This window comes from Salvelinus namaycush, chromosome 37 (assembly GCF_016432855.1).
Source record: "Salvelinus namaycush isolate Seneca chromosome 37, SaNama_1.0, whole genome shotgun sequence".
Lineage (NCBI taxonomy): Eukaryota > Metazoa > Chordata > Actinopteri > Salmoniformes > Salmonidae > Salvelinus > Salvelinus namaycush.
This window is the reverse complement of record NC_052343.1, coordinates 22,764,499-22,836,587: the sequence shown is the minus strand read 5'-3', so window position 1 is coordinate 22,836,587 and position 72,089 is coordinate 22,764,499. Positions and strand designations below refer to the sequence as shown.

General features: G+C 45.6%; 2 protein-coding genes across 2 annotated transcripts in view; both read right to left on the bottom strand.

Annotated features, from left to right (window-relative positions):
* Positions 1-15,076: 15,076 nt before the first annotated feature.
* On the bottom strand, positions 15,077-53,341 carry LOC120030909 (IgGFc-binding protein-like). Its single transcript, XM_038976417.1, has 41 exons — positions 53,213-53,341; positions 42,455-42,608; positions 37,465-38,499; positions 36,721-37,061; positions 36,029-36,602; positions 35,333-35,871; positions 34,600-35,170; positions 33,919-34,442; positions 33,305-33,752; positions 32,851-33,047; positions 32,486-32,624; positions 32,014-32,339; positions 31,322-31,895; positions 30,626-31,164; positions 29,893-30,463; positions 29,212-29,735; positions 28,598-29,045; positions 28,144-28,340; positions 27,779-27,917; positions 27,307-27,632; positions 26,615-27,188; positions 25,919-26,457; positions 25,186-25,756; positions 24,505-25,028; positions 23,891-24,338; positions 23,437-23,633; positions 23,072-23,210; positions 22,600-22,925; positions 21,908-22,481; positions 21,212-21,750; positions 20,479-21,049; positions 19,798-20,321; positions 19,184-19,631; positions 18,730-18,926; positions 18,365-18,503; positions 17,890-18,218; positions 17,196-17,769; positions 16,450-17,051; positions 15,770-16,331; positions 15,267-15,586; positions 15,077-15,088 (listed from the first exon to the last, which is right to left on the bottom strand). Exons 1-41 carry the CDS (start codon positions 53,339-53,341, stop codon positions 15,077-15,079), a joined length of 17,004 nt encoding a protein of 5,667 aa, XP_038832345.1.
* Positions 53,342-70,311: 16,970 nt separating this feature from the next.
* LOC120031424 (CD276 antigen-like) overlaps positions 70,312-72,089 on the bottom strand; it is a 3,497-nt gene continuing 1,719 nt past the window's right edge. The window contains exons 2-4 of the mRNA XM_038977166.1: positions 71,667-72,026; positions 71,307-71,579; positions 70,312-70,997 (exon numbers count right to left, since the gene is read on the bottom strand). Coding sequence (XP_038833094.1) covers positions 70,858-70,997; positions 71,307-71,579; positions 71,667-72,026 — 773 coding nt within the window. The 3' untranslated portion in view covers positions 70,312-70,857. The remainder of the gene's footprint in view (positions 70,998-71,306; positions 71,580-71,666; positions 72,027-72,089) is intronic.

The following is a 72,089-nucleotide window of genomic DNA, read 5'->3' as shown; positions in this document are numbered from 1 at the left end:
ATTATTCAACATTCGCTTTAACAGGTAAAGCCTGTCAGCACCCGTAGCATTCGGATTGCCATTTAAGGCGTCCTCTATGTCTGCTAGGAACGTCTCAGTGTCGTTTGGCTGGCCTGGAATGGGGTCAAAGGTGCAAAAGTTTTTGACAAGTTTGTCAAGGGTTCCCTGCCAAGTGCGCGGTGAGCGTCTACTTCATCCTGTGGAGGATTATGGGCCGAAAGCCCAAGAGGAGAAGCGTAACTTTGGCTTTGTTGGCGAGGAGGCGCCATATTACCCTGGACCGAATGGCCGAGTGTCGCACTTGCTCCGGCTTCATACTGTAATGATGTGCGCTGAAAGTCGGGAAGCAAGTTCAGGGAGTGAGTGTTTTATTAAATAAATGCAACATAATACAAAACAAGAACGATGGTGAAAGGTGTGCGCCATAACGAGCAGCCTGGTGACCTAGAGGCCGCAGAGGGAGCACATGCGACACATACTTATCTGACATGATTTGCAGGTAGAGGTCTCGAGTACGGAGCGAGAGATTCAGTGATGAGATATCCTCCGCTTGCTTGGAAATCAATAGTTCCATCATCATCACCTGAGTTCTCTCATCATTCAATTGGTCAGCGACTTCAATGAGTTCTGCTGATTTGGTCATTGTGTTCTTTAACTGATCATCTAGGGTCTGCAGCATTTGGACTAGAACATTGTTACTTTGAGTAACGTTCAACAAACTACATGCATGTTATCAAGTTGCATGCTCTTGTTTGTAGATAACTCGTCAGATTTATCTAGTTTGGCGTTGACTTCATCGTATTTAGTTTTGGCTATATCGAGTTGTTCCTGTAGAAGATGATTTTGTTCCTGTTGAAGACGATTTTGTTGAAGAGTTTGTACTCGTTCGTCGTCATAAGATTTTGCAATTACATAGCTAGCAGAATTTTAGTTTCCCGGTTCTCTCCACCTGTCCCTTTATGACTACCGTTTCCTGCTCGTGCTTCAGCCTTGCACTGCGGTATTGGACCGATGCCAAACTCGGATGGCAAGACATCAGGACTAAACTGGAGAGAACTTTTACAAGGCTTGTGCCTGATTTTGGAGAGCGTTTGTCGCGATTTCTACTGTGTTTCCGCTAATGGCGGAAACTAATGGCATAGTTAGGGTTGGTATCGCTGCTGAGGTCAGAAATCAATCCTTTTATGGGTGAGTTCACTAATTAGCGGGGGAGTGGGGACAAACCCCTCTGATAGCTTGCACATTATTTGAAAAATTGAGAGGGGAAAAAAAAAAAAAATTCAAAGTTTGGAATTCGTTGGACGCTGTAAAGACGATTTTAATCTATTTATAGACATGAATGAATCATCAGTACTGTATCAGTAATGTGGGAGTTGGATGTGAATGAATTTGCAAAAGCAAATTGAATTGGTTAATGATACCTAGATTGGCTTTCTGATAATTAAACTTTAATTAACCTGAGAAGTTGGATCATCTAAGTTAATATTGGAAAGTTTAAAATGTCAAATTTAATTGGAAGAACCTGAAAAGATACACTACCATTCAAAAGTTTGGGGTCACTTAGAAATGTCCTTGTTTTTGGAAGAAAGCACAAAAAAATCCATTCAAATAACATAAATTTGATCAGAAATACAGTGTAGACATTGTTAATTAAATGACAATTGTAGCTAGAAACGGCTGATTGTTAATGGAATATCTACATAGGCGTACACAGGCCCATTATCAGCAACCATCACTCCTGTGTTCGAATGGCACGTTGTGTTAGCTAATCCAAGTTTATAATTTTAAAAGGCTAATTGATCATTAGAAAACCCTTTTCAATTATGTTAAACAGACACCTCACAAGTTGATATTAATGATAAATCAAACCTGTATATAGTATAAGGGAACAAGGCGAGACCCAAATGCAGACACAGGAGGCAGATGGTTGAGCTCCGATATTTATTATAACAAAGGTGGTAGGCAAAAGGCAGGTCTGGGACAGGCGAGAGTTCATAAACCAGGTCAGAATCCAAACAGTACCAGGCGATAGGCAGGCTCGAGGTCAGGCCAGGCAGGGGTTCAGTGATCAGGTCTGAGTCCAAACAGTACAAGGGGATAGGCAAGGTCGAGGTCAGAACAGGCACAGTGATCAGGCAGGCGGGTTCGGCGTCAGGACAGGCAATGGTCAAAACCAGGAGGGCTAGGAAATAACAAAGGCTGGGAAAAATAGGAGCTAGGAAAAACGTTGGTTGACTCGGCAAAACAAGACGAGCTGGCACAGAGAGACAGGAAACACAGGGATAAATACACCTGGGATAATAAGCGACACCTGGAGGGGGGTGGAGACAAGCACAAGGACATGTGAAACAGATCAGGGCGTGACAGTATTGGCTATTTGGGAATTAAAAGATAATTTACCTGAAAGCGTAGCTGTATCAAGATTAATGTGGGAAAGTTTAAATTGTCTCATTTGTAGAAACCAATCAATTTGGATATTAATTAAAATTTCCATTTGAAAAAGGTCAATCTGGCAATTTTACCTCTTAGTTAAATTGAATGAGACATCGATATCCAATCAGTTGAGATTGGCTGGATATCATAAGTAACTACTTGTTAAACATGATACACGTTGAGTGTAACATGAATAAATAAATAATGTTTTATTACTGCCGATTCTTTACCACCAGGGGTTACTGATCGCAGACAGCTGAAATTAAATGGAAGTATAAAGCGCGGGACTTCCATCGCCCAAGATGGAGGAATTTCAACGTGACACAGGAAAAACAAAATGTCTGCTCTTCCTTTGTTAGCTGTAGCATCTTGTGCAAGCTAATCCTACTTTGTACACGTTCAGCATAACACAGGATCCCCTTAAACAAGGGAACGGTTTTACTAGTAATCGTTTATCATTCAAACCTTTTCGGCATTCTTATTTGCTAGCACTAAATTACCGGAACTCACAGTAGTTTTAGAAAAAGACATGCCAGTGGCCTACCCACGCTGTCTAACACCATGGCGTGCGCCATCGTGCACAAGTTGACGCCAAACGCGATCACCTACACGCAGGTTGAAATATCACAACAAACTCTGAACCAATTATATTAATTTGGGGACAGGTCAAAAAGCATTCATTAAACATGTATGGCAATTTAGCTAGCTAGCATGCAGTTGCTAGTTAATTTGTCCTATTTAGCTAGCTAGCTTTCTGTTGCTAGCTAATTTGTCCTGGGATATAAACATTGAGTTTTACCTGAAATGCGGAAGGTCCTCTACTCTGACAATTAATCCACACATAAAACGGTCAACCGATTCGTTTCTAGTCATCTCTCCTCCTTCCAGGCTTTTTCTTCTTTGGACTTTATATGGCGATTGGCATCTAACTTTCATAATAACGTTTATTACCACGACCGACCTCAGTTCATCTTTCAATCACCCACATGGCTATATGCTTCTAAGAGCCAATGAGGAGATGAGAGAGGCAGGACTTGCATCGCGTTCAGCATCACAAACAGAAGCAACTTATATTTTAGCACCTGGCAATGCAGACGCTCGTTTGCGCACGTGAGCAGTGTGGGTGCAATGATTGAAGAACATGTATGTGTAAAACAGTTTGGTCATTACAGCTGCCCGAAAACTGGGTTCCTCTGATGCTGTCCACGGTTTCTCCTTGCTGGAGGAAAACCGTGGTTTCCGCTGTGTCATTGGTCGCGGGCAGGCACTCCACCCACTTTGTGAATGCGCAAGTCACTGTGAGGAGATACTTGTTGCCTCTGGCCGACCTGGCAACTGGGCCGACCCAGTCGATCTGGATCGAGCTCCAGGGGTAAGACACACCCTTGTGCAGGGGTGCTCTGTGAAGTGGCTTGGAGGGTTGGAACTAGCAGCAAACTAGACACCCCCTCACTTATTGTGCCACGTTCCATGTGAGGCCAGTGGGCCACCTGTCGCAATGTTTCACATGTAGCCTTGACCCCCCCTATAGCCTCCACATGGCTCGTCGTGGGCATGAACTATCATTATCCCCCTCTGTGTTTTAGGAAACATCCACCTTCGTGTGGCATCGGTTTCTGAAACATAAACCATTAGGTCTACAAGTGTATGATCTAGAACAGAGTACGAGGCCGTTTAATTTGGGCACGATTTTTTCCAAAGTGAAAACAGCGCCCCCCTATTCACAAGAAGTTTGCTATGGCCTGTTCGAGTTTTTTTTTTTTGTCATATCCCCAACAAAGTGGAGTGGGTTGGAAGAACGGAGCGGTTTGTTATCGGTGTCGATTTTCAAGACAGATAACCCACCTTCGTGACCCAGTGGGTCTTCTATTAGAATGGGAGAGGACTCATCTGTTGCAATGCTGCTTACCTTGTGCACATTCTCACACTTCTCCACATCCGTATCAAAGTCTGTAGACAAAACCTGTGGGCTTGTGTCTAGAATGAGCAGTCCTGGACAGGGATTTGAGTGAGGGCGGGGGTAATGGAAATGTTGACGTCATCGCGAATGGTGTGAATATCGTTGGACTCGGTCTCCGGCAATTGCACGCCTAGTCACGATGACTTCTCCCTGTCCTCTTTCTCAAATTTCGTCTGCTGCAGTACATCTCTTATCAGAGCTTCTATATTGTTTTGGTTAACGTTTAGATCATTGTTGAACACTTTGTTGCACTTGTTACGCTTGTTACCCTTGTGTCCTGACCCTTTGTGAGGCCAGGTTGATCTCTGCGGGACCTGTTAGGTTGGGGAAGTTCATCATTACTGCGGTGGTTATCGGTGTGGTGGTTACTTGGTAGCCACCCTTTGTGAGTCATCTTTTACCGCACCTGTCCCTGATGCCGCACCTTCCAATTTAAGTGATTGTTCCGTCCTAAGCTCAGAAACCGAGCTGTCCGAGCTCTTAGCCCGCCTTGCTTTCGATGCTTCAAAAGCTGTGCTCGCAAGCTCTCGGAGTGTTGAGATTGTCAAACCAACATGGGCAGTAGGGCCCAAGTAGTTAATGAAGTTGGGAGACATGTTTGACAGAAACAGTTGTTTGAATGGTAATAGCTATTCTATTCCTGTTTCAGTGAGCATGCCAAAGTAAGCTAAACAAAGCCTATGATAGTAGCCTTTTGGGTGTTCATTTCGAGCTTGTTTGATATTGTTGGCCAACGAGCTGTCGTGTTTGCGAGTCGCAGAACCACTGAATTCTATTTTCAAAACCGTGGCAAGTTTAGCGTAGTCGTTTTGCACGTGTTGCTCTTGTAGACGGATGAACCTTGTCACGTGTCTGTTGGACGTTCACTTCAACAGGTAGAGCCTGTAGGTTCTCGCAGCTTTTGGGTAGCCATAAAAGGCGTCCTCAATGTCTGCTAAGAATGTCTCGGTGTCGTTTGGCTTACCTGGGATGGGGTCAAAGATGCAGAAGCTTTTGACGATTTTCTCAAGATGTTCCCCGCCAAGTGCGCTGGGAGCTTCTGCACCCTCCTGTGGGGACTTGTGGGCCGAAAGGCCAAGAGGAAAAGACAAGCTTTGGTTGTGCTGGCGAGGAGGCACCATGTCACTGTGGGCCGAATGGCCAAGAGGAAGACACTGAGGGACCCCTAAGAGAGGTGAAATCTCTTGTCATCTGCATTCCCTCGTTCCCTGAGCTCCGGTTGTGAGCTAGGTTGCTTGGTTTGGTAGTCCCGCGATAGCGCGTGACTGTTCTGGAGTGTCTCCAGATGATACCTAAGGGTGTTATTCTGCTGCATCGCAGAGTCCACCTGGGAGTTGAGGGTGTTTATCTTAGACACGTAGGTGTCACACTTGCTCCGTTCGGCCTCATACTTATCTGTCATGGCTTGCATGGAGAGGTCTCGAGTGTGGAGCGAGCAATCCATTGATGAGATGTCCTCCTTTTGCTTAGAGGTCGAGTTTTCCATCTTTCTCAACTAGTCATTCTCATCCTTGATTAAATCAGCGACTTCAAGGAGTTCTGCTGTTTTGTCAACCAACTTGATCATTGTGTTCATTAACTGATCGTCTTTGGTCTGCAGCTTTTGGAATATAACATTATTGCATTGAGTGGTTTCATTCAAAACTGTTCGAAGGGCATCAACTCAGTCAGTCTGCTCACCAGGCCCTGTTGTCTGAAGGGAAATTACTAAATCGGTAACTGTGGAGAGTCAGTTCAAAGCGATGCAATGGGCTATGTTGTCATAGCGAAACAAACCTTACACATGACATTTATTGTTCTTTTTTTCTTAGAAAATAAAAACCAGCGCGCATGAAAGTGAATGGTAAATGTGAAAATCAATCTCATTGAACTTTGAGTTAGTTAAAGTATGCCAGAGTAGAAAGAGAGTCATTCTATGCCTGGGGCCAGTGCTCAGTATTTTTACTGTATTCTGACTGTTATATACAGAAAGCAACATTGTCTACACCAGAGGACATCTATGAAAACATGAGACGGTCAGCCAAGCCGATCACTGATCCTAATGACATGAACTACGCAGAGCTCAATATCAGCCGTGCTCCTTCACACAGGTAAATAACCACAGAGTGAGTGAGACGCTCAAAGTAAATTCCACAAGGAAAATAATGTGTATCAAAACAATTGCATAATAACTTGCAAAAAAACATGTATCCAACAATTCAACAACAGGCTTACATTACGTAGTATCTGTAATATAGTAATAACTACTAGGTAAATACAAATATAGCTCTGCACTAAAACTTGTTCCCCTTAAAAGGAGGCAGCGGAATAACAAGGCAGAGGATCACGATGCAGTTAACTACAGCCAACTACAAACACACTGAGGTGGTCAGAGAACTTTGATATCTAGACCACAAGGCCTACAGTATGGTAAACTCAAGAAAAGTGAATGAAAAACAGCATGTTTTTAAGTCACATTTTTTAAATAGCAAAATACATAGCTGATATACTGTATGTGTATGTACAAACAATGTACAGTGTACAATGTACAAATAAACAGTAAAAAGTGGATAATTATACAAATACAAACATAAAATGATTACATGAGAACACAGGGTATGCCATTTAACAACAGGTTATAAAAAAATAAGCATTTCATATTGCTCTGTAATATATAAGAGCTCTGTATATTTCTCATGATTACAACACTTGAAGAGATGTAATTTTGACACGTCGTTATTTGTTAATGAGATTATGCAATATACTGTACATTCAATGTTAAAATATGTTAATATGTTAGGACAAAATGTCCTTATTAAATAATGGTATGTCACTTACAGATTTTTTGCAGATTAAAGTGAATATAGACTTCAATAAATAATGAGTTATGATTAAATTCATGAACTACGATGGTCTCCCTGACAATTTACAGCACCCTTAATGTACTGAAATATAACATGAATGTAATAGATAGATGATCTGCTCTATAAGCTTTTAAATAGGTTATCCTAGCTAACGTTAGCTATGTAGACTAAGTTAGCTAGCTAGGTTAGCTAGCTACTGTTATGGTAGCTAGGTTAAAAAACGTGCACATGTAAACATGCAGTGGACGGGCTATTTTGAAAATATGATTATATTAAATGAATGCACAATTAATTCAGAGAATATTTTTGTAGATTACAATTTTAATGGTTTGGCATTATAATAAGTAGTGTGAAGATATATTTAGAAATGTTCATGGATAGCATTAGCAGTGGAGAGGAAGGAGAGGAGGAAGACTGGATAGGAAGAAGAGTGAAGGAGACAGAGGAGGAAAGGTAAAGATATGGTTACAGAGCCTGCCAATTTATTATTCAAAACAATGTTTTTGAGATAAAATACAAACATGAGGCAAACAATGGGAATCTGTTAAAATACTTTGGTTATCTAATAGTATGCTATTTATTAATACCGATTGGAGAGGAAGAAGATGGAAAAATGAAGGGAGTAAAAAGAGTGAAGCAAGGAGAGTGTAGAAGAGTGAGGTGGAAAGGTGAAGAGAAGGAAAGGAAGACGAGTGAAGAAAAGAGGAGGAGAAAGATTGGAGGAGAATAAAAAGTTAAGAGAGTAATTAAGAGTGGCACAAGGAGAGTGAAGAAGAGCAGACAGAGGAGACACAATGACTCTTTCCAAGAAACGGAAATGCACTTTTTATGATAAACATGATGAGAGAATTTCCATGTAATACGTTCAGGTCAAGAAGATAGAATGGTTCACTGCATCCTCTCTTTCAATTGGCAGCCGGGGAAGAACGGCAGTGGTAGAACATCAGCAGACGAAAAAGTATAAAGCCTCTCTGATTGCCCATGTTGGTCCTCTGTCACCACATTCTTCAAGAAGGTAGAGCCTTCCCAAGAAGAATATGGTTTAGCTGTGCAGGAGGGTGTCTTTGCATACCACACTATGATACACAATCATAGTTACAGATCTATGGACTGCACAGCACAACTGACACGGAAGCTTTATGAGCCAAAGTTTACATGTGCTAGGACAAAATGTGACGTCATAGTGAGTAACGTGTTAGTAACATGGGCAACTACTTTGGTAACACAGGACCTAGACCAGGTTGAATTTGTGTCCCTGTCCATTGATGCGTCCAATCATGGACATGTAAAGCTGCTGCCAATAGTAGTCAGATATTGTAAGATATATGATGGCAGCACATCTGTGGAAACAAAACTGCTTGATTTTGTTGAATTGAATGGAGAAACAGCAGAGGAAATTGCAGCTGAGGTCCTGGTGGTCATCCAAAAATGTAACCTGGAAAACATTCTCTGCCGACAACAAATACCAACTTTGGAGGACTGAATAGGCTGGGGAGGGTCAATGTCCATACCAAAGTTAAAAATGTACTGCAGCGGGAGGGGATTGGCTTAGGTTTTCCTGCCCACATCATTCATAACATGGCCAGAACAGCTTTGGATATGATGTTGAGTATCTGCTCACAGATATTTGAATATGTTCATATTTTCACCGTCAGAGTAGAAAGACTGAGGGGCTTTTGTGAGTTTGTTGGCCAGGAGTACCATAACATTTTAGGACACAGCAATGTTCGCTGGATGTCCATGCTCCCTGCTCTAGAAAGAGTGCTGAAAATGTATGTGCCATTGAAATCCTTTTTTATTTCTGAAGACAAATGCCCTGTTGTCCTGTGAACAATGTTCGAAGATCCACTGACTGAACTTTGGCTGGCCTTTGTCCATGGAAACTTGACTGTATTCAGTGACACGATCAAGATGCTTGGAGGCCAGGACCACTGTGCTGTGGACTCCGCTGCAATTCTGAGAAACGTTGAGGCAAAATTGACTGCAAAACGTGATGACAACTTCATTCCAGTTTTGGTCAGAGGACTTCTGAGAGAGCTAGAGGAAAATGGAGCCATGTCTAAAGAGAGCTTTCTCAAAACATTCCAATCATTCTTCCCTATGGCTGTGAACTACTTGCAAGCATGGGGAAAGCACACAGATAATCTAAAAGATTTACATTGTCTCCTTTTTAAAAGGCAACCTCTGCATGAAGAGATCCAGAAGGCAGCAGGCACACTGCAGGACAAATGCCCCAATGTGTCCATCAATGAGGATGCATTGTGTGACGAGGTTACTGGCCTGCAAGAGTTCCTAAAGGGGGAATCGCTTGAAGAATGGAAAACATCTGAGACACCGCTTAGTCAGAGATGGAGCACGGTGGTTACCCACTTCAAATAGAATGATATCCCACACACTAACCTGGCTAGATTAGCGTCTGTTGTTATGTGCTTACCTGGAAGTAATGCACCAGTCGAGAGAGTGTTCTCCCAAATGGATGATCTATGGACAGCAGCAAGAAATAGGTTCACTGTTCCTACCATCAAGGCCATGCTTATTGTGAAGACAAACTTTAACCTCCCCTGCCAGGAGTTCATGGAGAAGCTGGCCAAAGACAGCGCAATCCTGAAGAAAAATCATTCTTCTGAGAAATATACAGATTAGGTTGGTATAAGTATATTATGTAGTTACCAATCTCATCATCGTCTTATTTCTTTATTATGTTGTTAAGTATTTCACATATACTATTGTCTGTTTTTTCAATTTTGCTGATGTCTCTTATTCTACCAGGACCACTGAATGGCTGTTCAGATCGGACAGTTCTGTCTTGTCTGTAGTGTTTCTGTAATATAGTTGTTTTCTCTGTCTATCACAGTGTGCCTGTTAGACTAAATACATGAAACCGGAATTGTCCCCCTTTTTTATTTCATAAATAATAACATTGGATATTTTAATTATATATTGACAGCCGAACTGGAAATGTCCCCGGTTTTCATTTCAGAAATCTGGTTACCTTAATGTACAGTTGAAGTCGGAAATTTACATACACCTTAGCCAAATACATTTAAACTCAGTTTTTCACAAATCCTGACATTTAATCCTAGTAACAATTCTCTGTTTTAGGTCAGTTAGGATCACAGCTTTATTTTAAGAATGTGAAATGTCAGAATAATAGTAGAGAGAATGATTTATTTCAGGTTTTATTTCTTTCATCACATTCCCAGTGGGTCAGAAGTTCACATACACTCAATTAGTATTTGGTAGCGTTGCCTTTAAATTGTTTAACTTGGGTCAAATGTTGACTTTGTTGTCCTTAAGCCTTTTTGCCACAACTTTGGAAGTATGCTTGGGGTCATTGGTCATTTGGAAGACCCATTTGCGACCAAGCTTTAACTTCCTGACTGATGTCTTGAGACGTTGCTTCAATATAGCCACATAATTTTCCATCCTCATGATGTCATCTATTTTGTGAAGTGCACCAGTCCCTCCTGCAGCAAAGCACCCCCACAACATGATGCTGCCACCCCCGTGCTTCATGGTTGGGATGGTGTTCTTCGGCTTGCAAGCCTCCCCTTTTTTCCTCCAAACATAAACATGGTCATTATGGCCAAACAGTTCTATTTTTGTTTCATCAGACCAGAGGACATTTCTCCAAAAAGTACGATCTTTGTCCCCATGTGCAGTTGCAAACCGTTGTCTGGCTTTTTTATGACGGTTTTAGAGCAGTGGCTTCTTCCTTGCTGAGCGGCCTGTTACTGTGGACTCATTTTACTGTGGACATAGATACTTTTGTACCTGTTTCCTCCAGTGTCTTCACAAGGTCCTTTGCTGTTGTTCTGGGATTGATTTTCACTTTTCGCACCAAATTACGTTAACCTGTCTGGCTCTGGCGTTCCGCTAGCGGAACTCCTCCCACATTCCACTGAAAAGGCAGAGCGCGAAATTCAAAAGATATTTTTTAGAAATATTTAACTTTCACACATTAACAAGTCCAATACAGCAAATGAAAGATACACATCTTGTGAATCCAGTCAACATGTCCGATTTTTAAAATGTTTTACAGCGAAAACACCACATATATTTATGTTAGCTCACCACCAAATACAAAAAAGGACAGACATTTTTCACAGCACAGGTAGCATGCACAAAGCCAACCTAACTAACCAAGAACCAACCAAACTAACCAAGAAACAACTTCATCAGATGACAGTCTTATAACATGTTATACAATAAATCTATGTTTTGTTCGAAAAATGTGCATATTTGAGGTATAAATCAGTTTTACATTGCAGCTACCATCACAGCTACCGTCACAAATAGGACCGAAGCAGCCAGAGTAATTACAGACACCAACGTCAAATACCTAAATACTCATCATAAAACATTTCTGAAAAATCGATGGTGTACAGCAAATTAAAGACAAACATCTTGTGAATCCAGCCAATATTTCCGATTTTTTAAGTGTTTTACAGTGAAAACACAATATAGCATTATATTAGCTTACTACAATAGCCTACCACACTACCGCATTCATTCATCAAGGCACGTTAGCGATAGCAATAGGCACGTTAGCGATAGCGAATAAACCAGCAAAAGATATATAATTTTTGACTAATCTTGATAAGCTTCATCAGATGACAGTCCTATAACATCAGGTTATACATACACTTATGTTTTGTTCGAAAATGTGCATATTTAGAGCTGAAATCAGTGGTTATACATTGTGCTAATGTAGCATCTTTTTCCCACAACGTCCGGATATTTTTCTGACACTTTTTCTGACACACATATTCTGACCAAATAACTATTCATAAACATAACTAAAAAATACATGTTGTATAGGAAATGATAGATACACTAGTTCTTAATGCAATCGCCGTGTTAGAATTCTAAAAATAACTTCATTACGATATGCAGTTTACGTTATGGCGAGAGCGTGCCCAAAACCTGGCCGCAAACTACTAGTTCACATGTACGACAGATATATGAAATAACATCATAAAATGGGTCCTACTTTTGCTGATCTTCCATCAGAATGTTGTACAAGGGGTCCTTTGTCCAGAACAATCGTTGTTTGGTTTTAGAACGGCCTTTTTCCCTCTCGATTTAGCAAGCACACTTGCCAAGTGGCGCGAATCTCTCCATCGTCAACAAACTCAGAGAACGGAACACGGCAAAACTCCCGAAAAAATTTCAATAATCTGATTAAACTATATTGAAAAAACATACTTTACGATGATATTGTCACATGTATCAAATAAAATCAAAGCCGGAGATATTAGTCGTCCATAACGACAGCTTATCAGAAGGCAAATCCAGGTCCCTTCTCGCGCTCTCCAGAAAACAGGAAACTGGTGACACGTCATGCCAAGAGCTATTATTCGACCCCAGATCAAGTTACACACTCAATTTCTTCTCTCACTGCTTGTCGACATCTCGTGGAAGACGTATGAAGTGCATCTAAACTAATAAATATCAAGGACTTTAATAGGCAGGCCCTAGAACAGTGCATCGATTTCAGATTTTCCACTTCCTGTCAGGAAGTTTGCTGCAAAAGGAGTTCTGTTTTACTCACAGATATAATTCAAACGGTTTTAAAAACTAGAGAGTGTTTTCTATCCAATAGTAATAATAATATGCATATTGTACGAGCAAGAATTGAGTACGAGGCCGTTTAAATTGGGCACGATTTTCCCCCAAAGTGAAAACAGCGCCCTCTGTCCTCAACAGGTTAATCTCTAGGAGACAGAACGCGTCTCCTTCCTGAGCGGTATGATAGCTATGTGGTCCCATGGTGTTTATACTTGCGTACTATTGTTTGTACAGATGAACGTGGTACCTTCAGGCATTTGGAAATTACTCCCAAGGATGAACCAGATTTGTGGAGGTCTACAAATTCTTTCTGAGTTCTTGACTGATTTCTTTTGATTTTCCCATGATGTCAAGCAAAGAGGCACTGAGTTTGAAGGTAGGCCTTGAAATACATCCACAGGTACACCTCCACTTGAATCAAATGATGTCAATTAGCCTAACAGAAGCTTCTAAAGCCATGACATAATTTTCTGGAATTTTCCAAGCTGTTTAAAGGCACAGTCAACTTCGTGTATGTAAACTTCTGACCCACTGGAATTGTGATACAGTGAATTATAAGTGAAATAATCTGTCTGTAAACAATTGTTGGAAAAATTACTTGTGTCATGCACAAAGTAGATGTCCTTACTGACTTGCCAAAACTAGAGTTTTTTAACAAGAGAGTGGTTGAAAAACGAGTTTTAATGACTCCAACCTAGTGTATGTAAATTTCCGACTTCAACTGTACATAAATCTATTTTACCTGATATTTTCAGGTCCACACCCAATGATCCTGTAAATCCCTGAGGGGCGTGAATACTTGTATATGACTTAAATCTGAAGAAAAATCTTCCACTGTCATCTTCAGTCACATTGTTGAGTTTCAGTGTGCAGTTATTGTCTTGGTCATAAAACTGTTCTTCCATTGTATCTTGCCTTAATCAGTCCAGATGTGTTATACACTCCATCTCCTTGCTGTGAGCTGTCTAGTTTTGTATTGCCTCTCGGAGTGAACCATATCCTTCTTCTAACTATCTGGGTAGCTGGGTAGCTGTATGTACAGTCAAATACCACTGATGAGCCTTTTGATGCACAGATAAAGGTAGTCCTGTCCCTGTCACGGTACCAAACAGACCAGTTCTGGGCCAGTGTGCCTGAAAACAGCGATTGAAAATGTCATTGCCCTTGTGATGAGAAAAAACACTGATGGATATTATTAACTGAAACAAAGATAAAACGTACCTGGCAGGGAGAGTAGAGTTAACAGAGATATCTGTAGAATGTATTGACAGTGCATAGCGGCTTTAGCCCTGTAGGAAGGAGAGTTGTATTCCAGAAAATATATCATCAATACAATCTTTGATCCAAGAACGTAGTACCAACATCTCTGCTGTGTGTTATCTGACCAGCAGTGTCTGGGCAAACTCTTCTTATTGAGGACTGGGGGGTTGTAGAGGAGTACTGATGTCTACATAAAACATCTATTTCGCTGAAATTACTGTCAAACTTCTGCTTTATGGAGAGAGAAAAAATTCCAACAGCCACAACAATATCATAGCCAACCAACCAAACTGATTTCTGTTATTTTGCAATAACACCCACTGGCAAAAACTGGTTGAATCAATGTTGTTTCCATGTCATTTCAATCCCCAAAAATCAATATCATGATATTGTATCAAAGTGAAAAACTAATTGGATTTGCAAAAAGGCATCAATGTAAGGGGATTGTCTTTTTTCACCAAACTTTTAACCTAAATCCAATGATATGGTGACATGTGTTGTTGATTTCACGTTGAATTCACATCAGTTGACAACTCAATACCTCGCAAGTAATAATTCAAAACTAGACGTTGAACTGACATCTGTGCCCAGTGGGCAGAGGCAGTATATAAATTGGCATGGCATATACAAGATTAATATACTCAACAGTTTTGTATGAATGAATTACTTGAGAGGTTTTGAGTTATCTGATTAAGTCAAAACTGTAGTAATTCCACCATTACTACTAAATGCTGGATAAACAGATGACACAGACTCATTTTGCTGCAATATGTTTATTATTAGACTTTTGAAAGTTGTAAAGGATAGACACAGATACACGCGTACAGAGATAATCTCAGTTTTAGTAATACACAATTATGGAATTATATTTGGATTATAATGAATACAGTTCAATAACAATTCCATGCATGAATACTCATAACCCCTCACAACATTATATAGATTGGAATATGTTATCACATACAGAAGGTAATATTAAGGTAATTTTGCGATTTTATGTTGAAATGCTTTAGCCTACAACCTGGACATGAAAGGGAAGTTTTTAAAGGATATTTTAGAGCCATGAGATCTTATTTGAAAATGTAAATGTTCTAGCCTCCAAACTTGATATGTACAGGTTTTACATATTTGTTAAGGAGTTTTTCAATCCATGACTGGTTGTTTGAATCTGTGCTACTGATAATGTAACAGCCCCTGACCCCCTTCACCACCGCACACGTGGTCTTCGGACCGCAGGGCGCCACCTCACAGGCCATCTCGCCGGAGTTACAGCTGCAGCGGTGGTGGCAGTTCTCCTCCTTATAGAAGACCTCGCCGGACACAAAGTAGCGACCCTTGTGGTGACAGCCACAGTTCTTCACATGAACACACTTGTCATCACTCAGCAGGAAACCAGGTTTGCATTGACAGCCCTCCCCTGGAGGAGTGGTGCATCCTGGGGCGGAGGTCATGGAATAGCATGTGGCCGGGCACCCGGAGGCCGAGAGGCTGTAGACACTGTTCTCTGGACAGGGGAGGTCTGAAAAGGGAGAAAGAGAGGTCTGTGGAATCAGTTACAATTTAAAAATTTCAGGATTTCATTTAAAATGTAGAGTTTAGAATTTGCAGTCTTATTTTATTGTCAGATTCCGGTTTTGAAGAATTTATTAATTGCGACTCATCATAAACCTGAAGATTAGTGATACAAAACCAGAGGACTTACGGCAGAAGTCTTTACTCCTCCAGGCCCCAATTTTCCCTCCCTTCTCCTGACACTCTTCTACATAGTTGGTGATGATGTCACAGGCTGCCGTCAGTAGGCCGTTGTTGAGGATCATGTCATAGATGCAGTCTTCTTTGTACTCATCAGATTGCACTCTACCAATGCAGTCTCTGAGGGGACCACTCTTATCCACAATGACATCACAGGCGCTGACATATTTGGGCTTTATAAGGGGGATGTCTACAACGGCACAATCTTTGCACTCGTGGGAGCAGCCCGGTACGTCAGCTACCCAGTAACTGTTTCCAAACTCCTTGGGACTCATGGGCTTTTTCCCGTTGGGCAGAAGCAGGTCATCATCAGGGTTGTCATTGAGGTTGCCACAGAGACCACAGATGGCGTTGTGGTAGGTGCTCGGGACCTTCACCCTCACCTCGCCGGACCAGTCGAAGGAGACCGTGAGACCGAAATGAGTCTCCAGAACAGCAAAACGTCTGTTTCTGTAGATCTGAACCTCAGTGTTGTTGGAGTAGTATGGCAGAGACGTCAGGACATCGTTCACCTAAAATACAGTCCAGTGAAAAAAGAGAGTGGAATTCCATAAGAGTGATTTTTTTTCAAAACAATCATTATACAAAATAGTTAATAACAACAACTAGTAAAGGACCTGTATTACTCACCAGGACTTTGCCGTGATAATCACCTGTGATGGTGTAACTACTTCCCAACACAATGACAGTCACCACCTTGGCGTAGGAGACTCTGGTGCTGCCTCTGTTGTTGTTCTCCAGAGTCACCTCAAAGTTCTCCAGATCGGGATCTTTGGAGCAGACCCCCGCCAGCTTGTAGATACAGTTGCCCTGGAAGTCGAAGCGCTTCCCATCAAAGGTGCGGAAGTGGGGGTCCCCCTGTGCTGAGCAGGTCTTGAAGCTGAGGGGGTAGCAGTCCTGAACCCCATTGACCACTGCACAGTGCTCACTAGCCTTGCACTTCCTGGGCATACACATCACCTTCTGTGTGGCTCCGTCGCACACACACTTACTCTGACATGTGTTTCCCTCCCAGAAGGTTTCTTCGGGCAGGTAGTAGTGGTCATTGTGTGTACAGCCACACCCTGTCTCCTTGACGACACATTGTTCACCGCTGAGCACGTAACCCTTGTCGCACTGGCAGCCCTCCACACAGACTTTGGAACAGATCTCTGAGACTTTGAGATCGGCACAGGTAGCAGGGCAGGCAGTGCCACATAGCTCATAGTGGCTGTGGTATGGGCAAGCCAGGGCTGTTCGAGTTGAGAAAAAACAAACATCACAAATGTAGTCCTAATACATTCTGCAAATGCACAAGTTGGTCTATCGTGTCATTATACACATTTGAAGATGTCTGAGTTCCTAAATGTGATGTTTTGTAATAGCTGAGTACTTACGGCAGTTGGAGGCCTTTCGCCACAGCGGTGAGACTACAGCCCCAGCCTGCTGACATTCGGCCACGTAGTTAGCCAAGGCCTCACACAACACCTCCTGTCGACCCTCATTCAGACACACATCATAGAGGCAGTTTGAGGCAAACTCCTTCACCGGCACTTTCTTATGACACTGTTCAAATGGACCCCCTACGTCTGTCATCAAACCACAGTACTGTGGTCCAGTGTAAAGTGCCCGGTCTGCATCTGAGCACGTGGGGCAGTTGCTGTTACAGACGTGCCAGCAGAATGGGTCACCGTCGGCAACACTCCAGGATGCCACCCACGCCGTGGTATTTGCTGAAAGCACACCTGTGGGAGTGGTGAAGTCATCTGCTTTGTTACCATTGTAGTTGCCACAGATGCCACCGAGGTTGTCGTAGTAACTGCTGCTGATGGTCACCATGAAGAGGCTGGTCCAGTCAAAAGTGATCTCCAGGCCAACATCTGACTGGATGGTCCCTCGAATACCAGACTCTGTGATTCTGATGCTGCCAGACTCCAAACTCACAGGGAGGTCAGACCTAATGCCATCAATCTGAGACGAGAGAGAGATGAGGATTTAAAGAGGACTTAAAGTGGATGGAGAGCATAGAGGATTCTTACATTCAACTTCAACATGGAAAATCTGTATCAAGTATAACTTGAAGCCACCCACCTCCACTGTCCCTCTTTGGCCACTGAGAATGGTGATCCTGTGACCACTCAGGTCTATGTTGGCTGACTTGACGAAGGAGCCCTCGGAGTTGCCGCGCAGCTCATTCTTGGTCTGGATGCTGAACTGAGGCAGGGAGGGATCTTTGCCGGTCGTATTCACCAGAATGTAGGAGCAGGTGCCCGTGAAGGAGAAGGGCTGGCCATCGAATGTGGTGTAATGAGGGTCACCGAACGCCCAGCAGTAGGCCTTGGACTGGGCCACACACACCGCCTTATTGTTCTTCACCACACAGTTCTCTTTGTCACGGCACTCAGTACCCTCACAGGGGTCTGACAAAATGTGAATTAGAGATGTTAACATATCTTGCTCACAGTAATAGCAAAATAAGAACATCAACAAAGTCCATAATTCCACATCCAAATGTACTAACACAAAGCCATATCTGTTTGGTTGCATTATTATTCATGTTTTTTACCTGTGCTGTAGCAGTCCATGACTCCATTCTTCAACCCACATTTCTGACCCTCTTTGCACTGTGAGTTCTTGCAGGTGAATACTCCTGCTGCACAGCTGCAGGTCTCAGAACAGTTGCCAAGCATCACAGACTGGCCAGACTGAAAACCAGCAAAACATGTCAGTGATATCATTGAGTGTTTATACTATGGTGGAAACCATAGGATGATTGTAAACAATAAATATTTACCAAGAATAGAGATTGATTATATATTTTTGCATTTAGCGTAGAACAGATATAGGCCTATAATTGTAATAATGACTTTAGTATATTATTGAATTTCTGGGATATGAAATGGCAATTTTTGTCAATAAATCAGTAATCACCTTGTAATAGTGTCCATCAACCCCACAGCCACAGTTCTCCAGTAAGACACACTTGCCACCATCAAACACAAATCCATCGTCACACTGGCAGCCCTCCTGGCATAGTGGGCATTTGGGAGACTCACTCAGAGAGCCACAGGTGGAAGAACAGGTGTCGGCACACAACTCATAGTGACTGTTAGCTGGACACGTCAGAGCTAGAGGACAGATGGAAATGGGAGGAGATGCATGTTATCAAAAAACTGAAATCAGCTTCAGCTTCAATTGTTTTTCAGCAGAGCATTAGGTCAGAGAAATATTGCACACTAAGATAAACCAGGATAAGGTAAATCAACTTTCAATATCAAAATTTACTCACGACAAAACTGGTCAGATCTCCAGCTGCTGACAAGGCCACCGGATGCCTGACAGAAAGTCACATATGTCTGTAAGTGGCGGCACAGGGCATCCCCACCCTCTCCCTCCTTCATGCACTCCTCAAAGTGCTCTTGTGGTGGCACAACAGCATGGCATTGGGCAAATGGACCCTTGGTTGACTTTATGATGCTACAAGCCGGCGGGGGTCCACTGGTGGGAGGACACTTCAAGCCACCGTCACATCCTGTCTGACATTTGACCCCTTCCTGAACCACTAACCACCCCACTGCAAACTTCTCCACAGACGGCTCCTGCAGCCCACTGGGCAGCAGGAAGTCATCCTCCTTCTTGTCATTATAGTTGCCACAGAGACCACCGGTAACACCTTTGTAAGTGGATGGAAGCTGTATGATGGCGCCAGCAACGGTGTCGTAGGTCACCATCAAGCCAAAGTCTGTTACCACGATGATGTTAATGCCGTTCTGGTAGGCCCTGACCTTTCCATCTCCGAGTGACAGTGGGAGATTTGTTGCAACGTCATCCACCTGGGAAAGGAGGAAAGATTGAAAACATCAGTTTTTCTAATCAAGTGTTGCTTTTTAATACTGAAATGAGTAGATCAAGACAGAAAACTACCGTTATTTCCCATATAACTCTGGGAGACATAGATATCTTGTATTTGTAGGCCTGTATTTCAACCCTCCTGGTGACCATTGCATCATCCATCTTGGTCAACTGCTGCACTGACACAACAAACGGAGCCATCGATCCGTCTTTCTCCACAACCTCCGACATTTTGTACACACAGTCCCCGTGTAGGCTGAAGCAGCTGCCATCGAACGAGTGGAATCTTCTGGCCCCGCTCACATGGCAGGTGCCTGTGCTCATGGGTATACAAGCCTGCACCCCGTCTTGGACCTGGCACTTCTCATTGGGACCGCAGGCAAACTTCACATTACACTCCATGTGTCCATCCTTTTTACACACACAGCGCTCTTTGCACTGGCCGTTGGGGAAGAACACCTGGCCCATCAGGTAGTATTGGCCTTGGTGAATGCAGCCACATTCAGCCAGCGGCACACACTCGCTGTCGCTCTGTATGAAGCCCTCGTCACAGACACAGCCCTCGGTGCACAGGGAGTTCTCACAGCTCTCAGGCTCACCGAGGCCGCTGCAGGTCTGGGGGCAGCCTGAGGCACACACCTCATAGTGGCTGTTGGCCTTGCAGGAAGATGCTACAACACATTAGGTCAAACATGATACAATTGAATAATGTCGGAACCAGGAGCTGTTAGCTAGACAAGCCACTTCTGACTTATTGTAATGACCTTAATTGTTACAGTCGTTGTTTTGAAATACACATCTGATGAGATGTGTCTGTGCACTACTTACGACAGAAGCTGTCCGACCTCCACTGTTCCACCTTGGCAGGGGCATCCTGGCAGGCAGTGGTGTAGGTGCTGAGGGCGTTACAGAGGGCAGAGGCATGGCCACGGTACAGACACATATCAAACACACAGTCCTCATAGTACTCTGTGGGGTCCACCTTGGCGTGGCAGTGCTTGAACGGACCGTTTTTGTCTGTGATCCTGCCGCAATACTTCCCTGTTTGGTAATCAAGCATCAGGCTGTGGTCACAGGTGGGGCACTTTTTGCCGTCGCAGTCGCTGGAGCAGCCCGGGTCGTTCCCCACTTTCCAGCTGTCCCCAAATACTGTTGGGGTGTTGGCAGGGCTCTTGTCTGGTTTGAGGAGGTCGTCGTTCCGTTGACCGTTCCAGTTTCCGCAGAGCCCTCCGATGAGGTCTGAGTAGGAGCTGGGGAGGGTTAGGGAGACGTGGCTGTTCCAGTTGAACTTCAGTGTCAGGCCAAATTTGGTCTTCACCACCCCGAAATACCCACTGCGGAAAATGGACAGTTGGCCATCTTCTACATCAAATGGCAAGTTCACGTACTGGTTGTTGAACTGGGAAGAGAGAAAGAAACGTTAATGAAACACGAAGGATGATACTGTCCTGATATTTCCTCTTACATTAAGTAGTATAATCATAAAAGCTCATTGACCAAGTAAACCCGGAATGCAATTATGTCATTCATTTGGAATGGATAACATTTTAAGGTAGCTTACCAATACTTTGCCAGGGTTGTCCCTACTCATGGTGATGATGTTTTTGAAGACAATGATGGTGACTGTTTTTGTATAAGACACTGCCGTGTTCCTCCCCCTATTCTGATTCTTTACAAGCACCTCAAAAGGCGCCAGAGACTTGTCATCTTTGCTGACCAATTTGGAGAGAACGTAAGTACACGTTCCCTGGAAGTCGAACCTCTTGCCATCAAACGTGCGGTAGTGGGGGTCGCCTGAACCTTGGCAAGTGGCATAAGATGTTGGGTAGCAATCTCTCTTACCACTCTGCAGGCCACACATCTCTGATTTCTTGCATGCTGTTGCTTTGCATTCAACCTTGGCTGTTCCTGGATTGCATTCACACTGTTTTGTGCATTTGTCATCTTCCCAGAACTTCATTCCAGATGGGTAGTATCGTCCTTCATATGAGCAGCCACAGCTCTCCTTGGAGACGCATTTGTCTCCACTGAGGACAAAGCCCTTGTTGCATTGACAGGTCTCCACACAGGGTTCCTTGCACTTTGCTTCGGCATCTAGATCTGAACAAGAGGCAGGGCAAGCTGTGCCACACGCCTCGTAGTAGCTGTTTGACGGACATTCCAGTGCTGCAAATGTGAAATGTGAAATAGATTTAAATAATAGTGAAAAGTGCAATCTAAAAATCTGCATGAAATGTCTGGAAAGAGGAAAACTCACAGCATCCAGTGATTGTCCTCCACTCAGGGCTAATTTTGACCCCCTCGGCCAAACAGGCATCATTGTAGCTTTTCATGTTCTCACAGAGGAACTGATAGATGCCTTTATTGATGCAGACGTCATAGACACAGTTGTCCATGAACATGCCTGGGTCCAGGACCTTGTGGCAGCTGGCGAATGGGCCATCTTTTTTGGCCAAGAGACCACATAACTTCTCTCCCTTGTATTTCTGTTGGAGAGCCGGAGTGCAGCTAGGACATTCCCCTTGGCAGTCATCATGACAGAACAAGTCGCCGTCTTCAGTTCTCCAGCTCTGGGCAAACTTCACCACTGTGGGTTCCTTGTTACCTTTGGGGTTAGTGAACTCGTCGTTGCGATCCCCGTTGTAGTTCCCACAGAGCCCACCCAGGGTGCGGAAGTAGCTGCTGGGGACAGTGATGTAGAACTTCATGTTCCAGTCGTACATAACCTTCAGGCCAAAGTTTGTCTTCAGAACAGCATAGCTGCCACTATACACCACCGTTAGGTTTCCCCCGGCTAGGGTCACAGGCAGGTAGACATTCTCACCATTCACCTAAGAAAAGATCAATAAGCATATGGAAAAACCACTCAGTTCACCTCCTGGGTTGACCAAATTTACCATGGAACTGACCCCAGTCCTGATCATTTCCCTCTGGTCTCTTGTTACTTACCTCAACCTTCCCTTTATGCGTGCTGATCACAACAGTCAGCCCATAGACCGTGACTGAGACTTTCCTTACGAAAGACACCCTCCTGTTCCCTCTGTGGTTGTTCTTGGTCAGGACAGTGAACGGGATGAGACCAGGTTCAGATTTAACAACCGTGGCCATGACATAAGAGCAGGTGCCCTGGAAGTCAAATCGCTCCCCATCAAAGGTGAGGTAGTGGGGGTCGCCCACAGCCCTGCAGGTGGCCTTGGACTGGGCCACACATACCGCCTTATTGTTCTTCACCACACAGTTTTCCTTCTCACGGCACACAGTACCCTCACAGGGGTCTGACAAAATGGGTATTAGAGATGTTAACATATCTTGCTCATTGCAATATCAAAATAGAAACATCAACAAAGTCCAAAATTCCACATCCAAATGTACTAACACAAAGCCATATCTGTTTGGTTGCATTATTATTCATGTTTTTTACCTGTGCTGTAGCAGTCCATGACTCCATTCTTCAACCCACATTTCTGACCCTCTTTGCACTGTGAGTTCTTGCAGGTGAATACTCCTGCTGCACAGCTGCAGGTCTCAGAACAGTTGCCAAGCATCACAGACTGGCCAGACTGAAAACCAGCAAAACATGTCAGTGATATCATTGAGTGTTTATACTATGGTGGAAACCATAGGATGATTGTAAACAATAAATATTTACCAAGAATAGAGATTGATTATATATTTTTGCATTTAGCGTAGAACAGATATAGGCCTATAATTGTAATAATGACTTTAGTATATTATTGAATTTCTGGGATATGAAATGGCAATTTTTGTCAATAAATCAGTAATCACCTTGTAATAGTGTCCATCAACCCCACAGCCACAGTTCTCCAGTAAGACACACTTGCCACCATCAAACACAAATCCATCGTCACACTGGCAGCCCTCCTGGCATAGTGGGCATTTGGGAGACTCACTCAGAGAGCCACAGGTGGAAGAACAGGTGTCGGCACACAACTCATAGTGACTGTTAGCTGGACACGTCAGAGCTAGAGGACAGATGGAAATGGGAGGAGATGCATGTTATCAAAAAACTGAAATCAGCTTCAGCTTCAATTGTTTTTCAGCAGAGCATTAGGTCAGAGAAATATTGCACACTAAGATAAACCAGGATAAGGTAAATCAACTTTCAATATCAAAATTTACTCACGACAAAACTGGTCAGATCTCCAGCTGCTGACAAGGCCACCGGATGCCTGACAGAAAGTCACATATGTCTGTAAGTGGCGGCACAGGGCATCCCCACCCTCTCCCTCCTTCATGCACTCCTCAAAGTGCTCTTGTGGTGGCACAACAGCATGGCATTGGGCAAATGGACCCTTGGTTGACTTTATGATGCTACAAGCCGGCGGGGGTCCACTGGTGGGAGGACACTTCAAGCCACCGTCACATCCTGTCTGACATTTGACCCCTTCCTGAACCACTAACCACCCCACTGCAAACTTCTCCACAGACGGCTCCTGCAGCCCACTGGGCAGCAGGAAGTCATCCTCCTTCTTGTCATTATAGTTGCCACAGAGACCACCGGTAACACCTTTGTAAGTGGATGGAAGCTGTATGATGGCGCCAGCAACGGTGTCGTAGGTCACCATCAAGCCAAAGTCTGTTACCACGATGATGTTAATGCCGTTCTGGTAGGCCCTGACCTTTCCATCTCCGAGTGACAGTGGGAGATTTGTTGCAACGTCATCCACCTGGGAAAGGAGGAAAGATTGAAAACATCAGTTTTTCTAATCAAGTGTTGCTTTTTAATACTGAAATGAGTAGATCAAGACAGAAAACTACCGTTATTTCCCATATAACTCTGGGAGACATAGATATCTTGTATTTGTAGGCCTGTATTTCAACCCTCCTGGTGACCATTGCATCATCCATCTTGGTCAACTGCTGCACTGACACAACAAACGGAGCCATCGATCCGTCTTTCTCCACAACCTCCGACATTTTGTACACACAGTCCCCGTGTAGGCTGAAGCAGCTGCCATCGAACGAGTGGAATCTTCTGGCCCCGCTCACATGGCAGGTGCCTGTGCTCATGGGTATACAAGCCTGCACCCCGTCTTGGACCTGGCACTTCTCATTGGGACCGCAGGCAAACTTCACATTACACTCCATGTGTCCATCCTTTTTACACACACAGCGCTCTTTGCACTGGCCGTTGGGGAAGAACACCTGGCCCATCAGGTAGTATTGGCCTTGGTGAATGCAGCCACATTCAGCCAGCGGCACACACTCGCTGTCGCTCTGTATGAAGCCCTCGTCACAGACACAGCCCTCGGTGCACAGGGAGTTCTCACAGCTCTCAGGCTCACCGAGGCCGCTGCAGGTCTGGGGGCAGCCTGAGGCACACACCTCATAGTGGCTGTTGGCCTTGCAGGAAGATGCTACAACACATTAGGTCAAACATGATACAATTGAATAATGTCGGAACCAGGAGCTGTTAGCTAGACAAGCCACTTCTGACTTATTGTAATGACCATAATTGTTACAGTCGTTGTTTTGAAATACACATCTGATGAGGTGTGTCTGTGCACTACTTACGACAGAAGCTGTCCGACCTCCACTGTTCCACCTTGGCAGGGGCATCCTGGCAGGCAGTGGTGTAGGTGCTGAGGGCGTTACAGAGGGCAGAGGCATGGCCACGGTACAGACACATATCAAACACACAGTCCTCATAGTACTCTGTGGGGTCCACCTTGGCGTGGCAGTGCTTGAACGGACCGTTTTTGTCTGTGATCCTGCCGCAATACTTCCCTGTTTGGTAATCAAGCATCAGGCTGTGGTCACAGGTGGGGCACTTTTTGCCGTCGCAGTCGCTGGAGCAGCCCGGGTCGTTCCCCACTTTCCAGCTGTCCCCAAATACTGTTGGGGTGTTGGCAGGGCTCTTGTCTGGTTTGAGGAGGTCGTCGTTCCGTTGACCGTTCCAGTTTCCGCAGAGCCCTCCGATGAGGTCTGAGTAGGAGCTGGGGAGGGTTAGGGAGACGTGGCTGTTCCAGTTGAACTTCAGTGTCAGGCCAAATTTGGTCTTCACCACCCCGAAATACCCACTGCGGAAAATGGACAGTTGGCCATCTTCTACATCAAATGGCAAGTTCACGTACTGGTTGTTGAACTGGGAAGAGAGAAAGAAACGTTAATGAAACACGAAGGATGATACTGTCCTGATATTTCCTCTTACATTAAGTAGTATAATCATAAAAGCTCATTGACCAAGTAAACCCGGAATGCAATTATGTCATTCATTTGGAATGGATAACATTTTAAGGTAGCTTACCAATACTTTGCCAGGGTTGTCCCTACTCATGGTGATGATGTTTTTGAAGACAATGATGGTGACTGTTTTTGTATAAGACACTGCCGTGTTCCTCCCCCTATTCTGATTCTTTACAAGCACCTCAAAAGGCGCCAGAGACTTGTCATCTTTGCTGACCAATTTGGAGAGAACGTAAGTACACGTTCCCTGGAAGTCGAACCTCTTGCCATCAAACGTGCGGTAGTGGGGGTCGCCTGAACCTTGGCAAGTGGCATAAGATGTTGGGTAGCAATCTCTCTTACCACTCTGCAGGCCACACATCTCTGATTTCTTGCATGCTGTTGCTTTGCATTCAACCTTGGCTGTTCCTGGATTGCATTCACACTGTTTTGTGCATTTGTCATCTTCCCAGAACTTCATTCCAGATGGGTAGTATCGTCCTTCATATGAGCAGCCACAGCTCTCCTTGGAGACGCATTTGTCTCCACTGAGGACAAAGCCCTTGTTGCATTGACAGGTCTCCACACAGGGTTCCTTGCACTTTGCTTCGGCATCTAGATCTGAACAAGAGGCAGGGCAAGCTGTGCCACACGCCTCGTAGTAGCTGTTTGACGGACATTCCAGTGCTGCAAATGTGAAATGTGAAATAGATTTAAATAATAGTGAAAAGTGCAATCTAAAAATCTGCATGAAATGTCTGGAAAGAGGAAAACTCACAGCATCCAGTGATTGTCCTCCACTCAGGGCTAATTTTGACCCCCTCGGCCAAACAGGCATCATTGTAGCTTTTCATGTTCTCACAGAGGAACTGATAGATGCCTTTATTGATGCAGACGTCATAGACACAGTTGTCCATGAACATGCCTGGGTCCAGGACCTTGTGGCAGCTGGCGAATGGGCCATCTTTTTTGGCCAAGAGACCACATAACTTCTCTCCCTTGTATTTCTGTTGGAGAGCCGGAGTGCAGCTAGGACATTCCCCTTGGCAGTCATCATGACAGAACAAGTCGCCGTCTTCAGTTCTCCAGCTCTGGGCAAACTTCACCACTGTGGGTTCCTTGTTACCTTTGGGGTTAGTGAACTCGTCGTTGCGATCCCCGTTGTAGTTCCCACAGAGCCCACCCAGGGTGCGGAAGTAGCTGCTGGGGACAGTGATGTAGAACTTCATGTTCCAGTCGTACATAACCTTCAGGCCAAAGTTTGTCTTCAGAACAGCATAGCTGCCACTATACACCACCGTTAGGTTTCCCCCGGCTAGGGTCACAGGCAGGTAGACATTCTCACCATTCACCTAAGAAAAGATCAATAAGCATATGGAAAAACCACTCAGTTCACCTCCTGGGTTGACCAAATTTACCATGGAACTGACCCCAGTCCTGATCATTTCCCTCTGGTCTCTTGTTACTTACCTCAACCTTCCCTTTATGCGTGCTGATCACAACAGTCAGCCCATAGACCGTGACTGAGACTTTCCTTACGAAAGACACCCTCCTGTTCCCTCTGTGGTTGTTCTTGGTCAGGACAGTGAACGGGATGAGACCAGGTTCAGATTTAACAACCGTGGCCATGACATAAGAGCAGGTGCCCTGGAAGTCAAATCGCTCCCCATCAAAGGTGAGGTAGTGGGGGTCGCCCACAGCCCTGCAGGTGGCCTTGGACTGGGCCACACATACCGCCTTATTGTTCTTCACCACACAGTTTTCCTTCTCACGGCACACAGTACCCTCACAGGGGTCTGACAAAATGGGTATTAGAGATGTTAACATATCTTGCTCATTGCAATATCAAAATAGAAACATCAACAAAGTCCAAAATTCCACATCCAAATGTACTAACACAAAGCCATATCTGTTTGGTTGCATTATTATTCATGTTTTTTACCTGTGCTGTAGCAGTCCATGACTCCATTCTTCAACCCACATTTCTGACCCTCTTTGCACTGTGAGTTCTTGCAGGTGAATACTCCTGCTGCACAGCTGCAGGTCTCAGAACAGTTGCCAAGCATCACAGACTGGCCAGACTGAAAACCAGCAAAACATGTCAGTGATATCATTGAGTGTTTATACTATGATGGAAACCATAGGATGATTGTAAACAATAAATATTTACCAAGAATAGAGATTGATTATATATTTTTGCATTTAGCGTAGAACAGATATAGGCCTATAATTGTAATAATGACTTTAGTATATTATTGAATTTCTGGGATATGAAATGGCAATTTTTGTCAATAAATCAGTAATCACCTTGTAATAGTGTCCATCAACCCCACAGCCACAGTTCTCCAGTAAGACACACTTGCCACCATCAAACACAAATCCATCGTCACACTGGCAGCCCTCCTGGCATAGTGGGCATTTGGGAGACTCACTCAGAGAGCCACAGGTGGAAGAACAGGTGTCGGCACACAACTCATAGTGACTGTTAGCTGGACACGTCAGAGCTAGAGGACAGATGGAAATGGGAGGAGATGCATGTTATCAAAAAACTGAAATCAGCTTCAGCTTCAATTGTTTTTCAGCAGAGCATTAGGTCAGAGAAATATTGCACACTAAGATAAACCAGGATAAGGTAAATCAACTTTCAATATCAAAATTTACTCACGACAAAACTGGTCAGATCTCCAGCTGCTGACAAGGCCACCGGATGCCTGACAGAAAGTCACATATGTCTGTAAGTGGCGGCACAGGGCATCCCCACCCTCTCCCTCCTTCATGCACTCCTCAAAGTGCTCTTGTGGTGGCACAACAGCATGGCATTGGGCAAATGGACCCTTGGTTGACTTTATGATGCTACAAGCCGGCGGGGGTCCACTGGTGGGAGGACACTTCAAGCCACCGTCACATCCTGTCTGACATTTGACCCCTTCCTGAACCACTAACCACCCCACTGCAAACTTCTCCACAGACGGCTCCTGCAGCCCACTGGGCAGCAGGAAGTCATCCTCCTTCTTGTCATTATAGTTGCCACAGAGACCACCGGTAACACCTTTGTAAGTGGATGGAAGCTGTATGATGGCGCCAGCAACGGTGTCGTAGGTCACCATCAAGCCAAAGTCTGTTACCACGATGATGTTAATGCCGTTCTGGTAGGCCCTGACCTTTCCATCTCCGAGTGACAGTGGGAGATTTGTTGCAACGTCATCCACCTGGGAAAGGAGGAAAGATTGAAAACATCAGTTTTTCTAATCAAGTGTTGCTTTTTAATACTGAAATGAGTAGATCAAGACAGAAAACTACCGTTATTTCCCATATAACTCTGGGAGACATAGATATCTTGTATTTGTAGGCCTGTATTTCAACCCTCCTGGTGACCATTGCATCATCCATCTTGGTCAACTGCTGCACTGACACAACAAACGGAGCCATCGATCCGTCTTTCTCCACAACCTCCGACATTTTGTACACACAGTCCCCGTGTAGGCTGAAGCAGCTGCCATCGAACGAGTGGAATCTTCTGGCCCCGCTCACATGGCAGGTGCCTGTGCTCATGGGTATACAAGCCTGCACCCCGTCTTGGACCTGGCACTTCTCATTGGGACCGCAGGCAAACTTCACATTACACTCCATGTGTCCATCCTTGTTACACACACAGCGCTCTTTGCACTGGCCGTTGGGGAAGAACACCTGGCCCATCAGGTAGTATTGGCCTTGGTGAATGCAGCCACATTCAGCCAGCGGCACACACTCGCTGTCGCTCTGTATGAAGCCCTCGTCACAGACACAGCCCTCGGTGCACAGGGAGTTCTCACAGCTCTCAGGCTCACCGAGGCCGCTGCAGGTCTGGGGGCAGCCTGAGGCACACACCTCATAGTGGCTGTTGGCCTTGCAGGAAGATGCTACAACACATTAGGTCAAACATGATACAATTGAATAATGTCGGAACCAGGAGCTGTTAGCTAGACAAGCCACTTCTGACTTATTGTAATGACCATAATTGTTACAGTCGTTGTTTTGAAATACACATCTGATGAGGTGTGTCTGTGCACTACTTACGACAGAAGCTGTCCGACCTCCACTGTTCCACCTTGGCAGGGGCATCCTGGCAGGCAGTGGTGTAGGTGCTGAGGGCGTTACAGAGGGCAGAGGCATGGCCACGGTACAGACACATATCAAACACACAGTCCTCATAGTACTCTGTGGGGTCCACCTTGGCGTGGCAGTGCTTGAACGGACCGTTTTTGTCTGTGATCCTGCCGCAATACTTCCCTGTTTGGTAATCAAGCATCAGGCTGTGGTCACAGGTGGGGCACTTTTTGCCGTCGCAGTCGCTGGAGCAGCCCGGGTCGTTCCCCACTTTCCAGCTGTCCCCAAATACTGTTGGGGTGTTGGCAGGGCTCTTGTCTGGTTTGAGGAGGTCGTCGTTCCGTTGACCGTTCCAGTTTCCGCAGAGCCCTCCGATGAGGTCTGAGTAGGAGCTGGGGAGGGTTAGGGAGACGTGGCTGTTCCAGTTGAACTTCAGTGTCAGGCCAAATTTGGTCTTCACCACCCCGAAATACCCACTGCGGAAAATGGACAGTTGGCCATCTTCTACATCAAATGGCAAGTTCACGTACTGGTTGTTGAACTGGGAAGAGAGAAAGAAACGTTAATGAAACACGAAGGATGATACTGTCCTGATATTTCCTCTTACATTAAGTAGTATAATCATAAAAGCTCATTGACCAAGTAAACCCGGAATGCAATTATGTCATTCATTTGGAATGGATAACATTTTAAGGTAGCTTACCAATACTTTGCCAGGGTTGTCCCTACTCATGGTGATGATGTTTTTGAAGACAATGATGGTGACTGTTTTTGTATAAGACACTGCCGTGTTCCTCCCCCTATTCTGATTCTTTACAAGCACCTCAAAAGGCGCCAGAGACTTGTCATCTTTGCTGACCAATTTGGAGAGAACGTAAGTACACGTTCCCTGGAAGTCGAACCTCTTGCCATCAAACGTGCGGTAGTGGGGGTCGCCTGAACCTTGGCAAGTGGCATAAGATGTTGGGTAGCAATCTCTCTTACCACTCTGCAGGCCACACATCTCTGATTTCTTGCATGCTGTTGCTTTGCATTCAACCTTGGCTGTTCCTGGATTGCATTCACACTGTTTTGTGCATTTGTCATCTTCCCAGAACTTCATTCCAGATGGGTAGTATCGTCCTTCATATGAGCAGCCACAGCTCTCCTTGGAGACGCATTTGTCTCCACTGAGGACAAAGCCCTTGTTGCATTGACAGGTCTCCACACAGGGTTCCTTGCACTTTGCTTCGGCATCTAGATCTGAACAAGAGGCAGGGCAAGCTGTGCCACACGCCTCGTAGTAGCTGTTTGACGGACATTCCAGTGCTGCAAATGTGAAATGTGAAATAGATTTAAATAATAGTGAAAAGTGCAATCTAAAAATCTGCATGAAATGTCTGGAAAGAGGAAAACTCACAGCATCCAGTGATTGTCCTCCACTCAGGGCTAATTTTGACCCCCTCGGCCAAACAGGCATCATTGTAGCTTTTCATGTTCTCACAGAGGAACTGATAGATGCCTTTATTGATGCAGACGTCATAGACACAGTTGTCCATGAACATGCCTGGGTCCAGGACCTTGTGGCAGCTGGCGAATGGGCCATCTTTTTTGGCCAAGAGACCACATAACTTCTCTCCCTTGTATTTCTGTTGGAGAGCCGGAGTGCAGCTAGGACATTCCCCTTGGCAGTCATCATGACAGAACAAGTCGCCGTCTTCAGTTCTCCAGCTCTGGGCAAACTTCACCACTGTGGGTTCCTTGTTACCTTTGGGGTTAGTGAACTCGTCGTTGCGATCCCCGTTGTAGTTCCCACAGAGCCCACCCAGGGTGCGGAAGTAGCTGCTGGGGACAGTGATGTAGAACTTCATGTTCCAGTCGTACATAACCTTCAGGCCAAAGTTTGTCTTCAGAACAGCATAGCTGCCACTATACACCACCGTTAGGTTTCCCCCGGCTAGGGTCACAGGCAGGTAGACATTCTCACCATTCACCTAAGAAAAGATCAATAAGCATATGGAAAAACCACTCAGTTCACCTCCTGGGTTGACCAAATTTACCATGGAACTGACCCCAGTCCTGATCATTTCCCTCTGGTCTCTTGTTACTTACCTCAACCTTCCCTTTATGCGTGCTGATCACAACAGTCAGCCCATAGACCGTGACTGAGACTTTCCTTACGAAAGACACCCTCCTGTTCCCTCTGTGGTTGTTCTTGGTCAGGACAGTGAACGGGATGAGACCAGGTTCAGATTTAACAACCGTGGCCATGACATAAGAGCAGGTGCCCTGGAAGTCAAATCGCTCCCCATCAAAGGTGAGGTAGTGGGGGTCGCCCACAGCCCTGCAGGTGGCCTTGGACTGGGCCACACATACCGCCTTATTGTTCTTCACCACACAGTTTTCCTTCTCACGGCACACAGTACCCTCACAGGGGTCTGACAAAATGGGTATTAGAGATGTTAACATATCTTGCTCATTGCAATATCAAAATAGAAACATCAACAAAGTCCAAAATTCCACATCCAAATGTACTAACACAAAGCCATATCTGTTTGGTTGCATTATTATTCATGTTTTTTACCTGTGCTGTAGCAGTCCATGACTCCATTCTTCAACCCACATTTCTGACCCTCTTTGCACTGTGAGTTCTTGCAGGTGAATACTCCTGCTGCACAGCTGCAGGTCTCAGAACAGTTGCCAAGCATCACAGACTGGCCAGACTGAAAACCAGCAAAACATGTCAGTGATATCATTGAGTGTTTATACTATGGTGGAAACCATAGGATGATTGTAAACAATAAATATTTACCAAGAATAGAGATTGATTATATATTTTTGCATTTAGCGTAGAACAGATATAGGCCTATAATTGTAATAATGACTTTAGTATATTATTGAATTTCTGGGATATGAAATGGCAATTTTTGTCAATAAATCAGTAATCACCTTGTAATAGTGTCCATCAACCCCACAGCCACAGTTCTCCAGTAAGACACACTTGCCACCATCAAACACAAATCCATCGTCACACTGGCAGCCCTCCTGGCATAGTGGGCATTTGGGAGACTCACTCAGAGAGCCACAGGTGGAAGAACAGGTGTCGGCACACAACTCATAGTGACTGTTAGCTGGACACGTCAGAGCTAGAGGACAGATGGAAATGGGAGGAGATGCATGTTATCAAAAAACTGAAATCAGCTTCAGCTTCAATTGTTTTTCAGCAGAGCATTAGGTCAGAGAAATATTGCACACTAAGATAAACCAGGATAAGGTAAATCAACTTTCAATATCAAAATTTACTCACGACAAAACTGGTCAGATCTCCAGCTGCTGACAAGGCCACCGGATGCCTGACAGAAAGTCACATATGTCTGTAAGTGGCGGCACAGGGCATCCCCACCCTCTCCCTCCTTCATGCACTCCTCAAAGTGCTCGTGTGGTGGCACAACAGCATGGCATTGGGCAAATGGACCCTTGGTTGACTTTATGATGCTACAAGCCGGCGGGGGTCCACTGGTGGGAGGACACTTCAAGCCACCGTCACATCCTGTCTGACATTTGACCCCTTCCTGAACCACTAACCACCCCGCTGCAAACTTCTCCACAGACGGCTCCTGCAGCCCACTGGGCAGCAGGAAGTCATCCTCCTTCTTGTCATTATAGTTGCCACAGAGACCACCGGTAACACCTTTGTAAGTGGATGGAAGCTGTATGATGGCGCCAGCAACGGTGTCGTAGGTCACCATCAAGCCAAAGTCTGTTACCACGATGATGTTAATGCCGTTCTGGTAGGCCCTGACCTTTCCATCTCCGAGTGACAGTGGGAGATTTGTTGCAACGTCATCCACCTGGGAAAGGAGGAAAGATTGAAAACATCAGTTTTTCTAATCAAGTATTGCTTTTTAATACTGAAATGAGTAGATCAAGACAGAAAACTACCGTTATTTCCCATATAACTCTGGGAGACATAGATATCTTGTATTTGTAGGCCTGTATTTCAACCCTCCTGGTGACCATTGCATCATCTATCTTGGTCAACTGCTGCACTGACACAACAAACGGAGCCATCGATCCGTCTTTCTCCACAACCTCCGACATTTTGTACACACAGTCCCCGTGTAGGCTGAAGCAGCTGCCATCGAACGAGTGGAATCTTCTGGCCCCGCTCACATGGCAGGTGCCTGTGCTCATGGGTATACAAGCCTGCACCCCGTCTTGGACCTGGCACTTCTCATTGGGACCGCAGGCAAACTTCACATTACACTCCATGTGTCCATCCTTTTTACACACACAGCGCTCTTTGCACTGGCCGTTGGGGAAGAACACCTGGCCCATCAGGTAGTATTGGCTTTGGTGAATGCAGCCACATTCAGCCAGCGGCACACACTCGCTGTCGCTCTGTATGAAGCCGTCGTCACAGACACAGCCCTCGGTGCACAGGGAGTTCTCACAGCTCTCAGGCTCACCGAGGCCGCTGCAGGTCTGGGGGCAGCCTGAGGCACACACCTCATAGTGGCTGTTGGCCTTGCAGGAAGATGCTACAACACATTAGGTCAAACATGATACAATTGAATAATGTCGGAACCAGGAGCTGTTAGCTAGACAAGCCACTTCTGACTTATTGTAATGACCATAATTGTTACAGTCGTTGTTTTGAAATACACATCTGATGAGGTGTGTCTGTGCACTACTTACGACAGAAGCTGTCCGACCTCCACTGTTCCACCTTGGCAGGGGCATCCTGGCAGGCAGTGGTGTAGGTGCTGAGGGCGTTACAGAGGGCAGAGGCATGGCCACGGTACAGACACATATCAAACACACAGTCCTCATAGTACTCTGTGGGGTCCACCTTGGCGTGGCAGTGCTTGAACGGACCGTTTTTGTCTGTGATCCTGCCGCAATACTTCCCTGTTTGGTAATCAAGCATCAGGCTGTGGTCACAGGTGGGGCACTTTTTGCCGTCGCAGTCGCTGGAGCAGCCCGGGTCGTTCCCCACTTTCCAGCTGTCCCCAAATACTGTTGGGGTGTTGGCAGGGCTCTTGTCTGGTTTGAGGAGGTCGTCGTTCCGTTGGCCGTTCCAGTTTCCGCAGAGCCCTCCGATGAGGTCTGAGTAGGAGCTGGGGAGGGTTAGGGAGACGTGGCTGTTCCAGTTGAACTTCAGTGTCAGGCCAAATTTGGTCTTCACCACCCCGAAATACCCACTGCGGAAGATGGACAGTTGGCCATCTTCTACATCAAATGGCAAGTTCACGTACTGGTTGTTGACCTGGGAAGAGAGAAAGAAACGTTAATGAAACACGAAGGATGATACTGTCCTGATATTTCCTCTTACATTAAGTAGTATAATCATAAAAGCTCATTGACCAAGTAAACCCGGAATGCAATTATGTCATTCATTTGGAATGGATAACATTTTAAGGTAGCTTACCAATACTTTGCCAGGGTTGTCCCTACTCATGGTGATGATGTTTTTGAAGACAATGATGGTGACTGTTTTTGTATAAGACACTGCCGTGTTCCTCCCCCTATTCTGATTCTTTACAAGCACCTCAAAAGGCGCCAGAGACTTGTCATCTTTGCTGACCAATTTGGAGAGAACGTAAGTACACGTTCCCTGGAAGTCGAACCTCTTGCCATCAAACGTGCGGTAGTGGGGGTCGCCTGAACCTTGGCAAGTGGCATAAGATGTTGGGTAGCAATCTCTCTTACCACTCTGCAGGCCACACATCTCTGACTTCTTGCATGCTGTTGCTTTGCATTCAACCTTGGCTGTTCCTGGATTGCATTCACACTGCTTTGTGCATTTGTCATCTTCCCAGAACTTCATTCCAGACGGGTAGTATCGTCCTTCATATGAGCAGCCACAGCTCTCCTTGGAGACGCATTTGTCTCCACTGAGGACAAAGCCCTTGTTGCATTGACAGGTCTCCACACAGGGTTCCTTGCACTTTGCTTCGGCATCTAGATCTGAACAAGAGGCAGGGCAAGCTGTGCCACACGCCTCGTAGTAGCTGTTTGACGGACATTCCAGTGCTGCAAATGTGAAATGTGAAATAGATTTAAATAATAGTGAAAAGTACAATCTAAAAATCTGCATGAAATGTCTGGAAAGAGGAAAACTCACAGCATCCAGTGATTGTCCTCCACTCAGGGCTAATTTTGACCCCCTCGGCCAAACAGGCATCATTGTAGCTTTTCATGTTCTCACAGAGGAACTGATAGATGCCTTTATTGATGCAGACGTCATAGACACAGTTGTCCATGAACATGCCTGGGTCCAGGACCTTGTGGCAGCTGGCGAATGGGCCATCTTTTTTGGCCAAGAGACCACATAACTTCTCTCCCTTGTATTTCTGTTGGAGAGCCGGAGTGCAGCTAGGACATTCCCCTTGGCAGTCATCATGACAGAACAAGTCGCCGTCTTCAGTTCTCCAGCTCTGGGCAAACTTCACCACTGTGGGTTCCTTGTTACCTTTGGGGTTAGTGAACTCGTCGTTGCGATCCCCGTTGTAGTTCCCACAGAGCCCACCCAGGGTGCGGAAGTAGCTGCTGGGGACAGTGATGTAGAACTTCATGTTCCAGTCGTACATAACCTTCAGGCCAAAGTTTGTCTTCAGAACAGCATAGCTGCCACTATACACCACCGTTAGGTTTCCCCCGGCTAGGGTCACAGGCAGGTAGACATTCTCACCATTCACCTAAGAAAAGATCAATAAGCATATGGAAAAACCACTCAGTTCACCTCCTGGGTTGACCAAATTTACCATGGAACTGACCCCAGTCCTGATCATTTCCCTCTGGTCTCTTGTTACTTACCTCAACCTTCCCTTTATGCGTGCTGATCACAACAGTCAGCCCATAGACCGTGACTGAGACTTTCCTTACGAAAGACACCCTCTTGTTCCCTCTGTGGTTGTTCTTGGTCAGGACAGTGAACGGGATGAGGCCAGGTTCAGATTTAACAACCGTGGCCATGACATAAGAGCAGGTGCCCTGGAAGTCAAATCGCTCCCCATCAAAGGTGAGGTAGTGGGGGTCGCCCACAGCCCTGCAGGTGGCCTTGGACTGGGCCACACAAACCCCCTTTGTACATTCTTCCTTTTCTCTGCATTTGACGTTCTCACAGGGGTCTGGTGGTGGAGTGGGTGGGGCAGTGCCTGAGTGAGAACAGAAGCAACATTCAAGACTAACTCTAGTTTTCATGCAGTGCATTTGTTGTGTTGTGTTGCATTTTGTTTTATTGTGTTGCGTAGAATTGCAATGTGTTGCGTTGCATTGGGTTGTTGAAGAGTTGACCTCTTTAACAGGGGAGGTGTGGATGGGCAGTTGATAGGCCAGTTAAGTGGATGTGTCAATTAAACAGCGTACCTTTGGAACATACTCCTGTTGTAGCGTAGCCGTCTCTTGGCATGCCACCATAAACGTAAACAGCCATGAGGGAGTCGCCTTTGATGGAGAAATGCTGTTGCTGCTCTCCCAATGGAATATTTACCCACACGTACTTAGGGTCTGAGTTGAATGATGTCCATTGGAGAGATTTCACACAATTATTTTTCTCACAGACTTTAACGGTTTTGATCCCTTCCCCCTCGGAGACAATGACCAATGTGCTCTCGAATTTGCTCTGCGTGTCCACCGACCACTCGTTGGCTAGATCAGACGTTGGGAGGATGTTGGTGAGGAACGGATCGTAGGGCTTGTTGTTGCTGAAGTACATCACCATGACCTTCTTATCACTTTTGATGATCAGCGGATATTTGGGTTGGACAGAAACCACATATGCCTGCCCCTCATTCAGCTCTTTAGCAGTGGATACCTTTCCCTCAAAGATCTTCACTAGAGTGTTGTCCTCTGAGGCCACAATGTTGACAAAGTCTGTTGATTGGGTCATGTGCATGGAGGGAACCAAGTAGTTGGTGGAGAGGCTCTGTACTGGTAGCAGTTGTTCGTAGACGTGATTGCAGCGGCCTCCATCTGCAATGCACTCGTGTCCCCCCAGGACCGCCACAGGAAGCTTGGCTTTGACCCTGGTCCCAGTGAAAGAGGTGTAGCTTTGGTAGAGGTAGACCTGGTATGGTTCCATGGTAACAATCACCGCCTTTCTTTGCTTCCAGGAATCCAAGCCACTGAGATTCATGTTGGAGACAGGGATGATCGTGATCTTGTTGGGCTCTTTGCCGTTGACAATAGACATAAGCTTGTGCATGTTGCTTGGACCCTCATCGGGGGTGAAGACCACATAGTCAGTACCCAGCTGGTCAGTTGGAAAGACCACACTGCTGTCTCCGGTCGAGAACTTGTAGTTGAAGGCCACCACTGAGATGTCAGAGTTGGAGGTGACCTGCACTGTTTTGGTGGAAGCTCCTGGACCCCCAATTTCAGCGGTACCAGGTATGGCGATCCATTTGGTGTTCTGTTTCTCTATTTTCACTGAGGTCGAGAAGGCGATTGCATTGACCTGAATTTGAACAATGGCTGGATAATCCTGTGTGGTTATGGCCAGTTGAAGACTCTGATCATCATGGTAGCTCAGCAAATAGTTAGGCATAAAGGCAGTAATGAACTCCCGCCCCACTGGGCATGATCCGCTGACCACTAAAACATAAAGGAAGAAAGACAATTTTACAGATGAGCACCTGCATTCTTTTCACAACCATTTGACGAATGTAATATCAGTTTAATAATGAAACATATACTATAGCTTAATTAAGTACAGTACAATTGTCTTGCTCCGACTGCTCTTGCTGACTTCACTGACTGTCAAGTGTCAATTTAGTAAGGCACAAAATAATTTGTTTTTGCTTGAATGACATGACCTTATACAAATGTTTGTGTACATAACAATACACATGCTGTCGCTTCCCCCTGTATAGCTTTCTAACCAGTATTATGTCTATATAGTGTGCCCTGCAGAACAAACAACATAAATGTACTATCTAAATAGAGGAGGCTAGAAAGATTTCATTTGCCAAGCTACTGTAGGTTTATGTTTCCCCATAATGTTAGATAATAATAAATGATCAACTTGTTCAATTCTGGCAGTGATTACATGACATGGAATATTGAAAGGTAATCTGTGATTCTTACCTATGAATAGGGTGACAGCCACACAAAGCAGGAAAGTTGTCCCCATGGCTGGAAACTAAAATGCAGTCAACAAATGACATGGGAAAAAATGGAAAATGGATGTAAAAACTAAATCAGTTTTGTTTTAGATTAGATTATAGAGTAGCTACTGACAGGAGAGAAAACATATATAAATCATATTAAATGCATTTACTTTAATTCATTTATATCCATCAATAAATTACATAAATGTTTTGTAAATATAAATTAGCTTGCATTAATACATTGTACATGTATCTACAAAGACAGGAAATAGTTTATTTCAATTCACTTTCATCTCCGTAATAATTTGGTCTTCAACTGATACTATTCACCAATATTTCTAATCCAAAAGACTGATTTGATGTCCATACTTTACCTGTTGGTGGGACCATGAAGGATGTAACAGACAGGGAGGGATGAGAGGGTGTCTTATATTGTGAAGAGGATGGGTAAAAAAAAAACACATCCTTGACAAAATATTGAATTACCGTACTTATTAAGTCAACATAGCGTATGCATGACTGTAATGCATATATTGACAACTGCGTGTCTGAATTTTCCATCTAACCAAAACATTTACATAGTATTTTTCCTCATAAGCAATACTTTTAAAAGAAATTGGAAACAAACATCTGTTTCATAAAATGTTACCTCAATCTACCTCAACATATATAAAATAAAAAATGTATTTAAGCAGGTTTGTCCCATTTAGATTTTGTAAGAGAGACCTGGTAAATAATATTGCCAAACTATGGCCTACTGACCAGAAACAATTATTTATTTTTTTGCAATAGAATAAAACTTTAAAAAAGGTCCCACTTTATATTACGTATCACATAATGTTAATATAGCAGCATAATGTAACTAGTGTGGGTAGTTGTTACATAGTACTATCAACTATTATACCTCTTATAAGGCATGTAAACCATGTAATTATTATATAGTTTTTAGCATCACTGTGTAGTGATGTAAATAATAATTTGTTCTTAATTAACTTGGCCGGTTAAATAAAGGTTAAATAAAAACGTTATAAAAATTGGGACCATATAAAATAACAATGTATTTTCAAATTATTCAAAATATCATGGGCGTTTAATTAATTGTTTTATGGAATTATTAAAACATGGATTAGAAGAAGTGCTCATTACATACACATGGATGTTTTAAGTGTATGTCAATAGGAGACGGGCGAGGAGAACTTACACAAACCATGGACGCCTTTACAGAAACATTGTTATTGAAACAGGATCTGAGAGCCAGATCATATTTACTGTCAGCTCAATAAAGAATAGGGTGACAGAGGTCTGAACAAGATTTGACTATAGAACCTCATGAGGATTTTGGGGGTGACGAAAGTGGTGAGGATTTATTTGTCTTAAATACACATCATGTCATGGGCGTGTTTGTATAGTTTAAGGGGGGAGGTGAGTATCTGAAATGCATTACAGAGCTGCTGACATATTTATTAAACTTTAAAATGTCTCCTCTTGTAACCAACAGTAGGCCCACATGGCATTGCAGCTCACAGACAAAACACTCCTCTTGCTTAGTTTCTTTGGCACTTTGAAAGGATGGGCACAGGCTGGCCTTATCCCTGTCATCAATATAAGTAAAGTGCTTCAAATGCATGTATGGTTTCACAGTCTAGCTCTGAGGGTGACGTGTCAGAAGGCACCTTTTTGAACTGCTATCACTAGGGTTGGCGTAGCGAGATAGCGTCGGCATAGCGAGCTAGCGTCGGCGTAGCGAGCGAGGTACAGGTCGATGACGCGCCGTCAAAGTTCTCTGGGAGGGACAGGGGTATTCCACGAACCGGCTTAGATGGGACGAAGGCAGGTAGTGGTGGTGTGAAGGCTGGTGTATGGGTTCACAGTCTAGCTCTGAGGGTGATGTGTAAGAGGGTATCTTTTTGAACTGCTATCAGGGTACAACCAGGGTTGTTTTTCATTCTTTATCTAAGTGACAATGCAAATTCCTCCCATAAAATGAAAAGTTCCTATTAGTAACCTTTTCCTGTTGGGTCAACGTACGAATTTACAAAACAAATATACTTAAGGTGGGGATGGAGGAGTAGGTGTGTTGTATTTGTATATGTACCTTCTGTGGGTGGCTCAAGATTTGTCAAACATGTCTTGTTGCAACAGCTTGTAACAACTATTGGTTGATATGCTGGTTGAACAGTTGCTTTTCAAAATGCCTGTGTTGCAGCAACAGTAAATTGGTAATGTAATGAACTGTCTCACAGAGTGACTCCAAGTACCATGTAATAACGTGAAATATTTCTGTAATATGCCCCAGACGTTGCAGTTACATCCACCTCGTCATGTGGCATCAACTTTTCAACCAGCCCAACTGTAAGGGGGATAGTACTTTTCCCAGTTGTTGTTACCAGGCCACCTTTGACAATAACATTGTACCAAATGGACAGTACCAGTCAAATGTCTGGACACACCAACTCATTCAAGGGTTTTTCTTTATTTTTACTATTTTCTACATTGTAGCATACTAGTGAAGACATCAAAACTATGAAATAACACATATGAAATCATGTCGTAACCAAAAAAAGTGTTATCAAATCGAAATGTATATTTGAGATTCTTCAAAGCAGCCACCCTTCACCTTCATGACAGCTCTGCATCCCCCAAAAAAACAAAGTAGTCTGGATTACATAGGGCTGCAGAGAGTAGCAAAGTCTACTGCTAGCAGTACTCTATAATACATGACCAAGAGGGAGTGGAAATATTTCACAAGGCAGTAACAAACACACCTATATTTGTGACATTGAAACAGTCCTGTAAGCTTAGACTTTTATAACTCGTTTTTGTTCATGATCTATCAAGTCTCTGTTTCATGAGCCTCATCTTGTCCAGTTGTATAGTATTGTGGGACCAGCTGGTGTTGGTGTGTTTCAGGCCTGCGTCTGAAGTACAAAATGAGTGGCATTGCTAACGCTGCTAAGAGAACTATCCCTAATAATGTCAAAGCAGGTCTGCCCCCGGTTGCAAGAGGCACCTCACAGCATTCTGTTGAAGAGGAGGAGAAGAGAGAAAGAGACAGGCTTTCAGCTTCACATCCCAAAGACCTGTTCCTCTAGTAGTACTGCCTGGTCACTGAACCTTTCATTGAGGGCATTGTAAACAGTTCCTGTCATGGAAAGTTGCACTCTGCAATGATGTTATTCTTGCATGCAGTACATCTATACACAATGCTCATATGACTCATTTGCCCTCAAAGTGAAATGTCAAATCCATATTTAGGATGGGTGTTTGACTACAAATTTTGTCTAGAATTCATACATTGCAGAACTTGTGTAGGAGTAATCTCTTGTCAGGGTTTAGCCATTAGTGATTATGAAATGGTTTAATATTTCATCACTAAATCAGTGATCCATACTTGGTCACATTGCTCTACCCCTAAACCTGTTGGTAGGTCGCACCTTTACCTGGGAGTGGGTGGAGGGTGAGCGAGCGGGTGAAGCTTTGATTGAGATCCAGTCTCATTTCAGCAATGATGGTGAGTGTACTGTTTGGCCTGACCTCCATGGAGCTGTGGACCTCATAGCGCCCCCTGCTGTCCAGACCGATACGGCCGTGGCTCTAATTGGAGAGTCCGTCCACCACACATCAGGCTGGGGGAAACCCTGGGAGAAGGTGAGGGTGATGATGAAGCTGTCACAGGATGACTGTACAGACAGCTGAGCTGTGGATTCTTGAAGGGGGCCAGGGGTAAACAAAAACAACAATACTCATATTCAGCTCTTAACAAAGGATAATTCTGACTGCAAAGGGCAGGCAAGTAGATGACTAAGTTGATTTTGTGCAGATAGCTTAATACTTTTATGTCTCTTAATCTCCCAATGACAAAAGATTCCCCAAAAAAATCTGAACGGACAAAAATACACTCTCTAACATCTCACTAAAAGTAGTAGCTTTTCCAAGGTGCTTCCCTGTTCACCTGTCACATCACAAGTATTTTTGCCCTGGTCACTCGGCTGCACACCACTCAGTCTAAGTGAGACATTTCCCACAGCGAGCTAGTCTTCAAACAGATGAGTGCGTCCCTTGTAAACAACACTGTGTTTCCAGCTGATCTCTCCCATGGTAATAGCTGTGGCCCACCACTGATTCTCCACACTGTCAGTTGACAATCAGGTGGTTGAGGTTCAGGTTTTCATACGGAGGTAAAGAGCATCTAAGGGTGATGTCACTACCTGGAGCTGACACTCCCATAGGTGAAATAGGCAACTGAACCTCAATAATGACTAAGGAAGGAGACAGACAATACAGCCATGGATTAGGGAGAAACTTAAATTCTCTTGTATTAGATCACCAAAGATACTGTGGTACTTGTGTGCTTCTTGGTGACGGTTGTTGTAAAACCAACATTCTAATAATGCTTTACTAAATGTTAGTATACAAATGAACACATGATAAGAAGATGGAATATGATAACTAGCTACCTGAGAAAAGCAATGAAGTCGAATTAAGCTGTGAGATGACAATTGTCTTTTCATCCCACATGCTTTTGAGTGGACCTGTAAAAAGAAAGCTTATATGTGGGAAAACAATGGGGATCACATCCATATATTGAAAATACTATATGCCTTGAGTTACACCATGCATGGTTATACCTGCCTCAGTCAGATGTACCAAGAGTCATGATAACTGATGAAGTAGGCCTATTTCAACTTTATCAGTTATATGTGGGTGAAACGTGTCAAGAGGTTGGCTAACATGGCCTCCCGGGTGGCGCAGTGGTCTAGGGCACTGCATCGCAGTGCTAACTGCGCCACCAGAGTCTCTGGGTTCGCGCCCAGGCTCTGTCGCAGCCGGCCGCGACCGGGAGGTCCGTGGGGCGACGCACAATTGGGCTAGCGTCGTCCGGGTTAGGGTGGGTTTGGCCGGTAGGGATATCCTTGTCTCATCGCGCTCCAGCGACTCCTGTGGCGGGCCGGGCGCAGTGCGTGCTAACCAAGGGGGCCAGGTGCACGGTGTTTCCTCCGACACATTGGTGCGGCTGGCTTCCGGGTTGGAGGCGCGCTGTGTTAAAGAAGCAGTGCGGCTTGGTTGGGTTGTGCTTCGGAGGACGCATGGCTTTCGACCTTCGTCTCTCCCGAGCCCGTACGGGAGTTGTAGCGATGAGACAAGATAGTAATTACTAGCGATTGGATACCACGAAAATTGGGGAGAAAAGGGGATAAAATTAAAAAAAAAAAAAAAAAAAAAAAAAAAAGAGGTTGGCTAACTATAGCCTTTTTCACATTGGCAGTTTGAAGTGACTCAAATCAGATTTTTTTGCATATCCGATTAGAAACGGCGCTTTTTCCTGCAGTCTGAACTGCCAAAAAGCACATGGAATCAGATATGTCTAGCCACATTTCAAACCAGCATCGTAGATTGTTTGAAGTCAGATACAAATCTGATTCCTGGCCATCCGACTTGAAATACAGCATTGTGATAGCTTCTAGCCTACCTACATCTTCTTTTTTATTTAACCCCCTTTTTCTCCCCAATTTCATGATATCCAATTGCAATCCAATTACGATCTTGTCTCATCGCTGCAACTCTCCAACGGGCTCGGGAGAGGCGATGGTCGAGTAATGTGTCCCCCGAAACATGACCCGCCAAACCGCGCTTCTTAACACCCGCCCGCTTAACCCAGAAGCCAGCCGCACCAATGTGTGGAGGAAACAGTGTTCAATTGACTACCGAAGTCAACCTGCAGGCACCCGGCCCGCCACAAGGAGTCACTAGATCGCGATGAGCCAAGTAAAGCCCCCCCCCCGGCCAAACCCTCCCCTAACCCAGATGACGCCAATATCCAGCTAGTGGGACAACATTCCACAGGCCACAATCAACAGCCTGATCAACTCTATGCGAAGGAGATGTGTCGCGCTGCATGATTCCAATGGCGATCACACCAGATATGACTGGTTTTCTGATCAACGCCCCTAACTTTTTTTTTAGGTGTCTGACCAACAGATGCATATCAGTATTCCCAGTCATGTGAAATCCATAGATTAGGGGGTAATGAATTTATTTCAGTTAACTGATTTCCTTATGTGAACTGAAACTCAGTACAATTTTTGAAATTGTGGCATTTATTTTTTTGTTCAGTATAATTTGTATCCCAGATTTACTTTTACTATGTTACGTCTAGTCTATGATACCCGGCTGCATGGTGGCCCAACACCATATTATGAGGCTTGATATTGGTGTTTCCATTATTTCGGCAGTTACCTGTATCCATTCTTTGGGTTTTGTAACTTAACTTTATCTTAGAAATATCATCATTGAGTGCAATCAGAGCCCATGTGAACTCAATTAAAATTGAATAGCATGGCTTACTTAAAGAGATTAAACATATAATTTAAAGAAGGATATATACTAGTGTGGGCATCATCCAGTTATAATGATGTCAGATGAGTTTACCTAAACTGCAGCGCAATATCTGACACTCCCTGCATGTTTACACTTGATACAATTATGGAATATGAAAGCTATAGCTACCTGAGAAATTCGGTGATGTCACGTTCCTGACCTTATTTCCTTTGTTTAGTCTTTGTTTAGTTGGTCAGGACGTGAGCTGGGTGGGCATTCTATGTTTTGTGTTTCTATGTTGGGTTTATTGTTTGGCCTAATATGGTTCTCAATCAGAGGCATGTGTTTGTCATTGTCTCTGATTGGGAACCATATTAAGGTAGGCTGTTTCTCACTGTTTGTTTGTGGGTGATTATTCCTGTTCGTGCGTTCATGTGTTTTATGTTCTCTCGTTCAAGACTGTAACGTCGTTGGTTTCGTTTTGTTTATTGTTTTGTTCGTGTTAAAGTAAGTGTTCAAATAAATATGGAAGCGTACCACGCTGCGCTTTGGTCCTCCTTTCCTTCAACCAACGACGAGAGTCGTTACAGAATCACCCACCATAATCGGACCAAGCAGCGTTATACAACCTGGGAGGAAATAGAGCACTGGTCGATCGATCCAGAGAGAGTGCCGGAGCCCGCCTGGGATTCGTTGGAACAGTGCGAGGAGGGATACAGGAGAATGGAGGAACGGAGACGTTATCAAGGTACGCGGCTAGCACGGAAGCCTGTGAAGCAGCCCCAAAAATGTATTGGGGGGGGGGGCTAAAAGGGAGTGTGGCGAAGTCAGGTAGGAGACCTGCGCCAACTCCCCGTGCTTACCGTGGAGAGCAAGAGTACGGGCAGACACCGTGTTATGCGGAAGAGCGCACGGTGTCTCCTGTACGTGTGCTTAGCCCGGTGCGGTACATTCCAGCTCCAAGTATCGGCCGGGCTAGAGTGGGCATCGAGCCAGGTGCCATGAAGCCGGCTCAACGTATCTGGCCTCCAGTACGTCTCCTCGGGCCGGTGTACATGGCACCAGCCTTACGCATGGTGTCCCCGGTTCGCCAGCACAGCCCAGTGCGGGCTATTCCACCTCGCCGCACTGGCCTGGCTACGGGGAGCATTAAACCAGGTAAGGTGGGGCAGGCTCGGTGCTTAAGAGCTCCTGTACGCCTTCACGGTCCGGTATATCCGGCGCCACCTCCTCGCCCCAGCCCAGTACCACCAGTGCCTACACCACGCACCAGGCTTCCTGTGCGTCTCCAGAGCCCTGTGCGCCCTGTGCGCCCGGCCAGAGCTGCGCTTTGGTCCTCCTTTCCTTCAACCAATGACGAGAGTCGTTACAGGTGAAGCCAAACAAAGCTTTGAGATGGCTTGTCTTCATCCTACATGCTTTTGAGTAGACCTGTAAAAAGAAAGCTTCAATGTGAAAAACAATGGGAGGGATCACATCCATATTTTCAACTAAATACTAAACTCAGCAAAATAAGAAACGTCCCTTTTTCAGGACCCTGTCTTTCTAAGATAATTCGTAAAAATCCAAATAACTTCACAGATCTTCATTGTAAAGGATTTAAACAATGTTACCCATGCTTGTTCAATGAACCATAAACAATTTATGAACATGCACCTGTGGAACGGTCGTTAAGACACTAACAGCTTACAGATGGTAGGCAATTAAGGTCACAGTTATGAAAACTTAGGACACCAAAGAGGCCTTTCTACTGACTCTGACAAACACCAAAAGAAAGATGCCCAGGGTTCCTGCTCATCTGTGTGAACGTGCCTTAGGCATGCTGCAAAGAGGCATGAGGACTGCAGATGTGGCCAGGGCCATAAATTGCAATGTCCGTACTGTGAGACGCCTAAGACAGCGCTACAGGGAAACCGGACAGACAGCTGATCGTCCTCGCTGTGGCAGACCACATGTAACAACACCTGCACAGGATCGGTACATCCGAACATCACACCTGCGGGACAGGTACAGGATGGCAAAAACAACTGCCCGAGTTACACCAGGAACGCACAATCCCTCCATCAGTGCTCAGACTGTCCACAATAGGCTGAGAGAGGCTGGACTGAGGGCTTGTAGGCCTTTTGTAAGGCAGGTCCTCACCAGACATCACCAGCAACAACGTCGCCTATGGGCACAAACCCACCGTCGCTGGACCAGACAGGACTGGCAAAAAGTGCTCTTCACTGAAGAGCCGCGGTTTTGTCTCACCAGGGGTGATGGTCGACTTCGCGTTTATCGTCAAAGGAATGAGCGTTACACCGAGGCCTGTACTTGGGAGCGGGATCGATTTGGAGGTGGAGGGTCCGTCATGAACTGGGGCGGTGTGTCATTGCATCATCGAACTGAGCTTGTTGTAATTGCAGGCAATCTCAACGCTGTGCGTTACAGGGAAGACATTACCCTCCCTCATGTGGTACCCTTCCTGCAGGCTCATCCTGACATGACCCTCCAGAATGACAATGCCACCAGCCATACTGCTCGTTCTGTGCATGATACCCTGCAAGACAGGATTGTCAGTGTTCTGCCATGGCCAGAAAAGACCCCGGATCTCAATCCCATTGAGCATGTCTGGCACCTGTTGGGTGCGGGTGAGGGCTAGGCCCATTCCCCACAGAAATGTTCGGGAACTTGCAGGTGCCTTGGTGGAAGAGTGGGGTAACATCTCACAGCAAGAATTGGCAAATCTGGTGCAGTCCATGAGGAGGAGATGCACTGCAGTACTTAATGCAGCTGGTGGCCACACCCGATACGGACTGTTACTTTTGACACCCCCTTTGTTCAGGGACACATTATTCCATTTCTGTTAGTCACATGTTGTTACGTTCCCCAGTTTCTGTGTTGTAGTTTGTGTATTTGAGTGTGTGTGTTTCAGGAGATGGCTTCCTGAATTCTCCCCAAGCAGCTGATTGGTCAGCCCCATTGATGATTGGAGCTGACCCCGCCCGCTCGTCAAGTTACAGCTGTATCCGATTAGACTCCTGAAGCTATATAAAAGCCAGTGTTCTGTTCAAGAGAAAAAGAATGCTGAGAGAGGATTGCTGAGAGAGGATTGCTGAGAGAGGAGGCTGATGGCTGAGGGTGATATACTGTGTTGGTTGTTCTCAGAGGGAGATGATTCGTTTTTGTTTCATTTGTTCCCAGGGGGGAAGGGGAAGGCACCTAGGGAGTGCTTAGGCAAGAGGCCCGTGAGCATACATATACCCGTAGTATATTCACTGTCTAGGCACACTAGGTAAGACCTGGGCGGACCACCCCCTGTATTTTGGTTAGCGCACCAGATGGTGCTAAGTTAGGTAAGTAGTGGGTAGGCAGGTAAGGTAGGAGAGGGGGCTTTGATATTTACTTTCTTTGCTTTGGTTCCGTCCAGCCCCTTTTCCCCATATTACCGTGTGAAGGAATAAATTCCTAGTAAACGGTAACTTCTCTGCCTTTTGTCATCCTTACTTGCACCTACAGTCCCATACCTCTTTCACTTCACGGGGAGTTGAGTTGTAGCAGGGTGTTGCGTTCCCTGTTCTTAGAGGTGTGCGTAACATGTCTGTTGAACTTGTTCAGTTTGTCTTAGTTGTTGAATCTTGTTATGTTCATACAAATATTTACACATGTTAAGTTTGCTGAAAATAAACGAATATGACAGTGAGAGGACGTTTCTTTTTTGCTGAGTTTATATGCTTTGAGTTAAACATGACTGCTTGTCTCAGGCAGACATCAATTTCATGATAACTTAATTTCATTGATAAAGTATTAGTTTGTGTTATGGGTGAAAATGTTATGTTACAAAGAGATTGGCTAACTACAAGAAGAAGAAACCCCACCAAGGTTAAAAATTATCATTGTTTACATTTTAATGCGTTTCATAAGTGCATAGACTACATCATCCAGTACATCTGTTACTGTATACTACTTACGTTTTGTAGACTCACAGGTCGACTAAGACAATATTAACTAGATGGATTATGTATGAAACCGAGGACAGGTGAATTTTGAGAAAAACGACCAACTGTAACGGCTCTCGTTGGTGGTATGAAAAGTGGACCAAGTGGTAAGTGTTCATTATTCTTTTATTTCAAAAAACACTCAAACAAACGTGAAAACGAAAGCGCACAGTTCTAAACAGAAAACAAGATCCCACAACCTAATGGTGGGAAAAAGGGCTGCCTAAGTATGATCCCCAATCAGAGACCACGATAGACAGCTGCCTCTGATTGGGAACCACACTCGGCCAAAAACAAAGAAACAGAAAACATAGAATGCCCACCCAAATCACACCCTGACCTAACCAAATAGAGAAATAAATAGGCTCTCTAAGGTCAGGGAGTGACATCAACATCCCCACTACTAAGTTCCTATTTAGCCAGTACATCAACTGCCACATTCCCCTCCACCCCCACATGGGCTGGGACCCAAGTAAATCTTATCTGTATAGCCATCTGTCTAATCCTGCAATGGGTTTGTAACACCTCAAACAGCAGGCCTTGTCTGCTACGTGAGCTACATGACTGTATACTCATTAACACTGCACATATCAGCGCAAACAACTACTGTGTCTGGCTTGACTTCCTCCACCCACTGAAAGGCCAACAGTATGGCCATCAGCTCTGCCGTATATACAGCCAGATGATCTGTAATACGTTTCCTGACATCCACCCCACATTCCTGCACTACAAATGCCGATCCAGTATGTTTTATCCTTGGATCTTTAGAACCATCTGTGTAAATTGCCACAAAATCCTGATACACAGTATACAGGCGTCTCTTAAACAAATAATATGGATCAACACCCTCCCTATCTTTCTGTAGTCTCTCCAACACTTCTAGATCAACTACTGGAGGCGGGAGTAGCCATGCTGGATTTACAGGAATAGTGACCGTTGGACTAAACTTCATCCATACAGTCCCATCTCCTTCGCCTGGGTATTACCCACCCAAAGCTCATGTTCAGTCTTCGCTCAAGTTCCCAGCAAGCCTGTAAAATCCATTACGCAGGATGAGACACAACATGTCCCTATAGGTTGACCCAATAATTAATTGCCAGCTGTTGTCTCCTAATCTGCAATGGCATATCCCCCATCTCCACCTGTAGTGCAGCCACAGGGGACGTCCGAAACGCCCCACTACATATTTTACATAGTCCTTGCCCCTATATGACATCTAGTCTTTCCAATGAGGTCCGGGCTGCCGAACCATATGCTATACTGCCATAGTCTATTACAGATCGGATCAATGCAACATACATGGTCCTCAATGAGGAACGCCCAGCCCCCCACTCCTTCCCCATCAGACAGCGCATCACATTTAGCACCTTCTTACACTTTCCCACCACTCAATGTGTTCTGCCCAAACCACTCTCTCAATGTGTTCTGCCCAAACCACTCTCTCAATGTGTTCTGCCCAAACCACTCTCTCAGTGTGTTCTGCCCAAACCACTCTCTCAATGTGTTCTGCCCAAACCACTCTCTCAATGTGTTCTGCCCAAACCACTCTCTCAATGTGTTCTGCCCAAACCACTCTCTCAGTGTGTTCTGCCCAAACCACTCTCTCAGTGTGTTCTGCCCAAACCACTCTCTCAGTGTGTTCTGCCCAAACCACTCTCTCAATGTGTTCTGCCCAAACCACTCTCTCAATGTGTTCTGCCCAAACCACTCTCTCAGTGTGTTCTGCCCAAACCACTCTCTCAGTGTGTTCTGCCCAAACCACTCTCTCAATGTGTTCTGCCCAAACCACTCTCTCAGTGTGTTCTGCCCAAACCACTCTCTCAATGTGTTCTGTCCAAACCACTCAGTGTGTTCTGCCCAAACCACTCTCTCAATGTGTTCTGTCCAAACCACTCTCTCAGTGTGTTCTGCCCAAACCACTCTCTCAGTGTGTTCTGCCCAAACCACTCTCTCAGTGTGTTCTGCCCAAACCACTCTCTCAATGTGTTCTGTCCAAACCACTCAGTGTGTTCTGCCCAAACCACTCTCTCAATGTGTTCTGTCCAAACCACTCTCTCAATGTGTTCTGCCCAAACCACTCTCTCAGTGTGTTCTGCCCAAACCACTCTCTCAATGTGTTCTGTCCAAACCACTCTCTCAATGTGTTCTGCCCAAACCACTCTCTCAGTGTGTTCTGCCCAAACCAAACTCTCAGTGTGTTCTGCCCAAACCACTCTCTCAATGTGTTCTGTCCAAACCACTCAGTGTGTTCTGCCCAAACCACTCTCTCAATGTGTTCTGTCCAAACCACTCTCTCAGTGTGTTCTGCCCAAACCACTCAGTGTGTTCTGCCCAAACCACTCTCTCAATGTGTTCTGCCCAAACCACTCTCTCAATGTGTTCTGCCCAAACCACTCTCTGTGTGTTCTGCCCAAACCACTCTCTGTGTGTTCTGCCCAAACCACTCTCTCAATGTGTTCTGCCCAAACCACTCTCTGTGTGTTCTGCCCAAACCACTCTCTCAATGTGTTCTGCCCAAACCACTCTCTCAGTGTGTTCTGCCCAAACCACTCTCTCAATGTGTTCTGCCCAAACCACTCTCTCAGTGTGTTCTGCCCAAACCACTCTCTCAATGTGTTCTGCCCAAGTCAGTCTAGTGTCAAGGTGTATACCCCAAGGAACATGAAGGCCACCACCCTCTCCAAGTTTAACCTCAAGCATACCTCATCTTCCACCTTCCTCCTGGTAAAGAACACTATCTGAGTTCTCTACAGAGAACCTGAATCTCCACATTAATGCCCACTGCTCTACCTCATCAATTTCTTCCTGTACCTTCCTGACTATGTATGGCACATTTCTTCCCCTCTTCCATAAGGCCCCATCATCTGCAAATAACAACCTCCCAATATCCGGCTGTACTGGAGAGTAAACATCATTGATCATGATTGAGAACAACAGAGGACAGATCACGCCCCCTGTGGTGTTCTGTTATCCACTAGGTAGCTGCCTGATGAGACTTCCCCACCACCCTCACCTGGATGGACCTTCCAAACAGGAAATCCTTTATCCAGGTGTACGTATTTCCTCCTATCCCCATAATATCAATCTTGATTAACAACCCTCCTTCCACATCATATCATACGCCTTCTCCACATCAAAAAAGACAGCAACAACAATCTCCTTGTTCACCTGAGCCTTCCTGACCTCTGCTTCTAAGCAGAGCACTGGGTCCATAGTTCCCCTACCTTTCCTGAACCCACTCTGATGTGGTGATACTAGCCCCCTGCTCTCCAGGAAGTCATTTAGCTTCTCCGTAATCATACGTTCCATAATCTTACATACATGTGATGTTAAAGCTACTGGCCGATAGCTTGTTGGCCTCATTGGGCCCTTCCCTGGCTTCCGGATTGGTACCTCTACTGCTTCCTTCCTCACCAATGCTCCACACTCCTCCGTCCACCATGGGACTGCTTTCTTCCTCCTCCCTGAACTCTTAGGATTAGCCTCAGTAGCTGCCCCCACTAATGCTGTTCTCACCGAGTTATTCATACTATCCACATCCCCTCTCATATCCACCTGAGCCATCACCTGCTCACTCAGCTCCTGAAACTGATCCCACTTTGCCCTTCCAAACACTCACCTGCCTACTCCATCCACTGACACTTCCTCCTCCCTCCAGTCTACTGTGTATACTATGGGGTAATGATCACTCTCTACTGTCGACTCCTCCCATACCTCCCACTCACAGATTCCTGCCATCACACTAGATACCAGAGTGAGGTCCAAGGCAGACTCTTTCCCTGTTGCTACATCAATCATGGTCCCTTGGTCATCATTCAGACACACCATATCTTTAATTTCCATCAGATTTTCCATCACTTGGCCAAAATCCTCACACCACATAACCTTACTTCTATCCTGTACCTCCACCCTCTCCAGCACTTCCAGGTCCAATATCTGACAGGGATTATAGTAGTTCTCTAGCACTAGTACCCATCCTCTCAACCACACATCCACCACCACATATTTCTGTTCAATACCTTTGCCTAGCATCCTGTAAGGAAGTCCTTGCTTTATGAAGGTGGCACATCCAACCTGGTCTCAGAGCATTTAGAATTATTCTGTACGTATATCCGAGACATTCCATTTATTATGATGTGTTTTGTTTCGTCTGGTATATATTAATTTGTGGCTGTCCATCACCCATTTCATATGATATGTTATGAATTACAATTTGTACAATATGTTACACATTTTAAAAATGTATATGTTACAAATTCTAGCTAGGTGGCTAATGTTATCTAGCTGGCTAACGTTAGCTAGGCTAGGGGTTATGGTTAGTATGATATCTCGGAGGACATTCTGTCAGACCGTGGCCCTCAGTTCACCTCACGTGTATGGAAAGCATTCATGGAACGCCTGCGGGTCATGGTCAGTCTCACCTCCGGGTATTCTTGGCATGTACATTTCTCACTTATGGGTGGCACAAATTGAGATATCGGAGGGAAATGGGCAGACTATATGCAAATGAAATGTTAGTTAAAATGTTTTATGTGGGTGACCATCCAGCTAGGCCAGACAATTGTCAGACAAGGTTGTGTGTGTGGTGTGCATCTCCCATTCCTCGTATAATGTTGTGTTAGTCTGAGTCCTGTAAGGAATGTGTCAACGGTAAAGTGTTGAACTTTGTGTATAAAGTATTGTAGTGTAGTTCTGATTTTGCAAAACAACTTTCCTTCCTTTTATCTCTGTAAACATGCAATGATAATTGCTCAGGCATAAAACCTCGAGTGACCATGGACTGAAGGCCATTCCTCTGTTTTTTAATCCTTTTTGGTCTCCTGCTTCCTGGATAAGAGAACCAAATCGCGGCAGCACTAGCAGCAGGGGATATATCAACAATCTGCTCCTCTTCTCAGCAGGCATCACACAGCACACTGTAGAAGGTAGGAGAGAAGAAAGGAACACTCAACCTCAGTCACGGAAATAAGCAACATTCTCCTCTAGTGTTTTATGAACTGTAGTAGATTATTGTGAACAACACTCACAGCATGCTTTGAAGAAGGACATGGTTAAAGGGGGGTGGATGTGGTGGTGGAGCTAGCACCAGTCAGCTTAGCTTCGCACAATAACATCACCTTCTCTAAACCCTGCAGCTCCCCCGAATCATTTAGCGCAAGTATAGTATCACATCTCGTTGGACTGAGTTAGGTATACTGCACCAGAAGAATAAAACAAATAAATGATCAAAAATATCCAATCGTAAAAATAATTGTAAATAAAGGATCTGAAAACAACACTGAGTCAAAGAACAAACCTTAACACCCTGATATTGTATCTGGTGGTGGGTGGAGTGGGAGAGACTTGGTGAAACTCTGGTCCAGAACCCTCAGTCTCAGCTCGACTGTAACCGCCAGAGTGCTGTTCAATCACAGGGTCACCTCACTCTCAAGCTCATAGCGCCCCCTGCTGTCCAACGCCATAGTGGTGATGTCACATCAAGTATAAACACCATGGGACCACGCAGTCGTCATACCGCTCAGGAAGGAGACGCGTTCTGTCTCCTAAAGATGAACGTACTTTGGTGCAAAAAGTGCAAATCAATCCCAGAACAACAGCAAAGGACCTTGTGAAGACACTGGAGGAAACAGGTACAAAAGTATCTATGTCCACAGTAAAATGAGTCCTATATCGACATAACCTGAATGGCCGCTCAGCAAGGAAGAAGCCACTGCTCCAAAACCGCCATAAAAAAAGCCAGACTACGGTTTGCAACTGCACATGGGGACAAAGATTGTACTTTTTGGAGAAATGTCCTCAGTTCTATTTTTGTTTCATCAGTCCAGTTTGGCCATAATGACCATCATTATGTTTGGAGGAAAAAGGGGGATGCTTGCAAGCCGAAGAACACCATCCCAACCGTGAAGCACGGGGATGGCAGCGTCATGTTGTTGGGGTGCTTTGCTGCAGGAGGGACTGGTGCATTTCACAAAATAGATGGCATCATGAGGTAGGAAAATTATGTGGATATATTGAAGAAACATCCCAAGACATCAGTCAGGAAGTTAAAGCTTGGTCGCAAATGGACAATGACCCCAAGCATACTTCCAAAGTTGTGGCAAAATGGCTTAAGGACAACAAAGTCAAGGTATTGGAGTGGCCATCACAAAGCCCTGACCTCAATCCTATAGAAAATGTGGGCAGAACTGAAAAAGTGTGTGTGCAAGCAAGGAGGCCTACATACCTACATCATCATTCTCTAGTATTATTCTGACATTTCACATTCTTAAAATAAAGTGGTGATCATAATTGACCTAAGACCGGGAATTTTTACTGGATTAAATGTACGGAATTGTGAAAAACTGAGTTTAAATGTATTTGGCTAAGGTGTATGTAAACTTCCGACTTCAACTGTATATGGACTCAAATAATAGGGGTTGACATGATTTTTGAATGACTACCCTTTCCTCTGTCCCACGTAGAAAATCTGTAAGGTCCCTCAGTCAGGTATTACATTTAAAGCTCAGATTCAACTGGAAAGACCAGGGAGATTTTCAAAAGCCTCATAAAGAAGGGCAGTGATTGGTAGATGGGTAACAATAACAAATCAGACATTTAATATCTCTTTAAACATGGTCAAATTAATAATTATACTGTGGAGGATGCATTAAACCACCCAGACACATCATAAGCTACAGTCGTTCTTTTGAGGAAGGAAACTGCTTAGGGAAAATTAAGTGTTTGCAGGATCTAGTAGATGTACCTATATAATTATTTGTAGCCTCATGTCATGTCTTTGGCATCATTAAAACTGAAGACTTATTTGATCAAATAACTCTGTAATTATTATTACGCTATTAAACTAATTAATAATGTAACTGTAATTAACTAGGAAGTCGGGGCACCAAGGAAAATATTCAGATTACAAAGTTATTTTAATTAATTTTCCTAATATAACTTTCAGATATTTTAATATCTGATCAATTAGTCTTCGAATTAATGAATTATTCTTCACCTCACGTTAGTCTCTGTCACGCTCGTCGTAAAGATGAGACCAAGGCGCAGCGTGAGTAGAGTTCCACATAATTTTAATCAACTCACCTAACAAAACAATAAACTGTTGTGCTGCAGAATGAGGACCCAAAAGCGACGTAATAGTAACAGAGTCTTTATTCCAGAATAAAACAAATAATGATTCTCCTGGATACTATCCTCTCGTCAACAGAGAGGAACGACTGGAGACGCGACCACAGACTGCAGGTCGCTTCAGGAAGGCACTGGCCGTAGCTGACATTGACACCTGCTCACACGCAGCATCTGAAGAAGGCAAAGAACACGACAGGGCGGAACAAGGACACAGGAACAGCAAACGTCAAACAAGAATCCGACAAGGACAGAAGCGGAAAACAGAGGGAGAAATAGGGACTCTAATCAGAGGGCAAAATAGGGGACAGGTGTGAAAGAGTAAATGAGGTCGTTAGGAGAATGAGAAACAGCTGGGAGCAGGAACGGAACGATAGAGAGAGAGAAAGAGGGAAAGAACCTAATAAGACCAGCAGAGGGAAGCACAGGGACAAGACATGATGAAAGACAAAACATGACAGTACCCCCCCACTCACCGAGCGCCTCCTGGCGCACTCGAGGAGGAACCCTGGCGGCAACGAAGGAAATCATTAATCAACGAACGGTCCAGCACGTCCCGAGATGGAACCCAACTCCTCTCCTCAGGACCGTAACCCTCCCAATCCACTAAGTACTGGTGACCACGTCCCCGAGAACGCATGTCCATGATCTTCCGTACCCTGTAAATAGGAGCGCCCTCGACAAGGACGGGGGGGGGGGAGGGAAGACGAATGGGGGCGCGAAGAAAAGGCTTGACACAAGAGACATGGAAGACAGGGTGGACGCGACGAAGATGTCGCGGAAGAAGCAGTCGCACAGCGACAGGATTGACGACCTGAGAGACACGGAACGGACCAATGAACCGCGGAGTCAACTTGCGAGAAGCTGTCGTAAGGGGAAGGTTACGAGTGGAAAGCCACACTCTCTGACCGCGACAATACCTAGGACTCTTAATCCTACGTTTATTGGCGGCTCTCACAGTCTGCGCCCTGTAACGGCAAAGTGCAGACCTGACCCTCCTCCAGGTGCGCTCACAACGTTGGACAAAAGCCTGAGCGGAGGGAACGCTGGACTCGGCGAGCTGGGACGAGAACAGAGGAGGCTGGTACCCAAGACTACTCTGAAACGGAGATAGCCCGGTAGCAGACGAAGGAAGCGAGTTGTGAGCGTACTCAGCCCAGGGGAGCTGTTCTGCCCAAGACGCAGGGTTTCGAAACGAAAGGCTGCGTAATATGCGACCAATCGACTGATTGGCCCTTTCTGCTTGACCGTTAGACTGGGGATGAAACCCGGAAGAGAGACTGACGGAAGCACCAATCAAACGACAGAACTCCCTCCAAAACTGTGACGTGAATTGCGGACCTCTGTCTGAAACGGCGTCTAACGGGAGGCCATGAATTCTGAACACATTCTCAATGATGATTTGTGCCGTCTCCTTAGCGGAAGGAAGCTTAGCGAGGGGAATGAAATGTGCCGCCTTAGAGAACCTATCGATAACCGTAAGAATCACAGTCTTCCCCGCAGACGAAGGCAGACCGGTAATAAAGTCTAAGGCGATGTGAGACCATGGTCGAGAAGGAATGGGAAGCGGTCTGAGACGACCGGCAGGAGGAGAGTTACCTGACTTAGTCTGCGCGCAGTCCGAGCAAGCAGCCACGAAACGGCGCGTGTCCCGCTCCTGAGTAGGCCACCAAAACCGCTGGCGAATAGAAGCAAGCGTACCCCGAACGCCGGGGTGGCCAGCTAACTTGGCAGAGTGAGCCCACTGAAGAACAGCCAGACGAGTAGAGACAGGAACGAACAGAAGGTTACTAGGACAAGCGCGCGGCGACGCAGTGTGAGTGAGTGCTTGCTTTACCTGTCTCTCAATTCCCCAGACAGTCAACCCGACAACACGCCCCTCAGGGAGAATCCCCTCGGGGTCGGTAGAAGCCACAGAAGAACTAAAGAGACGGGATAAGGCATCAGGCTTGGTGTTCTTATTTCCCGGACGATAGGAAATCACGAACTCGAAACGAGCGAAAAACAACGCCCAACGAGCCTGACGTGCATTAAGTCGTTTGGCAGAACGGATGTACTCAAGGTTCTTATGGTCAGTCCAAACGACAAAAGGAACGGTCGCCCCCTCCAACCACTGTCGCCATTCGCCTATGGCTAAGCGGATGGCGAGCAGTTCGCGGTTACCCACATCATAGTTGCGTTCCGATGGCGACAGGCGATGAGAAAAGTAAGCGCAAGGATGGACCTTATCATCAGACTGGGAGCGCTGAGACAGAATGGCTCCCACGCCCACCTCTGAAGCGTCAACCTCGACAATGAATTGTTTAGTGACGTCAGGAGTAACAAGGATAGGGGCGGATGTAAAACGCTTCTTGAGGAGATCAAAAGCTCCCTGGGCGGAACCGGACCACTTAAAGCAAGTCTTGACAGAAGTCAGAGCTGTGAGAGGGGCAGCCACTTGACCGAAATTACGAATGAAACGCCGATAGAAATTAGCGAAACCGAGAAAGCGCTGCAACTCGACACGTGACTTAGGAACGGGCCAATCGCTGACAGCCTGGACCTTAGCGGGATCCATCTGAATGCCTTCAGCGGAAATAACAGAACCGAGAAATGTGACAGAGGAGACATGAAAGGCGCACTTCTCAGCCTTCACGTAGAGACAATTCTCTAAAAGGCGCTGGAGTACACGTCGAACGTGCTGAACATGAATCTCGAGTGACGGTGAAAAAATCAGGATATCGTCAAGGTAAACGAAAACAAAAATGTTCAGCATGTCTCTCAGTACATCATTAACTAATGCCTGAAAGACAGCTGGAGCATTAGCGAGACCGAACGGCAGAACCCGGTATTCAAAATGCCCTAACGGAGTGTTAAACGCCGTTTTCCACTCGTCCCCCTCTCTGATGCGTACGAGATGGTAAGCGTTACGAAGGTCCAACTTAGTAAAGAACCTGGCTCCCTGCAAAATCTCGAAGGCTGACGACATAAGGGGAAGCGGATAACGATTCTTAACCGTTATGTCATTCAGCCCTCGATAATCCACGCAGGGGCGCAGAGTACCGTCCTTCTTCTTAACAAAGAAAAATCCCGCTCCGGCGGGAGAGGAAGAAGGCACCACGGTACCGGCGTTGAGAGAAACAGACAGATAATCCTCGAGAGCCTTACGTTCGGGAGCCGACAGAGAGTATAGTCTACCCCGAGGGGGAGTGGTCCCCGGAAGGAGATCAATACAACAATCATACGACCGGTGAGGAGGAAGGGAGCTGGCTCTGGACCGACTGAAGACCGTGCGCAGATCATGATATTCCTCCGGCACTCCTGTCAAATCACCAGGTTCCTCCTGAGTAGAGGGGACAGAAGACACAGGAGGGATAGCAGACATTAAACACTTCACATGACAAGAAACGTTCCAGGATAGGATAGAATTACTAGACCAATCAATAGAAGGATTATGACATACTAGCCAGGGATGACCCAAAACAACAGGTGTAAAAGGTGAACGAAAAATCAAAAAGGAAATGGTCTCACTGTGGTTACCAGATACTGTGAGGGTTAAAGGTAGTGTCTCACATCTGATACTGGGGAGAAGACTACCATCTAAGGCGAACATGGGCGTGGGCTTCCCTAACTGTCTGAGAGGAATGTCATGTTTCCGAGCCCATGCTTCGTCCATAAAACAACCCTCAGCCCCAGAGTCTATCAAGGCACTGCAGGAAGCAGCTGAACCGGTCCAGCGTAGATGGACCGACAAGGTAGTACAGGATCTTGATGGAGAGACAGGAGTAGTAGCGCTCACCAGTAGCCCTCCGCTTACTGATGAGCTCTGGCTTTTACTGGACATGACATGACAAAATGTCCCGCAGAACCGCAATAGAGGCAAAGGCGGTTGGTGATTCTCCGTTCCCTCTCCTTAGTCGAGATGCGAATACCTCCCAGCTGCATGGGCTCAGTCTCTGAGCCGGTGGGAGGAGATGGTTGAGATGCGGAGAGGGGAAACACCGTTAACGCGAGCTCTCTTCCACGAGCTCGGTGACGAAGATCTACCCGTCGTTCTATGCGGATGGCGAGTGCAATCAAAGAGTCCACGCTGGAGGGAACCTCCCGGGAGAGAATCTCATCCTTAACCTCAGCGTGGAGTCCCTCCAGAAAACGAGCGAGCAACGCCGGCTCGTTCCAGTCACTGGATGCAGCAAGAGTGCGAAACTCTATAGAGTAATCCGTTATGGATCGATCACCTTGACATAGGGAAGCCAGGGCCCTGGAAGCCTCTTTCCCAAAAACTGAACGATCAAAAACCCGTATCATCTCCTCTTTAAAGTTCTGATAAACGTTAGAACACTCAGCCCTTGCCTCCCAGATAGCTGTGCCCCACTCCCGAGCCCGACCAGTAAGGAGTGATATGACGTAAGCGATCCGAGCTCTCTCTCTTGAGTATGTGTTGGGCTGGAGAGAGAACACAATATCACACTGGGTGAGAAAGGAGCGACACTCAGTGGGCTGCCCAGAGTAACATGGTGGGTTATTAACCCTAGGTTCCGGAGACTCGGAAGACCAGGAAGTAGCTGGTGGCACGAGACGAAGACTCTGAAACTGTCCTGAGAGATCGGAGACCTGAGCGGACAGGGTCTCAACGGCATGACGAGCAGCAGACAATTCCTGCTCGTGTCTGCCGAGCATTGCTCCCTGGATCTCGACGGCAGTGTTGCGAGAATCCGTAGTCGCTGGGTCCATTCTTGGTCGGATTCTTCTGTTGTGCTGCAGAATGAGGACCCAAAAGCGACGTAATAGTAACAGAGTCTTTATTCCAGAATAAAACAAATAATGATTCTCCTGGATACTATCCTCTCGTCAACAGAGAGGAACGACTGGAGACGCGACCACAGACTGCAGGTCGCTTCAGGAAGGCACTGGCCGTAGCTGACATTGACACCTGCTCACACGCAGCATCTGAAGAAGGCAAAGAACACGACAGGGCGGAACAAGGACACAGGAACAGCAAACGTCAAACAAGAATCCGACAAGGACAGAAGCGGAAAACAGAGGGAGAAATAGGGACTCTAATCAGAGGGCAAAATAGGGGACAGGTGTGAAAGAGTAAATGAGGTCGTTAGGAGAATGAGAAACAGCTGGGAGCAGGAACGGAACGATAGAGAGAGAGAAAGAGGGAAAGAACCTAATAAGACCAGCAGAGGGAAGCACAGGGACAAGACATGATGAAAGACAAAACATGACATAAACAATCAACGAAACATGACGCTACATGTATGCACTCAGGCAAGTCAATGTAGACAAGATCCCACAACACAAACGAGGAAAATGGCTACCTAAATATGATCCCCAATCAGAGACAACGATAAACAGCTGTCTCTGATTGGGAACCATATCAGGCCAACATAGACCTACAACACCCCATGACCTACAACACCCCATGACCTACAAAAACCCATGACATACAAAAACCCATGACATACAAAATTAGCGTACCCACCCTAGTCACACCCTGACCTAACCAAAATATATAGAAAAACAGAGATATCTAAGGTCAGGGCGTGACAGTCTCATTCCAAACGTCGTAAATTGTTGGTTATCTACACGAACCCAGTCTTCACTATGAGTCATCCATACATCAATTGTCTTAAATTATTTATTTACTAACTAAGTACTTCACAGAAATGCATAAACAAACAGTAGATAGTTACAAGGAAATGATAGTGGAGTTTCCCTAGTGGGATAAACCGGTATCGCGGCTTGGTGGACAAAGGGGAAGTGTGGGTCGACTGAGATAAGACCCTATAAAGTTGATACCCAAGGAAGGAGAAGGCCTGTTTTTAAGAACAAGCATTTCTCAGCCTTGACGTACAGGTCATGCTCCAACAGTCGCCCAAGTACCTTGCGCACCAGAGACACATGCGAGGCGCGTGTAGCGGAATAGACCAGAATGTCATCGATATAAACCACCACACCCTGCCCGTGCAGGTCCCTGAGAATCTCGTCTACAAAAGATTGGAAGACTGCTGGAGCATTCTTCAACCCGTACTGCATGACAAGGTACTCATAATGGCCGGATGTGGTACTAAACGCTGTCTTCCACTCATCTCCCTCCCGGATACGCACCAAGTTATACGCGCTCCTGAGATCCAGTTTTGTGAAAAAGCGCGCCCCGTGAAATGAGTCAATCGCCGTGGCAATGAGATCTATAGTCAATGCACGGACGCAGTCCTCCCTCCTTCTTCACAAAAAAGAAACTCAAGGAGGCAGGTGATATGGAGGGCCGAATGTACCCCTGCCCCAGAGATTCAGATATATATGTCTCCATAGCCACCGTCTCCTCCTGTGACAGGGGATACACGTGACTCCTGGGAAGTGCAGCGTGATGAGGTGGTAATTGGGTCGCCTTCTTTTTACAGAAGGCGATAGCCAAATCGGCATATTCTGAGGGAATGCGCACGGTGGAGATTTGGTCTGGACTCTCCACCGTCGTAGCACCGATGGAAACTCCTACACACCTGCCTGAGCACTCCTCTGACCACCCCTTTAGAGCCCTCTGTTGCCACGAAATCCTGGGGTTGTGACGGGCCAATCAGGCGATCCCCAGCACCATCGGAAACGTAGGAGAATCAATGAGGAAGAGACTAATTTTTTCCTCATGACCCTCCTGCGTAACCATGCCCAGTGGAGCCGTGGCCTCCCTGACTAGTCCTGACCCTAATGGTCGGCTATCTAAGGCGTGCACTGGGAAGGGTTTGTCAAGCTGAACAAGGGGGATCCCTAAACTATGCGCTAAACCGCGGTCAATAGAATTCCCTGCTGCGCCTGAATCTACTAGCGCCTTATGCCAAGAATGAGGGGAAAATTCAGGAAAAGAAATTAACACATACATGTGACCAACAGGGGGCTCTGGGTGAGCCTGGTGCCGACTCACCTGAGGTGTCCGAGCAGTGCTCGGCCTGGCGTCTCGACTCACTGAAGGACCCCTCCAGCACCGGTCAGCAGTGTGCCCTCTACGACCACAGCTGGTACAGGAAAGGCCCCCTCCTCCAGTCGCCCTCGCTGCAGCACCTCCTAGTTCCATGGGCGTTGGAGTGGAGGGGCTGGGGGATGAAACTGACAGGACCCGATCTGGACGTCCGCGGGTCGCCAGCAAGTTGTTCAACCGAATGGACATGTCTATCAGCTGGTCCAAGGAGAGGGTGGTGTCTCTACAGGCTAGCTCCCTACGGACGTCCTCGCGCAAACTGCACCTATAGTGATAGTAGTCCTGTAGTCCGGAACTCTAGGGCGAAGTCCTGAGCACTCCTCTTCTCCTGCCTTAGATGGAACAGCCGTTCACCCGCCACTCGGCCCTCAGGTGGGTGGTCGAACACGGCCCGAAAGCAGCGGGTGAACTCTGGGTAGTGGTCCCTCGCCGAGTCAGGATCGTTCCATACCGCGTTGGCCCACTCCAGGGCTTTGCCTGAGAGGCCGCCGTTCCATCGTACTCCCTCGGGAGTGCGAGTCGAATACCACTGGATCCAGGCAATGAAGGAGAGGGTTGTTGTACTGGTTGGAGTGTGGCTGATGGAGGTGTGGGAAGGCCACCGCTCTCCCATCTCTCCATCGTCGCCATCACCTGATCCATCGCGGTCCCCAGCCGGTGTAACACTGCCGTGTGGTGTTGAACGCGCTCCTCCATAGATATTGGGAGCGTGTCCGCTCCTGCTGACTCCATCGAAGCTGGTGCGGGATTCTGTGATAATGTTGCGTTAGGAGGTAGGTGAAGGAGTCAGGCGCAGGAGAGCAGAGATGTCTGAGAAGCGTACTTTAATTGGCAAGTCCACCAACACAGGTATGGCACAATCAAAAAAGTAAAACGCCTTCGACAACAGAGAACCCGTACAAACGCATGGAGGAACAAACAAAGCTCGGACAATAACACACTCTTATAAATCCGTGAAAACAAGAAAATGGCATAACCTCACCGAGCACATCACAATAAAATAATAATCCCGCACAAACCTAGGCAGGCAACAGGGTACATATATACACACAGAAATTAAGGCAAATTAAACCAGGTGTGAAAAGAACCAAAGACAAAACAAACAGAAAAGGAAAAAGGGATCGGTGATGGCTAGTAGACCTGCGACGCCGAGCGCCGAGCGCTGCCCGAACAGGGAGAGGAACTACCTTCGGTGGAAGTCGTGACACCACCCTAGTCATAGACTGTTCTCTCTGCTACCGCACGGCAAATGGTACCGGAGCGCTAAGTCTAGGTCAAAAGGGCTTCTTAACAGCTTCTACCCCCAAGCCATAAGACTCTTGAACAAGTAATCAAATGGCTACAGGGACAATTTGCATTGTCCCCACCCACCCCCCATTTTTACACTGCTGCTACTCTCTGTTTATTATCAATGTATAGTCACTTTACCTCTACCGGCATGTACGTTTTACCTCAATTACCTCGACTAACCGGTACCCCCGCACATTGACTCTGTATATAGCCTCGCTATAATTATTTTATTGTTGCTCCTTAATTATTTGTTATATTTCTATATATTTTTTTCTTCTTAAAACTGCATTGTTAGTTAAGGGCTTGTAAGTAAGCATTTCACTGTAAGGTGAAATGCTGTTGTATTCGGCGCCTGTGACAAATAAAATTTGATTTGATTTTGATTGATTTGAGATAAATTATCCTTTTTGTCACTGCAACCTTAAACCCAGGAACACTACAACATGCACCTATCCTGCCTGTTTGAGGGTCCTTAGAGCCATCAGCGAATACAGTATATTCAAGAAAGCATAGTACTGTGTTCTAAAGTGTTCACTTACAATATTTACTGTATCTACTTCTTCCTCACCAACCTTTACCCTCTCATGCAACCCTAGGTCAAGCATTGGCTGAGGGATCAACCAAGGTGGGATAGCAGGAAGAACCACAGAGGGGCTGAACTCCTTCTCAAACAGTCCCATCTCTCTCGCCATAACAACACCTACCTTTCCACCCAAAATTGTATTCAGCGCTATATATCGCATTTTCAACGCCATTCTATCCAGCCCCCACTCCATTCCTGACAGGCAATGCATCACATTGAATATTTTATTTCCTTTGACAACTACTCTGTTAATATGCTCCATCCACGTCATTCAAGTGTCAAACCAGACCCCCAGGAACCTAAATGCCCGTACAGCTTCAGGCATATTTCCTCCCCAAACTTCCTTCTCTAAAGTCTTCATTGTGCTTTCTCAATGGTGAACTTGAAGACCCACCTGAGGCACCACTGATCAACTTGTCTTATCGCTTCTTGAACTTTCCCGGCTATATCGGGAATTTTTCTCCCTCTCTTCCACAGTGCCCCATCATCGGCAAACAAAGACCTCCCATTATCACGACTTCCGCCGAAGTCGGTCCCTCTCCTTGTTCGGGCGGTGTTCGGCGGTCGACATCACCGACCTTCTAGCCATCACTGATCCATTTCCCATTGTTTTTGTCTTGTCTTCCTTCACACCTGGTTCCAATCCCATCAATTACATGTTGTGTATTTAACCCTCTGTTTCCCCTCATGTCCTTGTCGGAGATTGTTTTGTTTGTATGTGATGTGCTATTTAGTGTTGGTGTGCGACGGGTTTTGTACCCACTTTGTTATTTTGTACATTTTGGTTGTTTTGTAGTTTGGTCAGCATTTATTAAACAACTCCAATTATACCAAGTTCGTTCTCCTGCGCCTGACTTCCCTTCCACCAACACGCACCCTTTACACCCATTATTTGGTCTAACCTTGGAGAATACATTGTCTATCATAATGGAGAACAAAAAAGTCCTAATGACACTTCCCTGGGGGATACCATTATCCACCTCTTTCCCTGGTGTCCGTATCGGCACCACCACAGCCTGGTCCGTTCCTGACACACCTTATAGTAAGGGCACAATATTTTCCCCAATTACAGTGTCACCTTTTCTGAACCAACTTTGGTCTCGTGACAATAGGCCTCTACTCTCCAGGAAGTAAGTGAGCCTTTCTGTTATCATCCTTTCCATACATTTACAGACAAGAGATGTTAACACTATCAGCCTATAGCTTGATGGATTAGTAGGGTCTTTCCCTGGTGTCCGTATCGGCACCACCACAGCCTGGTCCGTTCCTGACACACCTTATAGTAAGGGCACAATATTTTCCCCAATTACAGTGTCACTGAGATGAGCCATCATGATGTAACACATCTCATCCTTCCCAGGAGATGTTATCCCAGCTTTAGCTATCGCTCTCTTCATCTCAGCCAATGTAAAAGGTGCAGGCAATGCCTCCTCCACCACCTCTCTGATCCAGGACCCCCAGATGTTCTCTTCTGACCTTCTCTCTCTCACAAACTGTCCCTTCTCTGCCAAATTATTTGATCTGTGCACCTTCACAAATGCCTGGGCTAAAATCTCTGCCTTCTCCATGTTTCTCAATGCAACAGTTTTCCCCACTTTTCAGCACAGGGAGATTCCAATATCGTCTGTCCCCTCTCCCCACTCTTAATCATCCCCAATACCTCTCCCACTGGGGTAGTCCTGCCTATGTTTCATCAGAACCGGTGCCAATACTCCCTCTTTTCTGTCCTAATGGTCCTCCTTACTACTGCGTGTGCTTGCTGTATCAGGTGCTAGTAGTTATTGGACCTTTTCAATATCTTGAAAGACCCATTCCTACTCTTTGCAGCTTCTCTGCACTCTTCAGTCCACCAGGAACTGCCTTTCTCCTTCTCCCCCTGTACCTGTGGGTATCACCTGCCTTGAGGCCTGTACTATTGCTCGTCTTACTACATCATTCACTTTTTCTATATCTGCATGGAGATCAATCCGAAACAGCCCCTGTTCACTCATCTCCTGAAACTGACCACACTCCACTTTTTGCCAAATATCCATCTCCTCAATCAATTTCCTGTTCTATCTCCCACCCGCATTCCTAGAGTACATTAATGATAGGGTAGTGATCAATACTCTCTGTAGATTCCTCCCGTACCTCCCAACTACATCTGCCTGCCATTGAACTCGAGATCAGAGTAAGATCCAGAGCAGATTCAATTCCAGTTACTGGTTCCCCAGCCATCATTAAGGCACATAAGCCCTTTCTCATCCAGGAGTTCCTCAAACACTTGTCCATTTACATCAGTCTGATATCCCCACACCACATCACCATTCTCATATCTTGACCTTTTACACTCCCAAGGGCCATCAACTCTTACATGGGTTGTAAAAGTTCACTATTAGCAGATTCCCCTCTCCCGACCACACTTCTACCACTACATACTCCTGCTCAACTCTTTCTCCCACAAGCCTATATGGGATCCCCCACTTTATAAAAGGTAGCACACCCTGCCCCTCCCACTCCCACCCCATTTCTATGGACTTCAATTTAACCTTGAATTACAAAATCTAGGGTCGTTTTAATCCCCGTCTATGGGAGACATATCACATATGGTTTATCTGGTAAATCCTCAAGAAACTGTTTGAAATCTTGCCCATTGGCTATCAAACTTCTCACATTCGATTGGAGGATAACACCATTATAAAACTAACCAAGACATGATTCCTGGGTGGACTGATTCTCAATTTCATTGAGGTCATCCTGTACATTTTCCCATGTCAGTCCTGTGATCACAAGATACTTCACAGCCTCATCCACAATGAACTGTAGCTCAGTCTTAGATGGCCCTTTTCTGTGAAATTGATAGCTGCTGTTACAAATGTAACAACCTTTTGCATATCTACCATTCTTGTGATATCCCCCATTCTGCTCGCTACATCACGCCCAACCTGCTCTGTCGTGGTGACGCAACGCCCTATCATGTCACCTTATGTTGGTGTTTCCTTTATTTTGGAAGTTACCCATTGCCGGGCAGGTCAAACAGGCTGTTGACATTTATCAAGGCACAATTTATTTTGGGGGGTGTAATGCAATTACGTCCAACTGTTCTTATAGACAAGACAGTTCAATGGAAATGCACCGTGAACAGGCAATTCTCGCATCTACTAGCCATGCAAACTTTCTAAATGTCGACAAACATCACTGGATAAGTTCATGGAAACCTAGTTTATGACATTTCAGATATCATTTTTCACAATGTAGTTTGGATGTAGTGAACTACTTTTTCAAAGTAACTAGTTAGTTTTACTTATCTTTTTCTTAAAGACTTGCTCTGGTACTTTGGCGACTAAGAACGTATTTTTTAAACCTGCCGTTTTGGGCTGGATGTGTCAATGTGTAGTTCATACATGCATAATCTATGAGCAGACTTACTGTCTAACTTCAACTAGCCACGAAATCCCTAGTTTGAAAGCGACTGTTTTCTTGAAGCTGCGCTATTTTCCCTAAATATCTCCGCATGTGGGCCACCCCCTTAGCAATTCAAGTTCTAGCTCCTCGCATTTGAGTGACAACTAGCAAGAGGGCTGCCCAGCGTTATCCAATTAGGTTATAGGGCAGGCCCAATGGCTCAGTTGACACAGCAGAGAGCAATGACGTGATACGCATATCTGAACATTTGTGACGTAGTCCACAACGTTCGGGTTGTGTACTATGTGGTGTTGGAGTCCAGATGAGGCGCTGATGCGCATGACAGGTGTGCGCAATAATCAGCAGCCTGGTGACGGAGAGCGCCGGAGAGGGAGCATGTGACAGTACCCCCTCCCCAATGCATGGCTCCAGCCGCAGGACGGCGACCAAAGGGACAATCCCGGGGATCAGGAGCGGACCAGTCACTTCTGCTGAGGAGCGGGAAACTGTCGAGCCGGCTGATGCGCAGGAGCCTGGCGACCTAGAGCGCCAGAGAGGGAGCATACGTGACAGTACCCCTCCCTGGCATGCAGCTCCAGCCGCAGGACACCGACCAAGGGGACGATCCCGGGGATCAGGAGTGGACCGGTTGTCTCAGCTGAGGGGCAGAAACCAGACGAACCGGCTGAGGCGTGAGAGTCCGACGAACCAACTGCGGTGTGAGTCCGATGAACCAACTGAGGCTTGAGAGTCCAACAAGCCGCTAAGGACTCCCCGGTAGCTCCGGTACTGACACCCGGACCCAACATCCCTTCCAACACCAAAAAACACTCCCTGATGCTTCCCTTAGGTGAGGCGTTATTCTCTAACGTGTGCGCTGGGAAGCAAGTTCAGGGAGTGAATCATTTAATAAATGAACGAAACATAATACAAACCATGAACAACCCACAAACCAGAAACAATAGCACCTTTGGAAAGAACCAAAGAGATTTACATAAATAGGGCAGGTAATCGAGGAGGTGATGAAGTCCAGGTATGTGTTATTAGGTGCTGATGCGCGTTACGAAGGTGACAGGTGTGCGGAATAATAATCAGCAGCCTGGTGACCTAGAGGCTGGAGAGGGAGCACACGTGACAGTCCTGGGGATAATAATCAACTAATCATCAAGCTTTGATTATTTGAACCAGCTCTGTAGTGCTAGGGCAAAAAACAAAACATTGGAAATGCCGGTGTAGCTTAACTTCTTCTAGTGAGAAGTAATTGGTAGCCTGTTCAACTATAGAGTAGCTGTTGGAGGCTATGTTGGACTATCTTTCTGCTTTTTAGATGAGTACTGTACATCATCCTGCTACAGTGGAAAATAAATCCAGGCATCCCTACATGAATTGGAATTCTCCCCTGTGCAGTCTAAGCACATGAGAATGAGAAATTCCCTGGCTTTGATCAATGTTGCCCCCTGCATCCCACTGGAACACCAAAACAAATATATTTGCTCTGGGTATAATGAAATAAAACTATAGAGTTCCATGTCATTATTTGACCAAGAGGATTCTACTAAAATAAGAAATGTTACAGGAGAAAATGACACTCTCCCTGTACTGCTGGTATACTGCCAACATGCCAGTTCTTTCCTGTAAAATAGATTTAGCAAAAATACATCACAATTGGGGTTTCATCTCCTTTTATTACAAAATAACAAATTCTGGAAAGTATGATACACTGACTGGAACACACATGTAACAACTTTCATTAGACGCTATAGCTGCCATAATTTCAATCAATAAATACATGTAATTTATAAAGCCCAGTAAGACAACTGCAGATGAAAAAAGGTGATTTACACAGTAACCTGGGCTAAATCCCTGAGCAAGTAGCAGTAAGCAAAAACTCGCTACATGGAAGAAACCTTAAGAGGAAGTAGATTCGGAGTAGAGGTACATATGACCATCTAGTGGTGTGGTGTGCAACTCCCATTGTCTATCTTTAGTGAGTGTGTCAACTGTGTTGTTTGACAATACAGTGTGTCAACTCTATCATGTTTAACTTTGTGTATAAAGTATTGTAGTGTAGTTCAGATTTTACAAAATGACTTCCCATGAAAATGGACTTTAGTATAAAAGGCTTTCCTCCCTTTATGTTTTCTCTGTAAACAAGCAATGATAGTTGCTCTGGCATAAAGCCTGTTGAGTGACCATGGACTGAAGGTCATTCTATTCTTGTGTTTTCTTATCCTTTTTGGTCTCCTGCTCAGACCTCTTCCAGGACAACAGGAGCACCAATCCCAGCAGCATTAGCAGCAGTGGATACATAAAAAATCTGCTCCTCTTCTCAGCAGGAATCACACAGCACACTGTGGAAGGGAGGAGAGAAGAAAGGAGCACTCAACCTCAGTCACTGAAATAAGCAACATTCCCCTCTATATCTGACAAGAGTTTTATCATGAACTGTAACAAAGTATTGTGAAAACCACTCACAGGCTGCTTCAGAGAAGCCCATGGTACAAACTACACCAGAAGAATGATAATAAGAACACATGTACTGTATGATCAATAATCCAAAATATCCAATAAAAAACTCCAAAAGAACTGTAAACAAATGTTAAAAGTATCTGAAAACAACATTGAGTCAAGGAACAAACTCTGGAACCCTGATATTTTACCTGGTGGTGGGTGGAGTGTGAGAGACTTGGTGAAACTCTGGTCCAGAACCCTCAGTCTCAACTCGGCTGTAACAGTCAGAGTGCTGTTCAACCACAGTGTCACCTCACTCTTCAGCTCATAGTGCCCCCTGCTGTCCAATTCCATAGTGGTGTTACTGTCCATCACACCTTTCCACACTAACTCTGGCTGGGGAAACCCCTGAGAGGCATGGAGGGTGACAATGAAGCCATCACAGGTGGCTTGGGCGGATATCCTGGGCTCATCATAAGGGGCTGGTTTGAGATATTAAAAATACTTTTGTAGGGGCAGTTATCATAATTTAAACTATACAATATAGATGCAGCACCAATGGAACTTACCTGCCACTAGAAGTTGTAGCTTTTCCTGGGCGCCTCCCTGTTCATCTGTCACATCACAGGTGTATTGGCCTTGGTCACTCGGCTGCACACCACTCAGTCTAAGTGAGGCATTTCCCACAATGAGCTGGTCTTCAAACAGATGAGTGCGTCCCTTGTAAACAACACTCTGTCTTTCCAGCTGATCTCTCCCATGGTAATAGCTGTGGACCACCTCTGATTCTCCACGCTGCCAGTTGATGACCAGGTGGTTGAGGTTCAGGTTTTTAGACGAAGGGAAAGAGCAATTAAGGGTGAAGTCACTGCCCGGAGCTGCCACTTCTCGGGGTTGTAGACTTGTTGTAGTTACCACTGATGAGATCACTGATATATGGAATAGGTGGAAAGAGAGGTTTGAGAAAGGGAGAGTTATATTGGTAATGTAAT

Bases quoted from the DNA above. Each gene is read 5' to 3' on its own strand.
- LOC120030909 (XM_038976417.1), bottom strand. From the start codon at position 53,341: ATGCTAGGCAAAGGTATTGAACAGAAATATGTGGTGGTGGATGTGTGG. The intron at 32,340-32,485 runs GTAAAAAACATG...CCATTTTGTCAG, and splicing joins CATGGACTGCTACAGCACAG to ACCCCTGTGAGGGTACTGTG. The intron at 27,189-27,306 runs GTAAGTAACAAG...ATCTTTTCTTAG, and splicing joins CGCATAAAGGGAAGGTTGAG to GTGAATGGTGAGAATGTCTA.